This window comes from Triticum dicoccoides, chromosome 1B, assembly GCF_002162155.2.
Source record: "Triticum dicoccoides isolate Atlit2015 ecotype Zavitan chromosome 1B, WEW_v2.0, whole genome shotgun sequence".
NCBI lineage: Eukaryota > Viridiplantae > Streptophyta > Magnoliopsida > Poales > Poaceae > Triticum > Triticum dicoccoides.
The window spans coordinates 404,240,729-404,312,817 of record NC_041381.1 but is presented as its reverse complement, the minus strand read 5'-3'; positions in this window follow the sequence as shown (position 1 = coordinate 404,312,817).

Genomic DNA, 72,089 nt, shown 5'->3' with positions numbered 1-72,089 from the left:
ATATCTTTGGATTCGTATTTGAACATAGTTTCCAATTATATAATTTTGTTGGTTAAATTTAATGTCAACATATGGCACAGAATATAAAGGGAACTAATAGACCAAGATGGAGGTAGTAGCACACGGCCGCTCTCTACGTAGCAAAGCAACTGCTAGCCGGCTTGTAGACAACCATTCCATGCGTATCCAACTGCTCTATGCATGTGGTTTCTCACGGTTGAGGTGGCCGCGGCGCGCTCTGCTCACGTCCCGCCATGCGCGCTCTGCTCTCGTGTCCCTCCGAGCACTCCCAACGGCCGACGGCAACAACAGTGGGAAGTTCACCATGCATCACGTAGTGGACACCCATGTGAGGGGGAAGGCCCTCTCGGTGGTGTACACGAACGAGCCAATCTCGGTGGAGAGCTCTATCCAAACTATGGAGCAGTTTCTTGATGAGGACAAGTACCAAGTGGTTGGCTTCGACGTCGAGTTCACCATCGCTCGTGCCGGCCACGATCAGAAGGTTGCCGTCGTCCTATTGTGCATGCAACATGACGTCCTCGTCTACCACTACCACCTGGCCACAAAGCCTTGTGAGTGTTTCTCTAGGTTTATAAATAGATTTGACTAAAGTTTTGCTATGATGGACACCATCAACGATCTAAAACCGCTCAATATTTTGATCTTGAAATGCTAGAATCTTGTCAACATCTAGGACCACTACAAGGTCTGGAGCAGTGACAACAACAAACAGAACTCCCTGGTTGACCTCACCTCAGCCATCATCGACCCCTACTACATGAAGATGAAGGAGGAGAGCAATAAGGACAAGAACACCTGGCACAGTGTCCGGCATTAGAGACTGGATGAACAACACATGAAGTACACGGCCAAGGACGCGTACACAAGCTACAAGATGTACAGGCAGATTGTTGACATGAGGAAGTGTCTTCTTCCTGCCCCAGACGAGGGATCAAGCCACAGAGTAGTGGCGGGAGCGTCACAAGAACTTGATGACTAGATGATCATTTTTCCTAGTTTAGAATGCATGCAATTGTTTATTGAGGTGTGTGCGAATGATCTCTATAATCACTTATGTAATTGGATGTTTATTTTAGTTATATATATTATTCTTCTATAGACAAAGCAAATCACACAGCTCATTAGCAGAAATCATCTGTGTTATTATTGGTCTTCACACACATTTCTAATTACGGACCTCTTTGTCGCGTATCACACACATCTTGTTCAGTTGAACTATTTCTGTTGTCTTGGCTCATCACAAACATTTCATCTGAGTGAATTGTATGCCCTCCATCTTGATCTGGCTGGCTGTTTCTATTGTGTTGCCTAATCACACATAGTTCATCCTAGTGAACTGTATTTCGTATATCGCACACACCCTCATCTGCTGCCCGTTTCTATAGTCCTACCTCATTGCAAACATTTTTGTTGGATTAACTATTTGCCATGCATCACACTGCAACTCTAATCTGAACTGTGTTTGATTTCACCGCCATCGCAAACGTTTTGTATCTTTTTCAACGGTTTTACTACATCACTGTTTGTGATTAATGCATCACACACATTTTCATCGAAGGGTCTCTGATTGGACTGTCGTGTTTGTACCAACCTGCAGTAGTGGAAGGTCAATCTTGGAGAATACCCATGCACCGTTAAGTTGATCAAACAAATCATCAATGTGAGGGAGCGGGTATTTGTTCTTGATGGTGACTCCATTCAGCGGGCGATAGTTCAAAGATCGTGGATGTCGCCTAGAGGGGGGGTGTGAATAGACGCTTTAAAATAATTATGATTAGGCTTGAACAAATGCAGAATAAAACTAGTGTTTAATTTGTCAAGCACACAACCTTAAACAACTAAGCTCAGCTATGTGCACCAACAACTTATGCTTAAGTAAGATAAAAAAGTAAGTGATAGTAAGATATATATCATGAACCACTATGGCTATCACAAAGTAAAGTGCATAATTAAAGGGCTCGGGTAAGAGATAACCGAGGCATGCGTACACGATGATGTTTCCTGAAGTTCACATCCTTGTGGATGCTAATCTCCGTTTGGAGCGGTGTGGAGGCACGATTCTCCCCAAAATGCCACTAGGGCCATCATAATCTCCTCACTCCCTCGCACAATGCAAGATGTCGTGATTTCATTAAGGGACCCTTGAGGTTGGTCACTGAACCCGTACAATTGGTGACCCTTGGGGGCAGTCACCAGTACCCGTACAAATTGCTCAAGGCAATCTCCACAACTTAATTGGAGGCCCCGATGCTTGCCCAGAGCTTTACACCACAATCATTGAGCTCTGTGACAGGACCAACCATCTAGGGCGCAAAAGCATCCAAGAGGAACAATCTCTACGGTGCCCAAACACCTAAGAGTAATAAGCTTCTCAACTTTCACTTCCATCCATCACCGTGGAGAACTCAAACTGATGCACCAAATGCAAAGGCAAGGGCACACAGAGTGCCCAAGTCCTTATCTCCCAAATCCCACTATAACAATGAAAGCTATGGAGGAATATGATAGGAAGAACACAAGAGGAGAACACAAAGAACTCCAAGATCTAAATCCAAGGGGTTACTCTCACATAGACGAGAAATTGATTGATGGAAATGTCGATCTAGATCTCCTCACTAGTGCAGAACTGGGCTATAGCACCGGTTCGTAAGGCCCTTTAGTGCCGGTTCTATAACCGGCACTGAAGGGTGGGGACTAAAGGTCCCCCCCTTTAGTACCGTTTCTGCACGAACCGCTGCTAAAGGGCCAGCACGTGGCACGTGCCAGTGCCGGGAGCGGGGAGCCCTTTAGTACCGGTTGGTAACACCAACCGGTACTAAAAGTTTTGGGGGGTTTTGGTTTTATTATTTATTTTCCCTTTAATTTTGTGTTTTGCATTTAATTTAGAGATTGTTTTCCATTTATTTTCCCTTTCATAAATTATATAATAACTCATCATCATCATCATCATATTAATATAAAAACTCTTGCATCTCATATCATCACCAACAACAACACTAGCTAATTAGTAATCATCATATATATATATATAGTCATTACCACTATTTTATAATCATTATGTAATCACCACCAACAGTAGCTTAAAGAACAGACATTCACTTGTACAAAAAGCAAAGATATCATTGAGTTCAACATGGTAATGAGATTATTATAAGCGTTCATAACTAAGACCACAAAAGCAAATCACTAATAATTAAGGTAAGGATGAAACACGGACATGAGACGACAAGTACTAATAGCAGGAACTAGCTAATCACTCCTGCTACTCTCTCTCAGGTAAAATGGCATAGAACATGTATAGCTCTCCTGATTCATCATATTGGAGCATGCAGATGAACCTGTCTCCTAATCGTTGGTTGCGCTTCTGATTGTTGCCCCCTAGTACTTCTCTGTGATCATTCACAATTTTGCTCCAGTCTTACACTATGAAGCATTCCTCGGTTCTAAAAATCCTAAATGCACTCGTGTGCAATGTAGGATGTCTTGGCCGTAAGCTAACAATTGACATGTGACTGTTAGTCGAGATCCACTGTGGCACAACTATCGTCGGGAGTCCCTGTTGAAGAACATCATATAGTAACATACTTAGCAATGAAGTTTAGCTTAAAAAATAATGTATGCAAAAGATGCACTGAGGACAAATAGTAAAAATCTTACCATCTTTCCTAAATACATGTGACCGTAGTTCAATACGAACACTATTGGTCGGACGTTTTGAGTACTAAGATTTGGAAGTCTAGGCAAATAATTTCTCTTGACAGCATCAAGATCCTCAAGCCATGAAACATATTAACTTATCTCCACGTAGTTTAGTTCAGCCCCGGGACAGTGGAAGGTCTTGTCTACCAAGCACCAGATATGTTTGCTTGAATGGAAATAAGCTGTCAATAGAAATTAGTTGTCAACTATTTTTGAAATAAACAATATCGAAGACATAAATATGGTTGAGGAACACTCACATAATGGTAGAACTAGAGGCGTCTGCACATCGACCCAGATATCGGTATTACCTTCAATATCATCTTCCGGACAAATATCAAAGGTGATAACCATATCAGGCTCAAATGCATAAGCATTACATAGTTCTTGCCAAGTTTTGCATTCAGAATAGGTGTAGGTGTCTGCATTGTATAATTTTGCGTGGAAAGTATAACCATGCTCGTTCTTCAAGTAAACTCTCTTTACCTCCATAGTTTTCATAGTACCGAAACATATCTTATCCAATACAAAAAATTCTTGCATGGCAGGGGATATGCTAGTAGAATAGTAAAAAATTAAAAACTATAAGTTGAAGCAAATGAATCATATGCTTAATTAAAAAAAAGACTTGTCGTTGTGACTTATTGCATTCACTTCGAAGGTCTTATCCAGCTTGATGCTGAAGCGCCTACCATCAACTAGAAAATTTCTGTCGCACGTGTCGCGCTTGTCTTTGCAGTATTCACACATAATGAAATCATTCTCGTCGTCAGACATTTCCTATGTTCATATATAGTTGAAACATTAATTGATATAAACACTTACTAGCAGTTCTATTAATTCAACTAGCTAGTTCTATTAATTCAGCTAGCTCTATTAATTCAACTACTCAGCACTTATTAAAAATAAACTAGTTCTAAGCTTCTTACTAAAATCTCATATATAGTAAACTTTTAAATCTTTTAGTTAATTATAAGATCAACTATTTCTATAGTAAACTTTTAATTAATTATTAGATCATCAAATCTCATATATATACCTAAATTTATATATCTAGCTAATTCATCTAACATTTGACATTAATATATCTATATTATTTTCTATCTAATTCATCTATGACATTAATATATAACATTTCTATATAATCATCTAACAATCGACATTAATCTAACATGCATTTACATAAAATAAATGTATAAAAAAATAAAAAAGAATAAGAGTTGTATATGATGTTATGGCGGCGACGGGGACGATCGACGGTGCGGGGATGTACGGCGACGGGCGCACGCGACGATGTGACGGGCGCGTGGCGACGGGTCAGCGGCGGGGCGATGACGGGGATGGTCGGGTGTCGTGAGGGGGGTAGCAGCGACGGGCGCGGTGACGGGGCGAAGGGGCGTCAGGGACATGCATGGTGGGGGCGGCGACGGGGCGACGGGAGTGGCAACGACGAGAGAAGAAGCAGATGGATGAAAACTAACTGAAATTTCGTAAGTGCTATATATATAGGAGAGGCTTTTAATACCAGTTCGTGGCTCTAACCGGTACTAAAGGTCAAATTTGGCCAGGCCAAACAGCGAGAAAAGACAACCTTTAGTACCGGTTCGTGGCCCAGACCGGTACTAACGACCACCCTTTAGTACAAGTTAGAGCCACGAACCGGTACTAAAGGCTTAGGTCCGGTGCGGCAAGTTTAGTCCCACCTCGCTAGCCGAGAGGCGTCCGCACTGGTTTATAAGCCCCAGTGCGGTAGCTCTCTCGAGATCCTCTCTTTAGCAGGCTTTCGGGCCTAACTTTGCCAAGCTGCCCTGTGGGCCTCCTCGGCCTTATGGGCCTCCTTTCAGGCCCAAGGCCAGGCATGTCCACTAGGCACCGCACAGAGTTTTTGTTGATGTTGTTTTTTTTTCTTTTTGCTTTATTTATTTTCTTTTATTTATTTGTAAGTTGTTTTATCCTGTATTTAGAGTTTCTTTTATTTATTTATTTGCTTTTCAATTGCAGGGTCATTTAGCTCAAAACAAATCTATAAATGCATGAAAAATAGCAAATGATGTCAGAAAGGGTTGAAAGTTTATGACGTGGCTTTGAATGGTGCATACTGAATGCAAAAAAAATCTGGAGTTGTAATAAGTTTAAAAAAATGAAATGCCGGCGTAACAAATGAGTTTTCGTCCGAAACCCTGATACTTTGAAACAGATTGTCTAGTTTGTACACAAGGCATCCAGTTTTTGCCGTAACCCTCTCTACTTTTTCGCACATGCTATGTGGGTGAAACATGATACCATGCCAAGTTCCAACCTTTTCAGAGTTCATTTGTAGTGCTTTTCAATTTCAGGGTCATTTAGATCAAAACAAATCTTTAAATGCATGAAAAATAGCAAATGATGTCAGAAAGGGTTGAAAGTTTATGATGTGGCTTTGAATGGTGCATACTGAACGCAAAAAAAGTGTGGAGTTGTAATAAGTTTATAAAATGAAGTATCGGTGTAACAGATGAGTTTTCGTCTGAAACCCTGATACTTCAAAAGAGATTGTCCAGTTTGTACACGAGGTGCATCCAGTTTTTGCCATAACCCTCTCTACTTTTTCACACATGCTATGTGGGTGAAATGATGATACCATGCCATGTTCCAACCTTTTCAGAGTTCATTTGTAGTGCTTTTCAATTTCAGGGTCATTTAGCTCAAAACAAATCTTTAAATGCATGAAAATAGCAAATGATGTCAGAAAGGGTTGAAAGTTTATGATGTGGCTTTGAATGGTGCATATTGAATGCAAAAAAAGTCTAGAGTTGTAATAAGTTTAAAAAAATGAAGTGCCGGTGTAACAGATGAGTTTTCGTCCAAAACCCTGATACTTCCAAAGAGATTGTCCAGTTTGTACACGAGGTGCATCCAGTTTCTGCTGTAACCCTCTCTACTTTTTTGCACATGCTATGTGGGTGAAATGATGATACCATGCCAAGTTCCAACCTTTTCAGAGTTCATTTGTAGTGCTTTTCAATTTCAGGGTCATTTAGCTCAAAACAAATCTTTAAATGCATGAAAAATCGCAAATGATGTCAGAAAATGATTGAAAGTTTATGACATGGCTTTGAATGGTGCATACTGAACATAAAAAAAGTCTGGATCATCAATGATCTTTTTGTGTAAGTTTTCATCCGTGTAAACATGTAAAATTATACATCAAAAATACATTGATCATCAATGATCTTTTTGTGTAGAATCTAAATTCTCAATAGGAATCTACCCCGGTTTAAGAACCGGTGAAGACTCCTATTGCAGCCACAGATCCTACACATAGAGTTCACTGAAGACCAAGTGGTTGTGATACTTTGAGAAGTAACATATTTAAGGTGGTAAAAACCTTTTTAGCCGAGTGAGGTGGGACTAAAAAACCGATGCAACTAAATAACTTTAGCACTGGTTTGTGGCACGAACCGGTACTAAACTTGCTGGGTGGAGCCTCAACATGTAGAGTGCCACGGCCCCTTTAGTACCGGTTCATGGTATGAACCGCTACTAAAGGTTCTCCACGAACCGGTACTAATGATCGACGACCGCCTAGCCGTTTGAACCGGCACTAATGTGACCATTAGTGCCGGCTCATCTGCAAACCGGTACTAATGTGCTGAACATTAGACCCTTTTTCTACTAGTGCCTCTCTCTTTTCCCTTAATAACTAGCAAGAATCATTAGAGGGATTGAGAGATAGCACGCTCAAGAAGGTTCAACAATGGGGGAAAACATGAGCTCAAAGGATAAAATTCATTGGGGAAGAAGACCCCCTTTTATAGGTGGGGCCAAATCCAATCGTTATGGCACAACCCGCAGTAAAGCAGAACTACCACTTCAGGCGGTAGTAACAGGGAGAATTACGGTACTAAGTTGATCGACAGAGCGGTAGTACCATGTGGTACACTACACAAAAAATACACTTCCATGGTGATACGTGTTTGTCACAGTAGGTCACGTTTTCTGTCATGCATGTATATCCATGAAGATTTTATGACAAAATCAAGATAGTCATACCGGCTCTGTCGTAGAAGTGTTCCATGACATTACCAAAATTATCATCACGGAAGTGTCCTCTTCCATGGCGATAAATCATGCATCATGGAAATGCTTTCGTCAAGGGTGACCGACACGTGGCATGGACCGTAACGGGTCACTGTTAAGCTATCGCGTCTGGTTTTGGATTCGATAACCCGCTAACAGCCACTACCAATGGGGATTTTCCATGTGTAAATTTCTCATTGGCTGGAGGAACCACGTGTCCGCTCAACGTTGGGACAGATGTCATCCACTCATTGGACGGAAGGTGCCTATGATACGCCGACACGTGGCACGGCCCAACAGAGGCCCATTCCGGTGAAAAGACCGGCCCGTTTGACTTGGTCAAAAGGTAGCAGGTCGGCCCATGGAAAGCCTGTTAACGTCATGTTCGCATATAGCCCATTTACAGCCCGCTAACTCATGGCCCGTTACGGCCTATTGAAATTAGGCCCAGTAGCGTCATCTGGGCCGTCCAATATGATTCCAGCCTGTTGTAACTTTCGGCCCATGTATGGCCCATGACATCTTTTAGCCCATATGAGTCCCTTTGTACCTCTTGGCCCATTAATGGCCCGTGGTGAAACCGACCCATAATGAATAGTGTATCACTTTATACCCATTAGCGGTCCATTATTCCATTGGGCCGTTTCTAGCCCGTGTTACCTTTCGGCCTTCTTAGGGCCCATTTATTCTTGGGCTCATTTCCAGCATTCGGTTACTTACGACCCATTCCTGGCCTTTTCTGCTTGTGGGACAAATTTAGCCCATCACCGTCAGGAGAACTGCAGTCTAGAGCTTCTCCTCGGTGACGGAGGGCATGATCTGCGCTGGCTCAAACCAGGCAGGGCCGACAGCCGGGGCTGGAGCCTTGGCTTTCTCTGTGGCCATCGGGCGAAAGCTTGGTGGGGAGGATCGACAGATCTGGAGGATTTCTTCGGTGTGGGAGAAGGGGATCTGGAGAAAGACGAAGGAAAGGCAATGAAGGCTCAGTGGTAGGTGGCAACCCCTTTTGTCAGATAGAAACAGTTGCTGAGGCAACATGGGGAAGTGGAGACGCCCATGTCCCATCAATCGCCACGCGTCGTTCTAGGCCGCAGGCGGTTAGGGCCCGCGGCGCTCTGCACTTGCCCTTTGGCTTTGCCTAGAAGCCAAGTCTGAGTGCGCCCTAGACCCGGGTGATGATGTCCTGGACCAGGGAGTACTCACCACGTCGTCTCCCGATCAGTTGGGTTGGGCCGAGGACCCCCATGGCCATTTACTCATGGGCCAGTTCGGACAGCCGAAGTATACACGAGGAAGATTCCACAAGACTTGGTGATCAAGAAAAGGACTCCTCTCCACCGGCATATTCGACTAGGACTCTTGTTATCCTAGGCCTCTAGTAATTATATAAGCCAAGGCCAGGCTAGTCGATAGGTCATTATGACATTATCACATCAATCATAGAAGCTAGACTTCTAGGGTTTAGCCATTACGATCTCGTGGTAGATCAACTCTTGTAATACTCATATTCATCAAGATCAATCAAGCAGGAAGTAGGGTATTACCTCCATAGAGAGGGCCCGAACCTAGGTAAACATCGTGTCTCCTGTCTCCTGTTACCATCGACCTTAGATGCATAGTTCGGGACCCCCTACCCGAGATCTATCGGTTTTGACACCGACAATGGTGCTTTCATTGAGAGTTCCGATGTGTGATCGGCAAAGAATCAATGGCTCGACTACAGATCAACTACGACATCGGCTTCTTCGTCGCCGGCTCGACTAGTCACCTTGGCTTGACCGAGGACTGCTCCCTACCTCCGATCGTCATGTTCGGATGAGGGCCTTCATCAACATCAACTCTGATCTCTATCATGATCATGGAGGAATTGTCCTCGGAGCTCGGGGGCTCAACGTCAACATTGCCCTCGGGTGACGTGCTCTTTTTCCGGACAGCGAACTTGTATCCGCTGCCACCACCTCCTCAAGCATCACTTTGACGATTCCTTTAGTAGAATTGCAAGAAATTAAGTCTACAAAAACCATGTAAAATTTCGTCGAGTTACGGTGGAGGAATCTCCAGCGATCTACGATATACCGGAGCCCTGTCAAGTCTGGACGGGAATCTGGACGAGTTTAGGGCGTGGTCTCCAGAGCCAAGCTCGGAGGTCCTTTGGAAGATCCAACCGTTCATTTGCTGCGGAATTCCCATATCTACCACCCCTCAAAATTTCAGCTCAATCTGACTGTCCAATCTCCGGGAACCTTCTGATTAGTGCATCACTTTTCAAATCTGTTTTCTGTGCGAGAACGAATCCTACCCGAGTTCATCTTTTTTTTATGAACGGGATTTCGGACATCCTTTTGAAGTAACTTTTGTATGAGGTATTGTGTTTTGTTCCCAAATACATCCCACCAATTTTAAAGTCTTTTCCAATATGATCTTCACCATCACGCCGGTATCAAACCGACCCGACAATGTTGCTCCATGGCTGCTGACTTGCGCTAGACACGTCGTCGCTTTGTTGAGCCAAGCTCGAATTCTTCGAATCATCATCTTGGCAAGCTAAACAAGAGTTCAGCATCACGAAGGATAAATCATCACCAACCTTGCCGCCCCACAGATTACTCGGAGCGGGCACATTGGCATCGCCGCACGGTCACTTCATCAAGCCGGCATTGACCACGTCACGAGTTATGACCTGCATCGGCATGGCCGCACCATTGCTTCTTCGAGCCGATGTCCATCACGCCGAACTACTTGTTGGGTTATGACCTGCTTGTTGGGTTTATTTTTCTTAAGTAATTATTACTCTGGTTTGTTCCATCATCTATACACAGGTCTATCAAATGGTGGCCACATTAACGATGGTCGCGTGGTGGTTCGGTCAGTTTCTGTGCATAGTTCGGCGAAAGCCGCATCCGGAACTCGGGCCGACCTGTGGATTCAGGCTTTGCCACGCCTTTACCACATCATGCCGATGCCCTGCATCGACATTGACTTCGGTGCCAAGCCACATATTTTTAAATAAATTATCTTGCGTAAATTAATTACGCAAGAATTTTTATATATTTATTATATTATTGTTGGCATGCACTATTTTACATGTGTAGGTAATCGACTTCGACTGCGTCACGTGGTCACTTCGGCAAGCCGACGCCGTCGTCCCAATCGGCATAAATCAGCTCGCGTGATCACCTTGTTGGTCAAATTGCCATACCAACATGCTTGGTTGCCTTGGAGACTTCGGCATCGCTAAGAGAGCTCTACCTCATCGAGTGTAAATGATCCGGGTCGGGCAGTGTTGTCTTCTCGGCGTACTGACATACCACGTCATCTCGGCTAGACTGGAGGCTTCGTCACCACTTCATTAACCCACGCCGGGGACTTTGGCGTCACTCTGCCAGCCTGCATTGGCCGAGCCGTGTCACTACCTCGGAGTGCTGAACTCCTTGCTCGGACATCGCAGGCTTGGAGGCTGGGACCTCGGCCATGCCGAGGACTGTGAACCTTGTCGGATTTGTCACAGGTCAATTGACATCTTTGTCGCGCCACAAGCCCGAATCGCGTCATCAACACCGAGCGCATTAACCAGCTAAGTCGCTTTCATGCTCAATAACTTTCAATTTTAAATTTTGTTTGGTTCGACCAAGCATTATACTTTTTGGCAAAAAGTTGTTTGTGACAAAGTTCCTTGTCAAAACTTTTTTTGTGACACACAAATTCAAATACCCCATTTATTTAGGGGATTCCTTTATGAAGCTTTTTCTCTTGCATATGATTATACTTGTATGGCTTCATTCCTTGTTCGTGTATTACGCTACAATATGCACCATGTCGACTTAAGTGTTTCGCAAGCTAGGTTTCCTTGCTCCTGTGTTTACCCGTACGTTCCCGATTGTTCGGCTAGGGAGCAAAGGGAGCACCTCTACTATTGTCACGATCGGGTCACCCGATCTCGAACCTCAGACTGGGTGAAGCCGAAAGCTAGCGCTCTTATTGTTTTCAATCATGGTCGCACACAACGGAACTCATGAGTACAAAAAATCTATTGCACAAATCTCATAGTAACAATGAGCAACCGAAGAAAGGTATCGGTGGGGTACTATTTTCTTTGAAGATGCTTCTTACACTTCGTCAGTAATATAGCATAAGTTCCCTGAGCGTGCTTTGTCTGTTGCAGCCTTATGGCCTAATTGCCTGGTTCGGAAACATCTTCGATATTCTCGACAGGAGGAGTAATAACACTTTTCTGCCCTTGACCAAAGAGGGAGAAGCCGACGGTCGGTTAAGACGCGTTTAAAGTTTGGGTGAACACATATATGATATAAGTACTTCAGTACATACAAATCATTATACATAAAATTCTTTTACCCAAGTCACTTGGGGGCTCTTAAAATTTATATGAGCTATTTGATAGTAAATGTGTTTTCTTCTTGGTCGTTGCAAAGTCTTTTTCTACCGCTCCTTTTTTGACTTGAGTGTATGGTCACTAGCCGGATAGCCTGTCTTCTCTCTAAAAGCCGCTGGAGTTTAGTTCGCTAAAGCGGCTGTCGAATATCGGGTTCCGGCAAAACCCTTAAGGTTCGAACTCTGGGGTGCGCACGAAGATCTTCTCCCTACCGATTCACGCCCCAAAACCTCGCCACGAATCTAAGCTAGCACGATGAACATCACAAGAGACACAAGATTCATACAGGTTCGGGCCACCGTTGTGGTGTAATACCCTACTCTTGTGTGTGGTGTGGTGGATTGCCTCTTGGGCTGATGATGAACAATATAGAGGAAGAACAGCCTCGCGAGGGGTGTTCTTGTGGTGGTGTGGAGTTCTACTTGTCCAGGGTTCGACCGGGATTCAGACCAGATGAGATGCCCCTCCTACTGTGGTGGCTAACCCTATTTATAGGGGCCCTGGACCTCTTCCCAAATACTGAGCGGGAAGGGATCCAGCAATGGCCATTTTGAAAGGGGACATCTAGTACAAGCTATCCTGACGAAAGGTGGTCTTAGACTACCAAAGGCTCTGGCGATGACGCCGTCTTGGGCTCCACGGTGACCTCCGTCCTGCCGTCCTGCTGGTCTTGGTCTTGTTGCACCAATATGGAAACCTTTGCTAGACGCCTCCGTACTCCACGCCTGCACTTCCCCCCTTTGCACCAAAGAGGAAACGAGGACACCGCACAGGCTGGCGCCCGCCTGATCTTGATCGTCATGGCTCGCGTCACGAGCACCTCGCGAGGTACCCCTTGCCTTGATCTCTCCGCCTCCTCGCGAGCCTGCCTGGTGGGTCTGCCCCTGAGGCTTGTGCCGTCCGCCCCGTGAGGCTTGGCCCCTCACGAGGGTCTAGAACTTGGTTTGATGAAGACGGGCCATACTGGGCCACCGCTGAGCCACGCCGCAGGCCGCAGGCAGGCAAGTCTAGGGACCCCCGTTCCCTGAACGCCGACAGTAGCCCCCGGGCCCAAGGCATGCTCGGACTTGGCTTAGCAGTGAAGCCAAAGGACAAGTGTGGAGCACCACGGGCCCCAACAGCCTGCGGCCTTGGTCGCCCCATGGCGGATGATTGGACGTGGGCGTCTCCACTTTCCCATGCTCCCTCGGCAACCGCTCGATTTGACGAGTCCCTGCTGCATGCAAAAAGAGTCATCATTACCTGTGATCGTGGAGGCCGGTGGTGGGCCTCCCTTGGGCTATAATTGGGAAGGGGCGGAAGCCCCCGTTATCCATCTCTTCTTTCTCCACCTAGTTCTTCTCCTTCCTATCTCCGGTTGCTTACAGCATCCCATGGCGCCCGTGAAGAGGTTCTCGACCGCGGAAAAAGGGAAGGTCCGCCAGGAAGGGCCTGGCTCTCCTCCGCCCAAGCGCGGCCCCGCAAGCATCCCGCGACTCCCATCGCGGCTCCTCATGGTCGCGGTGGTGCCCCTCCGCGCGGTGGTGGCTGCCCGTATCGAGGCAGCCCAGTCGATGGAGGAAGGCATGTAGTGGCTGCGCGGCCTCCCCGGCCGCGCTTCGACTCGACAGAGGTGCTGCCGAAGTTTGTTGTGTGGTCGAACAACCCGGCCGGCAACTGGCTCCAGCTCCCTCGCTTCTTCATCGGCGAACTGCCAACCGCTAGCCCTGGCGGGCTCTTGCTGCAGGCGGATGGCTGCTGCAGCAGGGCCTCCTGGGTCGCAGTGGAGATCTCCATCGCCGGGCACGTGGCCTTGGCCCGGGGCTGGCAGACGTTTGCCCGTGCGCCTGGCCTGGGCCGGCGGTGCACCCTCCACTTCAAGTTTGATGGCGACGCGACCTTCTACGTGAGGGTGTTCGGAGAATATGGACGCCATGTTGGGTGCTGCCCTGAAGACGATGACGGCGATGAGGTGCTTGGCCTTGGCGACGGTCATGACGAGGGCGAAGGCGAACCAGCTCCCGGCGGCGTCCGCAGCTCGCCGAGCTTCAGCGGCTCCTCCTCCGGTGACAGCTCTTCCAGCGGTGGCTGCGATCAGCCACCACGTCGTCGCGCCTGCTTCAAGGGCGGTAGCGGGTCGTCCTATCGCCGCGCCCCGTTGAAGCGCGAGGCGGAGTCCAATTGAGCTCGGGAGGATGATGCAGATCCTTCCTCGCGAGCTGTCGCAAGGCGCACACCATTTTTATTTTGTTTTTTCTCCTTTCCGGCATCGAGAGAGGGGGAAGTATGGGGCCCCGTGGGGGCGTGCAACAGACTATGATTCCCAATTATCGTGCGACATCTGTCATCCCTGTGCTGCATTATGGTGTTGTGATTATGTGCCTGCGCATAGGAACAACTTAGCTCAGGATGTTTGCAGTGGTTTTTGCCTCGCGAGGTACCCGCTAGAGGCCTCGTCGGGTGCCTTAAGATCTGCAAAGATTAGTTGGGAGGATAGTTTCCGAACCTTGGTCGTGATGGTTGCCGGTTAGGCCCGGCGCTTGGTGTCGTGATCCCGTGGGGCACGGACCGGGAGGGGTGCTCCTGCTGTGAACTTGAACGAGGGAGCCTCACGAAAACCAGGCGAGGAAGGGCTCACGAGGGCACCCGCACAGCCCCCTCGCGAGGTTGCAAGAGAGGGAGACAGCGAGCCAGACAAAAGCAAAAAATAGAGAACAGGGGCAGAAGACGGCAAACAACACTAGAAGCAATCTTCAATAAAGGTTCAAACAAGGGAGAACAAGCCAAGTGCGGAAAGCAAATGAAAAGCCGCATCCGGCACCTAGTCTAGTCTTCGACGTCTTCTCACCAGCGCGGAGCTAAGTGCTGCCACTGGGCGTGGGCGGGAGCCCACGAGGCCCAAGGGTGGCACTCCGGAGACTCTGGGGCGTGTACAGCCCCAACTCATTATTACGTGAGAGTGTCACAGGCGGCGAGCTTCACATGCACAGGGCCTTCTTCAGAGGCACCGGGCCTTTCTTGGTCGGTGAGCTTCACAGGCACCGGGCCTTCTTCACAGGCACTAGGCCTTTCTTCACAGGCACTGGGCCTTCCTTCAAGGGTATAACCTCCGGAGGTGCTGAATGTTCCAAGCGTTTGGGATGGGCACCCACTCCTGAGTCTCCAGGCGCGCGGCACCAGGCCTGAAAACATGAACAACCTTGAACGGGCCCTCCCACATGGACGAGAGCTTGTGCAGCCGTTCCCTGGAGAGCACCCGCTTGAGCACGAGGTCACTTACCTCGAGAGTCCTGGGGCGGATGTTGCGGCAATGATACAGCCGTAGCACCTGCTGGTATCTTGCTGCTCGTACCGCGGCTTCTCGATGGTGCTCCTCCCCCAGCACAAGGTCCATCCCCCGCATGGCATCCTGCTGCGCTTCATCAAACGCTACGACCCGCACGGAGCGACGCCTGACCTCATGAGGGAGGACCGCCTCTGCTCCGTAGACGAGGAAGAACGGGGTCTCGCCAGTCGACTTGGTGGCAGTAGTGGGGATGGACCACGGCACGGACTGGAGCTTGTTGTACCAGCCCCTGCCACAGGCCTCCAGCTTCTTCTTGAAGGTCCTAGTTTTGAGGCCTTTCAGGACATCTGTGTTGGCGCGCTCGGCCTGGCCGTTACTCCGGGGGTGTGCCACCAAAGCGTAGCATATATGTGTTCCAAGGTTAGCACAATATGTTCTGAAGAGATTGTTGGTGAACTGCGAACCGTTGTCGGTGATGATGCGATTAGGGACCCCGAATTGGGTCAGGAGGCCCTTGATGGATTTGACTACAGAACCAGCTCGGATGGTGCGGACGGCTTCCACGTCCGCCCACTTGGTGAACTTGTCGACGGCGATGTAGAGGTAGAGGTAGCCCCCAGGCGCTCGAGGAAACGGGCCCAAGATATCCCGCCCCCAGACCGCGAACGGCCACGAGAGTGGGATGGTCTATAGGCCCTGAGCTTGCTGATGGATCTGCTTGGCATGGAATTGGTAGGCTTTGCAAGCCTTCACCAGCTCGATTGCGTCGTTGAGTGCCGTAGGACAGTAGAACCCGCTGTGAAATGCCTTGCCGACGAGGGTCCGTGATGACGAGTGGTGTCCACAATCTCCACCGTGTATATCAGCCAGCAGCTCCTTCCCCTATTCCCTGGAGATGCAACACAGGGAAACATCATTTGGCCGCTTCCGGTAGAGCTCTCTGTCTTGGATGCAGTAGTCCGTGGCCTGCTGGGCCACACGTTCTGCGTCCTACTCCTTCTCTGGTAAAGTCCCTTGCACCAGGTAGTCCTTGAATTCTGTAGTCCAGCATCCCTCCTGAGGCTCCAGCACTAGGAGCAAGCATGCTCTTGAGGTCGGGCCACAAGCCGGGGCTCCTGTGGCAGGTGGTTGAGGGAGTTCCTCCTGAGGTTGCGCTATGCTCGATAGTGACGGTGCTGCCGAGGACTTGAAGAGTCGTTCCTCGAAAACGCCAGGCTCCTGAGGCAGCCGCCTGGATGCCCTCCTGGCAATGTCATCAGCATCTTGGTTGGTGCCACGGGGCACATGCTACAACTCTAGCCCCAAAAACTGCTTTTCCATCCTGCACTCCTCCGCAAGATATGCCTCCATGTGCTCGTCCTTTGGCTCATACACTTTGTTGGAAAAATTGTCAAGGAGCTGTGAGTCACCCTTGATGATGAGGCACTTCAACCCCAGTGCTGTTGCAGCCTTCAAGCCTGCTATGAGGCCCTCGTATTCTGCTATGTTGTTGGAGACCTTCTCGCCGTGCTGGAAGCAGAGCTGCACGGCGTAATAGAGCTTGTCCTGAGTGGCGGATATAAGCACGGCGCCAGCCCCTGCGCCGTATCGCGAGAATGCTCCATCAAAGTACATGACCCAGCCCTCTGGTGCCTCACTTCCTGGGGAAAGTGACCATTCTTCGCCTGCTTCGAGCCGTGGCGCCTCTGTCCATTCTGCCACAAAATTTGCAAGTGCGGCTCCCCTGACGACCCTGGTTGTGCTGAATTCCAACTGAAACGCTTGCAACTCGATGTTCCATTCAGCGACCCTTCTAGCGGAGTTGGGGCTCCTGAGTACCCTCTCCAATGGGTAGGCAGAGACGACCATGATGGGGTGACCTTGAAAGTAGTGCTGCAGTTTTCGCGAGGCCACCAATAGCGCTAGCAAGAGCTTCTGAGGCATGGGGTATCGTGCCCTTGCATCCCACAGCAGCGTGCTGACGAAATACACCGGATGCTCGATGAGGGTGGGTGTGCTGATGAGGTCCGTGCCCTACGGAGGATTAGGCGCCTCCTGAGACGACGGAGCCCCCATCACCTGGTTGCCTGGTGAGGCCTCATCAGCCCTAGGGGCATCTTTCTGTTGAGGCTAGTCTCCATCTGCCGAGGCCGTGGTCTTCGCGAGGCCTTCTTGGTCTTGTGCTGCCGTGGCCGGGGCCGTGGCCGGTCGTGACGCAGCCTTGACCTGGCACTCTTCCCGAACCGCCACTAGAGCTGCACTGGCGGAGTAGGGCGTGGTGGCGAGGTAGAGCACCAGGGGCTCGAGGGGGCGTGGTGCCACCATCACAGTAGGGCTGGTTAGGTACTTCTTGAGGTCTTGAAACGCTTGGTTGGCCTCTTGTGTCCATTCGAACGGGCCCTTCTTCTTCATCAGCTTGAAGAAAGGTAAGGCGTGCTCCCCCATCTTGGAGATGAAGCGTCCTAGTGTCGTCACGCGTCCAGCAAGCTTCTGCATTTCTCTAAGGGTTTGTGGTGGACTGATGTCTTCGATTGCCTTGACCTTCTCTGGGTTGGCCTCGATCCCCCTGTGGGACATGAAGAAGCCCAGAAGCTTGCCAGAAGGAACGCCAAACACGCACTTCTCTGGGTTGAGCCGCAGGTCCACTTCGCCGAGGCTCACGAAGGTTTCTTCCAGGTTCTGGATCAAGGTCTTTGCCTCCCGAGACTTCACCACAATGTCATCGACATAAGCCTGGGCGTTCTTCCCGAGCTGCCGGCCTAAGGTGATGTGCATCACCCGCTGGAAGGTTGTGCCCGCGTTGCGCAACCTGAATGGCATGCAGGTGTAGTAGTACACCCCACATGGGGTCAGGAAAGCCGTCTTTTCCACTTCTTCTACTGCCATCTTGACTTTATGATAGCCCGAAAATGCATCCAGGAAGCACAACAGGTCCTACTCGGCGGTGGAGTCAACAATTTGGTCGATGCGAGGGAGAGGGAACGGATCTTGAGGGCAGGCCTTGTTGAGGTTGGTGAAGTCGACACACATGCGCTCTTTTCCTCCCTTTTTCGGCACAACAACAGGGTTTGCCAGCCATTCGGGGTAGCGAACCTCACGAATAACACTTGCTGCCTCTAGCTTGCTGGTTTTGTGGATGATGAAGGCCTGCTTCTCTGTGGACTACCGCATTGCCTTCTGCTTCACGGGGCATACATTAGGGCATATATTCAGGTGATGCTCAATCACCTGCCTTAGGACCCCCGCCAGCTGCTTGGGTTCCCATGCGAACACTTCCTTGTTCGAGCGCAGGAATTTCACCAGTGCCTCCTCCTGGCCGGGGTCGAGATTGGCGCCTATGGTGAAGGTGGCGCCAGAGGATCCGTCCTCATCAACTGGTACCTGCTTGGTCTCTGCCTTGTCCTGGGTGAACAACTGCTTCTTCTTGGTCGGTGCAGCCCCCTTGGCCTTGGAGGTGTCGGTGCTGGTAGGCTGCGCTGCAGCGGCTGTCTTGAGGGAGAGCTTGAGCGCTAGGAGAGCATCCTTGGTGTCCCCGGCTACGGTGAGGACGCCGCTACTCCCGGGCATCTTCATGAGGTTGTAGGCCGGATGGGTCGCTGCCATGAATTGAGCCAAGGTGGGGTGCCCAAGGATGGTGTTGTACGGGAGGCTGATGTGGGCGATGTCAAAGTCGACCAGCTCCGTGGAGAAGTTTTCGTGGGTGCCAAAGGTCACAGGAAGGCGGATCTGCCCCAGGGAGCTGGAGGAACCGCCCCCGACACCCGAAAAGGGCTTGCTGGGTCGGAGCCGTTCCAGCAGTACATGGAGGAGGCTGAAGGCTTCCACCGAGAGCACGTTGAGGCCGGCGCCACCGTTGATGAGGGTCCTGGTGACGGCCACCTGGCAGATGGTAGGCGTGCAAAGCATCGGGAACACACCTGAGCAGGCGGTGTTGGTGGGGTGATCGTCCGAGTTGAAGGCAAGGTCGACCTTGGGTGCCGCCCAGCCCGGAGGAGCTCCCTGCCGCGTGAGGGCGACGCCGATCTGGCGGACGAACGACTTGAAGTGGCGGCCCGAGGGTGGCGCCTGCGAGCCGCCTAGGAGAGCTGCAACGACCGGTGGTGCCGGCACAACATAGTGGGTGAGGAAGAGGTTGCGCAGCTCCTCCCAGGAGTCCACAAAAGATGTTGGCAGGTGGAGCAGCCAAACGCGCAGGACGCTGGTTAGAGACATGGGAAACCAGTTGGCCATGACCTTATCATCGCCTCCGGCCTTGAGGAAGCTAGCAGATCCGTCGCGCCGTTGTAGCGCAGCAGCATCTCTGGCTTGAACTTGTTCGGCCAATGCACCTACCATAAGGCGGGGGCCAAGGCTCGGAGCCCCCTGGCCCCAGCACTGGCGCCGGCCGCCAGAGCTGGTGGCGCATTGTCCGCCATGGGGGCGAAGCGCGGTGTTGGTGGAGAGCGAGCCGACGAAAGGGAGAGCTCCGGCGCACCCATACCTGGTGCGCCAAATGTCGGATATCGAGTTCCAGCAAAACCCTTAAGGTTCGAACTCTGGGGTGCGCACGAAGATCTTCTCCCTACCGATTCACACCCCAAAACCTCGCTGCGAATCTAAGCTAGCATGATGAACAGCACAAGAAACACAAGATTTATACAAGTTTGGGCCACTATTGTGGTGTAATACCCTACTCTTGTGTGTGGTGTGGTGGATTGCCTCTTGGGTTGATGATGAACAGTACAAAGGAAGAACAGCCTGCGAGGGGTGTTCTTGTGATGGTGTGGAGTTCTACTTGTCCATGGTTTGATCGGGGTTCAGACCAGATGAGATCCCACTCCTACTGTGGTGGCTAACCCTATTTATAGAGGCCCTGGTCCTCTTCCCAAATACTGAGTGGGAAGGGATCCAACAACGGCCATTTTGAAAGGGGACAACTAGTACAAGCTATCCTGACAAAAGGTGGTCTTCGACTTCCAAAGGCTCTGGCGATGACGCCGTCTTGGGCTCCACGGTGACCTCCGTCCTGCTATCCTGCTGGTCTTGGTCTCGTTGCACCAATATGGAAACCTTGCTAGATGCCTCGGTACTCCGCGCCTGCGCTTGCCCCCTTTGCACCAAAGAGGAAACGAAGACACTGCGCAGGCTGGCGCCCGCCTGGCGCCCGCCTGATCTTGATCGTCATGGCTTGCATCACGAGCACCTCGCGAGGTACCCCTTGCCTTGAGCTCTCCGCCTCCTCGCGAGCCTGCTTGGTGAGGCCGCCTCTGAGGAGGCCTTGCATCGTCCGCCCCGCGAGGCTTGTCCCCTCGTGAGTGTCTTGAACTTGGGTTGATGAAGATAGGCCGTACTGGGCCACCGCGGAGCCACGCCGCAGGCCACATGCAGGGAAGTCTGGGGACCCCCGTTCCCAGAACGCTGACACTGGCCTCGGAGAAGTGCTTAGCCTTCGGGATAAGGAGCTTGAAGCTGTAGGCTGACCCGCTTGAAGTCTTGAGATCGGATGTGTCATGTTAAAGCACGACAGAAGCACAATTTTTAAGACCAATTTGGGATTGGCACCGAACAATTGATCTAGTTCGAACGTCAAGTTTTTACTGAAGTTTCTTGGTTTTCCAAGCCTATGGCACTTTTAAACTATTTTTGTGTTTCCAGCATAAGTCTCACAGTGCAACACCGGACACCGTTACAGATTCGACAAAAACATTCTTGGATATTGCTATATATGCATAGGTTTCGAATTTCATCTTTGGTCAATAGTTGGGTTTCCCGGCTCTTGTGCTTGCCTCCTACGTTCTTCTTTGTTCGGCTAGGTGCGCAAATGGAGAACCACTGCGATTGTGCTTCGAGCTAGCATGGTTAATCGCCTCAGTGGAGAAAGCCGAAAACTGACTGTCACAATAAGAGTAAACTGGTCAGTGATCCGATGACTGTGTTAAACTATAAGATCGATAGAGGTCACCCCGTGTTAAATAACGACATTCATAACATTGGCCGAAGTGTTTACGGCTTGACCTCGACTGTCGCCGAATGCTAACCGGGGGCTACTTACTGGCCTCCCAACTTTAAGCTCCTATGACTAAATGAAAGTTATAAAGCCCGCATATCTGATTGCCTGGTTTCCGCTAACACAGCCGCCTTCGGGCACGGAGACGTCGGCTAAGGGTTGTTTTGTTATTGCGAAAACACCCTGCGTAGCATCGACAAGGGGGTGGAAGCCGACGATGGGCCGCTTTCAAGTAATAAACGGTCGCAAACGGAGTCAAAATAAACATATCATCGGCGTTTGTATCTAATATACAAGAGCCACCTTCCACAATCGTCGTTATAAAGCCATAAATATGCATCAATTTGACTTCAGATTTTGGCCAAGCTGGGTTGCCTGGCTCCTGTGCTTACCCCTACGTTCCTGATTGTTCGGCTAGGCAGTAAAGGGAGCACCTCTATGATTGTTACTACCGGGTCATCCAAGTTAGTACCTCAGACTGGGTGAACCGAAAGCTAGCAATCTTAAAGGATCACATTGTTCAGCAATGACAAAAGTGAAAATTTTGGTTCATTAATACCATAGAGTTCGGGAACTTTCCCCAAACTAAATCCTCAATATTTTCCTCCCACATTGATCGGATCGGAGGTGAGATTTCATGATCATGATAAGCATGACGACCCAAAGAAAGGAACCGATAATGGGACTATTTTCTTTGCAAGATGTTTCTTCCGCAAAAACGTAATATAACATATCTCTCCGTGTACCTTTGGTTATAAAACCGTATGGCCGGATTGCCTTGTTTTCCATAAATCTTTGCCCTTATAACGCTTTATAAAGTAGGAAAAGACTCCTCGACTACTGGCCGAAGAGGTTGAAGCTGATGGTCGGTCAACAAAGTTTTGTACAATACGGATTCGAGCATTAATGATGTAGAGTACTTGTATACATAGAATCATTACACATAATTTGTTATTTTACTATGGATATCGATCCTTAATTTGGTCACCCGTGCCCGCATTAAGGCTCGGGGGCTATTAGGCTTAGGGCTTGTTATTTACAAATATTAAAGGGGCACATCGATCCCCTGATCTATTCTTGCCACCCGACCAGTGTCTCGGGGGCTATTGCGTTGCCTGTTCAATGCAGAAAATTCAAAGTGCTTAGTGTTCGGCTTGAACGAACTATGGGCAAACACGTCTTCGGACAACAATAGGTACCATCTGGACCTATCTAACGTCAAGCTAATATATTGTGGCAACTTCTCAAGACCGTCTCTCAAGGGCCCGTTCGCTGATCACTATTATCTCTAATATATTACACTGCGTTTCTATTCCTACGTATGCTGCCGAGCCAGGAGTTGATCCTCAGGCCGATTTCGCGCATCGACCTGGGTCTCAGGGACTACTAGGATCAGCGATTTCATGTTTTCCTTTAGGGGCATCTCGTGTTTTAGACTGACACACACCTTGAGGGCTACTGTATATACATATACGGCTATATATCTTGGCAAAAAATAAATTGCACCAGTCAAAAATATTCACAAAAAATCAGCCCGCGGTTGGGGTGGTGGACCACCTCGGAAGTAGTCCGGCATAAAGCTTGGGCGCCAGTGGCTAGCTCCATAGAGGGCATTTCCGGCATTAAGCTCGGCTAAACTCCGTCAATTTTTTTGAACCAAGATGATCTATGGCACCTCAGATATAGTCCAGCGTTGGATCTTGGACACAGTCCGGTGTCGGATCTCAGATACATTCCGGCGTTGGTGCTCGGAAGCAGTCTGACGTTGGTGCTTGGCTACAAAAGATATCTCGATTGCAGTCTAGTGTTGGGGCTCGGATGCAAGAGGACACTGCCGCATGGGAACAACTTCAAACCCGAGGTGTGGCATAAAAAATAACAAGCCATTGACAAAGGCTGAGAACTTAAAGGGGCTCCTCGGATACCCGACGTGTAAAATCTTCGGATTCACCTCGGCGATCCTCAAGATCGAAGAGAAGATTTGTTAAACCAGTTTTCAAGACCGACGACTGAAGATGAAGAATAGTTCAGAAGAATCAAGGAGCATCCCCAACTTGAAGACCTGTTCAGAGGAGTACTGACGGTGTCCTAGACCAGGGGGTACTCACCACATCGTCTCCCGATCAGTTCGATTGGGCCGATGACCCCCATGGCTATTTACTCATGGGCCAATTTGGACAGCCGAAGTATACACGAGGAAGATTCCACAAGACTTGGTGATCAAGACAAGGACCCCTCTCCACTGGTGTATTCGACTAGGACTCTTGTTATCCTAGGCCTCTGATACATTATATAAGTAAAGGCCAAGCTAGTCGATAGGTCATTATGACATTACCATATCAATCATACAAGCTATACTTCTAGGATTTAGCCATTACGATCTCGTGGTGGATCAACTCTTGTAATACTCATATTCATCAAGATCAATCAAGCAGGAAGTAGGGTATTACCTCCATAGAGAGGGCCCGAACCTGGGTAAACATCGTGTCCCCTGTCTCCTGTTACCATCGACCTTAGACGCACAGTTCGGGACCCCCTACCCGAGATCTGCGGGTTTTGACACCGACACCAGGGGCTACTTTCGGCATTCTGGATACGGGGGTACACAGACTTGCCTGCCTGCGGCCCACTGTGTGGCTCCATTAACGGCCTGGTACGGCTTAGCTTCAGCATCGATAACGCAAGACCCTCGCGAGGGGCCAAGCCTCGCAAGGCAGATGATGGCAAGACCTCCAAGGGGATCGTCCTCCTCAGGCTGGCTCCCGAGGGGCAGAGACTTCTATGCAAGTTGCACCTCACGAGGCTCAGCTGACGTGAGCCATGACGACCAAGGCAAGGTAGGCGCCAGCGGGTGCAGAGTACCAGTTTCCTCTTTGGTGCAAAGGAGGCCAACAGTAGGCACGGAGCCCCGAGGAATCAACCAAAGGTTTCCATTCTGGTGCAACAAGACCAATACCGCCAGGACGGCAGGACAAAGGTCATCGCCGAGCCCACCACAGCGTCACGACCAGAGGCTTTTCGTAGGCGAAGACCACTTTAGTCAGGATAGGATGTACCTGTCCCCCTTCAAATCCGGCCGTTGTGGGATCCCTTCCCGCCAACATTTGGGAAGAGGACCAAGGCCACTATAAATAGGGCTTAGCCACCACCATAGATGGGGCTCGAATCGAGAGAGAAAGAGCAGACAAAGGATCAGATCCATTCTCACCAGACCACCTCACCAGCTCTCCCGAGCTCAAGAACACCTCAACTCTTGAGGCCAGTTCATCCACTATACTAGTTCATCCTCAGCCCCTTGAGGCAATCCACCAAAATGCTGGAGTAGGGTAATACACCGCAAGGTGGCCCGGACCAGGATAAACTACTGTGTCTCTTTGTCCCTTTGAGCTCGACGCGCTAGTCTTAGAGGATCGCGAGTAGGCAGGCTGGGTAGGTTGAGATCTCCGCATGCACCCCAGAGTTTGAACCTATCAAGGGTTTGCGTAACCCCAAATGTGACATTTGGCGCGCCGGGTAGGGGTGCGTCGGATCCTCTATTCCGTCGATCAATCCACCTCTACTCTGACACCTCCATGGCTGGGACACGTCAGGCTCATGCTGAGCATCGGGCCGTGGTTGCCGCCCATGTCGCTCAGATGGCTCCGTCAGGCAACGGTTGTCCTCATCATCCTCCGTCACCAGTAGCCAATGCTGCCACGAGCCCTGCTGGCTACGAGTAACAAGCTTCATCGCTGCACCCCTCGGTGCGCCACGATGGGCGCACCACCACTCCATCGCTGACCCCGGCCGCTTCGTCCTCCCACGCATGTCCCGGCCTGGCGAATGCGCAAGATGCTCTGCTCATGGTGCAGGAGCTCCTTTGCTATCGCCCCATCGACGACTTCTACGAGGAGTGGCTCGAGCGCATCACCGAGCTCGTCAGCGCTGCCGGAGACTCCATTGCATCGACCCGCTCACTGCCTCACCAGCCGCCTGCCACGGGCGACGTGGCTCACGGGCACCTCCACCACCTCCAACCTAGGGCGCCATCATCGAACCAAGGCGGGTTGCACCGCGGCACAACCCGCCGCGCCAGGCGCCTGCGCGCGATGAGGCAAGCTTCCAAGTGGTGAAGCAATCCCAAGAAGATGCACGTGCGCTTCCAGCTGCCCCACATCAAGACCATGTGCCACCTGTGATGGTGGCGGCGCGCGAGCACTAAGACCAAGGTCCACCTCCTCGACGGGCTCCCGTGACCATAGTAGGGTGCCGTGCTTTCGCCCCGGAGCTTCGTAACATCATCTGGCTAGGCAAGTTCAAGCCTGATCTACCCCCATGCTACACCGACCCCGCCGACCCCGCCGAGTTCCTGCAGCTCTATGAGCTAAGCATCAAGGCGGACATCGGCAGCAAGAAGATCATGGCGAACTGGTTCCTCATGGCCCTCAAGGATGGCGCACGCTCCTGGCTCCTAAATCTCCTTGTGGGATCTGTCATGCACGACTGCTTCATCGCCAACTTCAAGGGCACTCATGACCGCCCGCCGGCTGCGGGTGACCTATGACGCATCAAGCAGCAGCCAGGGGAGACCCTCAGAAGTACATCCAGCGCTTCAATAGTGTTCGCCTCAAGATCCCCAAGGTGTCGGACGAGGCCATCATCTCGGTGTTCACTGATGGCGTCTGCGACATCAAGATGAAGGAGGAGCTTGCCATTCATGAGGACCTCTGCACAACCCTAGAGATGTTCAACATGGCGAACAAGTGCGCAAGGGCTGAGGAGGGACGCCTCTCCCTCCTCGAGCTCCTAGATGTCGACCCAAAAGACAAGAAGGCGAAGGCCAAGGATGTGAAGTGCAAGGGGCCAGCTGTGCTTGCTGCCAAGCCGGACACAAAGCGTGGCTGCGATCACCCTGAGTCATCCAAGAGCAACCGACTATTTTGCGTCTTCCACAACGTGCACAGCCACAACACCAACGACTGCCAGGAGCTCAGGGCCCTCCGTGAAGAACGCCTCAGTCGACGCCCCAAGCGCAACGATCGACGCTACGGTCGTGGAGGCGACCGACGTGGAGGACACTGGGACAGTCGTGGCCATCGCCAGGAGTGGTCTGACCAGCCTCGGGAGGACCGCTGGCAGGGCCAACCTCGCGAGGGCGCCTTGAGGGACCAGCCTCATGATGATCGGCCTCAGGGCAATGCCGATCTTCCTCCTCTAACTCCACCGCCAAGAAGAAACGAAGACCATCACCAGGATGAGGGGCTGGGGGCTTCCAGGAGCCTCGAGCCATAGCCTACATCCTGGGCGGCTCTCAGGCCCCAGCCTCTCACCGCATCTTCAAGCAGTTCGCACGCGAGGTGAACGCAGTACTCCCCAAACTCGAGGCAACATGCCCGCTCAGGTGGTCCAAATACGCCATCACCGCCAACTCCTCCGATCAGCTTAAGTGCACGGCCACTACTGGCGCTCCCAATGCTCTACTCGTCCGTCATCAGCAACGTGGTCGTCACCAAAACCCTCATTGATGGTGGAGCAGGGCTCAATGTTCTCTCTGTCCAGACATTCAACAGGCTCCAAGTGCCATATCACCAGCTTCAGCCTACCAGGCACTTCTCAAAAGTGACCGACGGCTCCACGCATCCGATAGGGTAGGTCCGCCTCCCTGTCACCTTTGGCAAGTGAGACAACTACTACATCGAGCTCATCGACTTCGACGTCGCTGACATTCGTCTGCCATACAACGCCATCCTCGGGTACCCAGCACTGGCCAAGTTCATGGCGGCAACGCACCACAACTACAATGTCCTCAAGATGCCAGGGAGCAGCGGCATCATCACGGTCGCCTGCGAGGAAAAGGACGTTGTGTGCTCCCTCGAGCGCGCCTACCAGGCTGAAGTAGTTGAGAACCCTAAAGACGAGGGCGGTGTCCTCCCTCCTGAGGTCGCCCCCAAGGCGAAGAAGTTGCAGCTGGGCCAGGGGTCTCATGTGGAGGCATCGCCCGACAGTGCCACGCTGAGCCTCACGTCCTTGGATGGGGTGCCTTCACCTATCGCATAGGAAGGCGTGTCCGGCGCCCCTCTCTGGCTGGGCATGGGGGCTCTCCTCTAGTGGTCCTCAGACCTAGCCGATGTCACGAGGGAGGCACTCGGGCACCATGTGGAGGCATGCTTCAGCGCACGCTTCCGAAGAGAAGGCACAGGGCATGAGACGCCAGGTGTTCAGGAGTTCATCAGCAAGGCAGTCGAGGAGATTCAAGAGGCAAGGGTTCTGCAGGGCGATCGCCGCCCACCGCCTAGCACGGCTCCTTGACCTGGAGAGGGTAAGGAGTTCCATCCCAGGGCTCAATAGGGTCGCATTTCGGTAGCTCTTCTGGCCGTCCTGCATTGGCCGATGCGAGGGCCCCCCTCACAGCTACGTTCGCATGCCCTTCGGCCTATCGCATGTCAGCACCACATGCGGGACATCCTATCGGCTCGAGAGGCTAGGCACCAGGTGATCTTGGCGGAGATGGAGATGCATCTTCAGGAGCTCCCCAGGCCCCCGGAGCCCCCCGAGGCTCAGGGCCAAGGCAGCTCGTGAGGAACGACTTTAGCAATGCGCATCCTCTACTACCCCGACATCTCTTCAGCAACGGTGCCAGGTGACATCTTTTTAGTTCGTTCAGTTTGGGGGCGCCCCTCGGGCTGCATTATCCCGAAGTCGCGTGGGTCCATCCCTCCGACATTTATCTCTTTCGCGTCTATCAGAACTAGTTTACTTTCCCTTATGAGCTGCCTTGAAATTATCAACTGCCTGGCTAGCGCTTCGTCGCCAAGAATGTCTCGCATCCTTGCAAGCCCACCCACGACCGCCTCCTGATTAAGGGCTGGCACGGCATTTGTGCTCGGGTCCGTCCCTGCAGTGTCGCTAAACCCAAGAGGCTGAGCTCTGGTTCCCGGACCAGCTCCCGTGTACGTCACCTCCCATGGCCCTTGGTGCCTTGTTCTCACAGGAGGTAATCAAGGGCGGATGAGTGAGGGCGCGTGACCTGGTGCCTCGTCACCACGGGAGCCGCGCGCCGGTTGTTTTTCTTCAGGACCTTTGCATTAAAAGACTGGGCACGACATTTGTGCTCGGGTCCGTCCCTGCAGTGTCGATAAACCCAATGTCTGAGCTCTGTCTGGTGGGCCGGCCCCGTTCACGTCACCTCCTTGTGTTGTTGGTGTCCGGCCTTCTCATGCAATAACCTCAGGAGACTCATTCGGTGCAAGTTGCCTAACCATCTTGCAGGACTGACACAAGTGTTCCTGATCAAATTCAGGCGCAACCCACCTAGAGGTAGGGCCTCGTGAGTCCCATGCTGACTCACGATTGCCCATACACACCTCCTCCAGCCCTGCCGTGCAAGCCACATGTCAGGGCAGGGTTGTACATGCCCCGGGGGCTGTCCTTAGAGGGAGCCCCCTCCCACGCACCAGTGGAAGCACCATGCTCCGTGCTGGCTGTCGACACTGCCGAGGAGCGGCTATGCCCGTGCAAGAGCGGAAGCGCCATGCTCCGCGCTGGTGATAAGCAACTGAGGGTAACCTCGCGGCTGTAGCAACCTCAGGGAGCCTCCGGGCTTAGTGCTTAGCCTCATTGTGTTGTTCTCTCTCAGGAGGGTAGCATGAGGGGGCTGGGCACAGGGGCTACGCTCAGGCCACGCTTGGCATACGCCACCTCGCCAGGTCCTACGGACCTGGTCTTCGTGCGCCCCTCCCGAGCGAGAGACCAACAAGGAAAGGTATGATGGTCTGTTCTTACGTCAAGGGGGACTCTTGAGCATCGCGCCTCATGATCCTAACTGGCCACGTATCCCCTCAAACCTTGGTCTCGTCCTGGAAATCCGGATGACCCAACAGCGGCTGAGGTACGTGCAAAGCCGGGAACTGCCGACGCAGAACACAAAGGCCTAACTCTCATTCCTCCCTTCCCAAGTCGTTCGTACATCAAGGGGGACTCTTGAGCATCGTGCCTCAGCAGCCTAACTGGCCGCGTAGCCTATCATCCCTTGGTCTCGTCCTGGCGGTCCGGGCGATCCAACAACGGCAGAGGTACGCGCGAGGCCGGGCCCTGCCGACGTAGAACGCCAAGGCTTGCCCTCGCACCTCTTTTCCCAAGTTGTTTGCATGTCAAGGGGGACTCCTGAGCATCGTGTCTCGGGATCCTAACTGGCCACGTCGCCCTCACCCCCTGGCCTCATCCTGATAATCCGGACGGCCTAGTGGCAGCTGAGGTATACGCGGGGTCAGGCCCTGCCGACGCAGAACAATAAAGCAAATGGAGAAAGAAGTCGCAGAACCATAAGATAATTATTACAAAACACATTGTTCCAAGCATCAGTTTTAATGCCTCCACGAGGCATGCTACATACTATAGGATAAAAACAAGAAGGAGCACCACCACCAAGCCACCTCATAAGCCCTGGCAACCGCCGTCGCCCACCTGCGGAGTCCTGCCGCCAACGACGTCAGCCTTGCCCTTGGCCTTAGCCGCAGTGCCAACGAGGAGGAACTTGTCCAGCATGGCATCCACCGGACCCTTCACGGTGTCAGCAACAGCGTGACAGGAGTCAGGGTCCACGGGCTCGAGGAAGGCATCGAAGTCGAATCTAGCGTCCTGGAGATAGAGATGGGTGAAGGCGCGTGTTAGGGCCGAGGAAGAGAGTAAGCGAGCCTCACCTTCCACCATGGAGCCAAACCCGTCAACGACGTCCTCGAGCGCCTCGACGACCTCAGGAAGTAGGACGGTGGGGCTCTCCTTCGGGGTCACCACTGTCCCCTGGGGATCGATCCCGAAGAGTACCTCCCGAGCCTTGTGAAACCTCACCTCGAGGGAGACGAGGGTGTTGCGCTCCATGGCGGCCGCCCCCTTAGCCTCGGCAAGAGACTCCTTGGCCGCTTATACCTCCTCCTTCAACCTCTTCAGGTGGTTGTGCTCCGTGGCCTGCTCCTGGGCTGCCTGCTTCAGCTCGGTGTCGCGATTGATGACGGCAACCTCCTGGGCCTTCAGCTTCTCCTCTCGCTCCTGGAGCTGGCTGGCCTGGGCGGCCTGCTGATCCTGGAAGGCCTTCAGCTCAACTTCAACTTCGTGGCACCGCTCCTGGGCGTCCCTGGCCTTCCATGCCAGGTCACGCCAGGTAGCGGCTACGCCGGCCACCTTCCGAGCCTCTTCTGTGGAAATCGAGGCTGCCCGGACAGATGTGCTGGCCTAGAGCCACCCCGAGATCAGCTCTAAGCGCCCCAACGTTGCGTGCCGGTCCGGGACTTGAAGATCACCTTGGAGCTGGTCCAGCGCGGTTTGGGCCTCCTCTAGGGCTCCGGAGGTGGCTGGAGCACCATCGCCCAGTGGCATGGTGGGCGGAAGAAGAGATGCCCTCAGCACCAAGACATGTGGACCTACACTAGCAGGAAGGACCGGGGGCTCCGGAGGCCTTGAGACCTCAGTAGTAGCGATGGGGACGGGTGCCGCCAAGTTCAGCCCTACCGCGGATGCCGGCTCCTCCCGAGGCTGGGCCTCCGAGCTCTGAGAAGATGATGCCGCTGGTGGAGCCACAGGAGCTGCAGCGCCCCTTCATGCCGAAGTTGCGGCAGCTCCCACGACATGTTCAACCACGGCGACGTCAGTGCTATCCTTCTTCTTCTTCGCCAACGACTGCGGCCTAACATCGAACAAAGACACTAAGTATCGCACCAAGATTCAGGAGCAAGGCCAAGAAAGAACACTTACTGGTTCGAGGCGACATAGCTCCTCTTCAGGCTCATCAACGGGGGCTACGCCGGTGCAGCTGGAGCTGTGCTCTTCATAGCAGGAGAACACACAGCTGGCACCGTGCAGGATGGCGACGGTGAAGGAGGAGTGCTTCCTGGGGGGATCATCGCCGACCTACCCCTCCTCCCGGCCGCTCGCTTCTGCTGCTTCCAGGAGGCCACCCCGGATCTCGTGGTGACCCTAGTAGGACAAGCCAGCTCCGTGACCGGATGCGCTTCCTCATCGTTGTCGTCAAAGAAGTTACAGAGGAGGTCTCCTTGCCGCAGGGCAGAAGATTCCCCCTCCCCCTCATCCTCCTCGGTGGCTTCGGAGGAATGGTTGTCGGAGGACATGTTCACCAAGGAGGCGACCGGCGGGGGAGGCCCCGTCGGCATGAGCCCGAGCTCGTTGAAGACAGGCATGGCGGCGTGATCTTCTCCCCGTCCTCTCGGTGACACAGTGGGAGGCAATCATTTGGAGGGCCGCCCGGGTCCTTCCCAGTCAAGGAAAGTAGCACCTTGCTCAGCTCCTCCTCAAGAAGGCCATCCTTGCACAGCCGGATCTTGTCGTTGACACCCCCAAGCTTCCACAAGGGCGGGAATGATCCTGGAGCGGCGCCAGGCGCTGCGTCAGGAACTCCTTGATGATCATGGCCCCCGTCAGCTTCTCGGCCTTCCTGTCATCCTCCATCTTCCTCATCAACAGCCTCAGCTAGGGATCGGTGATCCTCTCAGAAAACCACCCCTTCCCGGAGGTCGGCAGCTCGGTCGGCAGCTCCAGCTGGTCGTGGGAGCACTTTGTGTCCATAAGGACCCACTTGTTCCGGACGTCCTCTACTTTCTTCCCGGCTCGGGAGATTGCATTGCCGCCACGGGCCGCAACGAAGCCAACACACCCTACGGACTGGTGTCTAGCCAAATGGAGGTAGAAGAAGTGGCGGAGCATGGAGATGGAGGGCATCACTCCCACGAATGCATCACAGTAGATTACGAAGATGGACAAGAGGAGGACACAGTTGGGATGGATGTGGAGCGCGTGGAGGCCGTAATGGTGGAGAACGGCATAGAAGAAGAGGGAGAAGGGAGGAATCACCCCAGAGTAGACGATGTGCATGAAGAAGGGATAAAACGTACTGTTTGCGGGCCCCGGCACGGCGGAGGTGACCCGGAGCGCCATCTTCCCCCATTCACTATCATCGCTCACCGTCAGGAGAAGCGCAGTCTGGAGCTTCTCCTTGGCGACGGAGGGCGTGCTCAACACCGGTGCGAGCCACGCAGGGCCGGCAGCCGGGGCTGGAGCCTTGGCTTTATCGGCGGCCATCGGGCGAAAGCTTGGTGGGGAGGATCGGCAGATCTGGAGGATTTCTTTGGTGTGGGAGAAGGAGATCTGGAGCAAGACGAAGGAAAGGCAATGAAGGCTCAACGACAGGCGCGGAGCGCCCGCAGGACCTAATGGCCTGCGGCCTTGAATGACACGTGGCAATTGATGGGACGTGGGCGTCTCCAGCTCCCCATGCTGCATCGGCAACCATTTCCATCTGACAAAAGGGGCTGCCACCTATCATTGAGCCTTCATTGCCTAACTGTTTCTCGCCACCACCATAGAAGGGGGTCGAATTGATAGAGAAGGAGCAGACAAAGGATCATACCCATTCTCACCCGACCACCTCACCAGCTCTCCCGAGCTCAAGAACACCTCACCTCCTGAGGCCAGTTCATCCACTATACTAGTTCATCCTCAGCCCCTTAAGGCAAGAGTAGGGTATTACACCACAAGGTGGCCCGAACCAGGATAAACTGTTGTGTCTCTCTGTCCCTTTGAGCTCAACGCGCTAGGCTTAGAGGATCGCGAGTAGGTAGGATGGGGAGGTTGAGATCTCCGCACGCACCCTAGAGTTTGAACCTATCAAGGGTTTGCGGAACCTAAAATTCGATAGTCATCAAATACGGCCTATTAACTACCTGTTATGGTCAGGCCATAAAACATACGATTTCCAGTCTATCCCATTTACGGCCCATTTTGTGGACCGTTATTGGTCCACGAATAGTACGTCCCATGTTTGGCGAGACGATTATACGACCCATATAAGGCCCATAGATTAGACGGCCCGTAGAAGGCCCATGGATCCTACGGGATGTAGAAGGCCCATGGATCCTACGGCCCGTAGAAGACCCATTGATCATATGGTCCATAGAAATCCCATGGATCCTACGGCCCGTAGAAGGCCCATGGATCGTACAGCCTGTGGAGGGTAGCAGGACCATGGTTACAACAGTCCGTGTGTTGCCATGGTTATTGTGGCCTAGTTATAAAAATAGGTTATTGTGGCCACTAGAAATAGCGGAAAAAGAACTGCAGTGACTACAAGAAAACAACTAAACAAGACAATAAGGAAATAAATAAGCAAGCAACTAACGCTAGGCTATTATGGCTATTACACATATTACATCCACTGGGCATCAAAGTTCGCCACTAGTGCAAATATAGGGAACAAAGCAGCATATTACATACACTGGCCGTCTAAATTGCCCAGAAGTGCAAATAAATGTGGCAACAAAGCAAGTCCATAACTAAAACAACTTCAAAAGAGTTCAAGAAACGTTATCCTGGGTATCCACCATGCTAGCAATAAGCTTAGCAAGCTTATTAACTTTGTCCTGTTTGGTGCTAAAATCCTCCAACGCTTGATGTTGCACCAGAAAGTATGCATCTAAATGCTTCAAGGACTTCCGCAGTCCTTCGGCTTATTGTCGCCAACAGATCAATGTCTTTCAGCTTGTAGTTGAGACTCAAGAAATCGAACTGATTCAGAAAGTGAGTTTGAATAGCTTGTGCCAGCAGTAGGGGCCAGTAACTCGAACACTAAACCAAGACAGGACTTTGGGGTTGTCTCACTGTCTTCAGGATAATTTTCCTTAGCTGTTTTATCGGCTTTGTTGGAGACCAACAAGGATGTCTCACTATCCTGAACCTTATCTGCATTACTTCCTTTACCATTGCTTAATAAGGCACTCTTCCCCTATACTCTATTAGCATTCTAAAAGAAGAAACAAGCAGACACATAACATGTTTAGCATGTACTAGTATATGAAACTCATTTCTGTGAACCAGTTCATTAGTAAGGTGGACAGGATTAAACTAACAAGTCTTCTATTGCCAAGTAGTACATGATAAAAGCATCAAACAAACATATATCTATGTCCTATGGTCACTGCATTGCCTAGCCAAATCAAAATAGAGATACGGTTCAAATCATATCAGTTCAAGAAAAAGCAGCACTAAAAGAATACAAAGAGTGGGAAACCACACGACACAACAAGATTTAAGATGGGTACCACGGGTCTACATGTACAACAACACTATTGGATCTATTGTGATGCGAGTAATGTGCATGATATGAGAAGTCAACAAAGCTATTTATAAGAGCAAACCTGTTAAAGAAACATGCATAAACATACATGTTGTGCCATTGGAGTTTCGATTGGATCCTTCAATTTAAAAATAAGTTTATATGAGTAAATAAAGTGATAGAAGAGCAAAGCAATATGCACGATAACAATGGAATCTTAAATGAGAAAAGTTGTTCTTCAGGTTTAAGCACTTGTTCTACATGAACAAAGTACAGTAAGACGCAGGCATATAGTACTTAAAAATAAATAATGAGCTCATAGACCTTACCACATTCTTGGTTTGGGACCAGTACAGAACAAGGCATTCCCAGTCATCGTCCAGTAAATGTGTCTCAGGAGAACGTAAGGGAATTTGATGAGTTTCTTTGCCACTGAAGTATGTTTTCTTCAGGTAATTCTGATACCGCCACCAAGCATTCTTGAGGATAACAGAGGTATTAGCACAGGTTACCTCATCCTGAGTTTCCAAATTGTTCCTTCTCTATAGAGAAAAATGGGAAAATTTGCTATATTATAACCATCATGGAGGTAGAATGTATGGGAAAATGCAATGTAATTGCCATAAATAACATTACTTACACATAACTCCTAGACAAACACCTACAACTGGCATTTTCCTTCATCTTCAGTATAATATTTTCATGATGGGAAGATACGCACATAGGATTTAACAACATCAAATACGATAGGTGCTAAACTACGAATGGCTGGTTGTACTTCCTCCATAGGAATAGGTGTACTAACTGGTGGAGTTGGGCTTCGTTGTGGTAGTACTGGTGCTTTGGGCACTGGAGCTGCCTTACTAACTGCTCTTGTTTGGGAGCTCTGTGCTGGAGATGGTTTTGTGTCAACAGGAACTGGGTTACTATCTGCTGGGGTTGGGGTTAGATTGGGTGAAGCTGGTTCTCTGTCCATCGCAGTAGGGGTACAATCTGCGAGAGTCTGGGTTATGTGTGGTAGGGCTGGTTCTCATGCATGTACAACTGGGGTGTTATGTCCACCAAGAGGTAGCACTATTTTATTTGAAGACCGTGTTTTTACTCTGCTAGATACTGCCATCACCCGCTACAATTCAAATGGCTAATAATCAAGAAACATAGTTGAATGTACATACATTGTATGAGAGATGAATGCAATAGATAATGTGGAAAAAGAGGGCATGAAATAGTTGACATGTATATCGTTTAAGTAAAAAGGATAGCATGACATAATTTCACATATATGATGTCTATCTAAACTGGATAGCATAGCATGACATAATTCAAAGATATGATGACTAACTAAACATGATGGCATGAGATAATTATATGATGTCTTTAGTAAACAGGTTCGCATGACATAATTCACATCCATGTTATCTAAGTAATTAGGATCGCATGATTTAATTCCCATATGTGATTTATATGCTAAGCAGAGGGCATTCGCATATATGATGTCTGGACTAAGAACATGGTGTTGAATATTGTGTATATGATGTCTAAACTATGCAATGCAAGACACCATATGCATGCTATGAGCAGTATAACCGTTCCAATTTATAGGATACACCTCGGTGGGGAAATAGGACTGGTCATCTATCTTTGAATCCAACTCTGAGGAGCTATCGGGACCCATCAAGAGATCTGTTTCAACAGGTAGCACTGTTTGCTCTGAAGACCTTCTTTTCACTCCAGATTTTTCCATCACCCACTCAAATGGCTGATTCACAGGAAGACTAGTTTAATGTACAAACATTGTTAAAAAATGGAAATGTAATGAAGAAAAGGATGGTCAAGATATCTTTCAAATATATGATGCCTGGTTAAACAGGATGGCATTGCATATTATTTCACATATATTATGGCTGGCTAAAAGAGATGAGACAGCATAATTTCCATAGATGATATAGAAACTAAACAGGTGGCATTACAGAACATGTCTAAACTAAGCAGCTGACATATATGATGTTGAAAGTAGGCACTGCAAGGCAACATATGCATGATATGACTAACATCATCATGCCAAGTTAGAGCAAACACCTTGGAGGGTAAATAGGAGTGGTCAGCTTCGTCTGAATCCGCCTCAAAACAGATATCTTCCTCTGGATTAAAATCTGGGGATGGGGGAGGGTTTGCCATTGAAGCCACTATGGAGCGATGTCTGCATGACATTATATTGCCACGCAAAACTCTTCTCTTTGTTTCTACATGTTCAACATGATTGTGTAAAATATCTGACATGCATACGAAAAAAATTTAGTGAGATTATGTAAGGAGATTGATGACCCATAAGTATAGGGGATCTATCGTAGCCCTTTGGATAACTAAGATTGTCGACCCCAACGAGGAGCAGAAGGAAATGACAAGCGGTTTTCAGTAAGGTATTCTCTGCAAGCACTGAAATTGTAGGTAACAGATAGTTTTGTGATAGGATAATTTGTAACGAGTAACAAGCAATGAAAGTAAATAAGGTGCAACAAGGTGGCCCAATACTTTTTGTAGCAAAGGACAAGCCTGGAAAAAATCTAATAATGAGAAAAGTGCTCCCGAGGACACATGGAATTATCTTCAAGCTAGTTTTCATCACACTCATATGATTCACATTCGTTACTTTGATAATTTGATATGTGGGTGGACCGGTGCTTGGGTGCTGTCCTTTCTTGGATAAGCATCCCACTTATGATTAACCCCTATTCCAAGCATCCGCAACTACAAAAGAAGTATTAAGGTAAACCTAACCATAGCATGAAACTAGTGGATCCATATCAGCCCCATACGAAGCAACGCATAAACTAGGGTTTAAGCTTCTATCACTCTAGCAACCCATCATCTACTTATTACTTCTCAATGCCTTCCTCTAGGCCCAAATAATGGTGAAGTGTCATGTAGTCGACGTTCACCTAAAACCACTAGAGGAGAGACAACATACATCTCATCAAAATATCGAACGAATACCAAATTCACATGACTACTAGTAGCAAGACTTCACCCATGTCCTGAGGAACAAACATAACTACCCACAAAGCATATTCATGTTCATAATCAGAGGGGTATTAATATGCATTAAGGATCTGAACATATGATCTTCCACCAAATAAACCAACTAGCATCAACTACAAGGAGTAATCAACACTACTAGCAACAAACAGGTACCAATTTGAGGTTTGGGCACACATATTGGATACAAGAGATGAACTAGGGTTTGAGAGGAGATGGTGCTAGTTAAGATGTTGATGGAGATTGACCCCCTCCCGATGAGAGGATTGTTGGTGATGACGATGGTGATGATTTCCACCTCCCGGAGGTAAGTTTCCCCGGCAGAACAGCTCCGCCGGAGCCCTAGATTGGTTCCGCCAAGGTTCCACCTCATGGCGGCGGAGTTTCGTCCCGTAAGCTTGCTTATAATTTTTTCTAGGGTAAAAGACTTCATATAGCAGAAGAGGGGCACCGGAGGGCCACGAGGGGGCCCACGAGGCAGGGGGCGCGCCTAGTAGGGGTGGGCGCGCCCCCACCATCGTGGCCAGTGTGTGGGCCCCCTCTGGTACTTCTTTCGCTCAATAATTCTTATTAATTCCAAAAATGACTTCCGTGGAGTTTCAGGACTTTTGGAGCTGTGCAGAATAGGTTTCCAATATTTGCTCCTTTTCCAGCCCAGAGTCCCAGCTGCCGGCATTCTCCCTCTTCATGATAAACCTTGTAAAATAAGAGAGAATAGCCATAATTATTGTGACATAGCGTGTAATAACAGCCCATAATGCAATAAATGTCGATATAAAAGCATGATGCAAAATGGACGTACCAACTCCCCCAAGCTTAGACCTCGCTTGTCCTCAAGCGGAAGCCGATATCGAAAAATTTGTCCACATGTTTAGAGATAGAGGTGTCGATAAAAATAAAATACGGACATGAGGGCATCATGATCATTCTTATAACAGCAACATATATAGATTATGTCATATGATTTCTTATGCTCAAGTAACAATCTATTCACAATGTCAAGTATGGTTCAAAAACTTCATTGAGAACTAACAAACTATAATCTTAGTCATTGAAGCAATTGCAATTTATCATAACATCGTAAAGAGTCAAGAATAGAGCTTTTCAGCAAGTCCACATACTCAACTATCATTTAATCTTCTACAATTGCTAACACTCACGCAATACTTATGGTTCTGGAGTTTTAATCAGACACAGAGAAAGATAGGGGCTTATAGTGTTGCCTCCCAACGTTTTACCTCAAGGATAATGTCAACAATAATAGTTCATGCTAACTTACATCCAATTGGATATATATATCAGGATCTTTCCAACATGAGGTGCTCGCCAAAGGATAAAATGAAAAAGGAAAGGTGAGGATCACTTTGACTCTTAAATAATGTAAAAGACATAAAGTAAAAGATAGGCCCTTCGCAGAGGGAAGCAGAGGTTGTCATGTGCTTTTAGGGTTGTATGCACAAAATCTTAATGCAAAAGAATGTCACTTTATATTGCCACTTGTGATATGAACCTTTATTATGCAGTCCGTCGCTTTTATTACATCCATACCACACGATCGTATAAAGCTTATTTTCTCCGCACTAATAAGTCATACATATTTAGAGAACATTTTTTATTGCTTGCAACATGACAACTTACTTGAAGGATCTTACTCAATCCATAGGTAGGTATGGTGCACTCTCATGGCAAACTGGGTTTAAGGATAATTGGAAGCACAAGTAGTATCTCTACTTGGTGCAAGGAATTTTGGCTAGCATGAGGGGGAAAGGCAAGCTCAACATGTTGGACGATCCATGACAATATACTTTAACTGAGATGTGAGAAAACATAACCCATTACGTTCTCTTCCTTGTCCAACATCAACTCTTTAGCAAGTCATACTTTAATGAGTGCTCACAATCATAAAAGATGTCCAAGATAGTATATTTATATGTGAAAACCTCTCTTTCTTTATTAGTTCCTATTAATTGCAATGATGACCAAAACTAAGTTTGTCAACTCTCAACAACTTTTAAGCCTCATACTCTTTATATGTGAAGTCATTACTATCCATAAGATCAATATGAACTCTTTTATTCTTTTTATTATTTTATGCACTTAAGATCATGGAAAGATAGCAAAGCCCTTGACTCAACACTAATCTTTACTATATATAGCTGATGGACTTGATTACATAGCGAGATCACAAGGCAAAACTAATTCATACCAAAACTTTATTCTACTAGATCAAGATAATACCAAAAGGATCGAGCTAAGTAAAACGGTAAAGATAGGAGTGTGATGGTGATACAATACCGGGGCAACTCCCCCAAGCTTGGCAGTTGCCAAGGGTAGTGCCCATACCCATGTGATTATTCCTTGGAGGTGATGAAGGTGGTGATGATGTAGGCTTCTTCCTTAATTTGCGCTTGAGAATGGAATTTTGCTCCCTTAGATCATCGATCTCCTGCTCAAGGCTTAATATCCTTTTGCATAGTTCCTATTTGTTTCCCTGCAAGAAACAAAAAGGGATAAAGTCGATCTTGGGTTTCTTTGCCCTATCTGGAAGGCTTGACTTTTTAAACTCCACATGCATGTCCCCAGGTTGAGGTAACGGGACTTCATCTTCATCTGAGCTCGTCTCCTCCTTTCCCTTAGGCTCGTAGTCTTCTTCTTCCTAAGTGGTCCATCCACAAGGTAATCATCCACATAGCTTTCTCCCTCCGAATCCTGGGACGACATATTGCTCTAATCAGCGGCAGAAACAGCTCGAAACAAAGACAGAAGATATTTGCATGATAGAGTGGTCAAAACCTTCAGGAGATTATATAATGAATTTTTACCGACCGAAAGAAGTATCGTGCAAGAAAACGGAGTACGGTGAGAACACGAGGTGCCCACGAGGCAGGGGGCGCGCCCTCCACCCTCGTGGAGGCCTCGTGTCCTTCCCAGACTACTTCTTATTTTTCCTATTTTCTTAAATATTCCAAAACAGAGAAAAAAATGCTATTAGAATAGTTTTGGAGTCGGTTTACTTACCGTACAACATACCTATTCCTTTTCGGAGTCTAAAACGTTCTGGAAAGTGTCCCTTATGTATTCCTCCGGGGTTAAGGTTTCAATAATATTAGTTTCAACATTTATAGGGTTACGTGAGATATAATGCTTGATTCTTTGACCATTCACCACCCTCGGACTATTGCCTTTGAAGTTGTTGATTTTTATGGCATCGGAACAATAGACCTCCTCAATAACGTAAGGACCTTCCCATTTAGAGAGAAATTTTCCTGCAAAAAATCTTAAACAAGAGTTGAATAGAAACACATAATCACCTACGTTAAACTCACGCTTTTGTATCCTTTTGTCATGCCATCTTTTAACTTTTTCTTTAAACAATTTGGCATTCTCGTAGGCTTGGGTTCTCCATTCATCAAGTGAGCTAATATGAAATAACCTCTTCTCACCGGCAAGTTTGAAATCATAGTTGAGCTCTTTAATAGCCCAATATGTCTTATGTTCAAGTTCGAGAGGTAAGTGACATGCTTTTCCATAAACAATTTTATATGGAGACATACCCATGGGATTATTATATGCAGTTCTATAAGCCCATAATGCATCATCAAATTTTTTGGACCAATTCTTTCTAGATCTATTAACAGTCTTTTGCAAAATTAATTTGAGCTCTCTATTACTCAATTCTACTTGACCACTAGACTGTGGGTGATAGGGAGATGCAATTCTATGTTTAACATCATACTTAGCAAGCATTTTATGGAAAGCACCATGAATAAAATGTGAACCACCATCAGTCATTAAGTATCTAGGGACTCCAAACCTTGGAAAAATAACTGCTTTAAGCATCTTAATAGAGGTGTTATGATCAGCACTACTAGTTGGAATAGCTTCTACCCACTTAGTAACATAATCAACAGCAACTAAATATGTGTATAACCATTAGAGGTAGGAAAATGTCCCATATAATAAAAGCCCCAAACATCAAATGGTTCAATAACAAGAGAATAATTCATAGGCATTTCTTGATGTCTACTAATATTACCAATTCTTTGACATACATCACAAGACAAGACAAACTTACGGGCATATTTGAAGAGAGTAGGCCAATAAAAACCGGATTGCAATACCTTATGTGCAGTTCTATCTCCAGCGTGGTGTCCTCCATATGCCTCGGAGTGACACTTGGGTAGGATCTGTTCCTCTTCATGCTCAGGTACACAACGTCTAGTGACACCATCTACTCCTTCTTTATATAGGTGTGGGTCATCCCAGAAGTAATGTCTTAAATCATAAAAGAACTTTTTCTTTTGTTGGTATGTGAAACTAGGTGGTATAAATTTAGCAACAATGTAATTAACATAATCAGCATACCATGGATCAGTACGAGAAGCATTTATGACAGCTAATTGTTCATCAGGAAAGCTATCATCAATAGGTAGTGGGTCATCAAGAACATTCTCTAACCTAGAAAAGTTGTTTACGACGGGGTTCTCAGCTCCCTTTCTATCAATAATATGCAAATCAAATTCTTGGAACAAGAGAACCCATCCAATAAGTCTAGGTTTAGCATCTTTCTTTTCCATAAGATATTTAATAACAGCATGATCAGTGTGAATAGTTAGTTTAGAATCAACAATAAAGGTCTGAACTTATCACAAGCGAATACAACTGCTAGGAATTCTTTTTCAGTGGTAGCATAATTTCTCTGGGAAGTGTCTAGAGTTTTACTAGCATATTGAATAACATTTAATTTCTTATCAACTCTTTGCCCTAGAACAGCACGTACATCATAATCACTAGCATCACACATAATTTCAAAGGGTAAATTCCAATCAGGTGGCTGAACAATAGGTGCAGAGATCAAAGATTTCTTAAGTATTTCAAATGCTTCTACACAATCATCATTGAAGACAAAAGGAATATCTTTTTGTAATAAATTAGTCAGAGGCCTAGAGATTTTAGAAAAGTCCCTGATGAACCTCCTATAAAACCGACGTGACCAAGGAAACTTCGTATACCTTTAATGTCCTTGGGACAAGACATCTTTTCAATAGCATCAACTTTAGCTTTATCAACTTCAATACCTCTTTCAGAAATTTTATGCCCCAAGACAGGCCTTCATTAACCATAAAGTGGCACTTTTCCCAATTCAAGACGAGACTAGTGTCTTCACATCTCTGCAAAACTCGATCAAGGTTGATCAAGCAATCATCAAAAGAGGATCCATAAACGGAGAAATCATCCATGAATACCTCACAAATCTTTTCAGAGAAGTTAGAGAATATAGCCATCATGCATCTTTGAAAGGTAGCAGGTGCATTACATAAACCAAAAGGCATATTTCTGTAAGAAAAAGTACCGAAAGGGAAAGTAAAAGTAGTCTTTGCTTGATCGTCCGCTGACACAGGTATTTGAGAGAAACCAGAATAACCATCTAGGTAGGAGAAATGTGTATGTTTGGATAGTCTTTCTATCATTTGATCAATAAAAGGTAAAGGGTAATGATCTTTCTTAGTAGCTTTATTTAATTTACGGAAATCAATTACCATCCTATAACCTATAATAATTCTTTGCGGGATCAATTCATCTTTATCATTAGGAACGATAGTAATACCTCCCTTCTTAGGGACACAATGGACGGGACTTACCCACTCACTATCAGCAACATGATAAATTATACCTGCCTCAAGGAGCTTTAGTATTTCCTTTCTTACCACCTCTTTCATCTTAGGATTTAACCATCGTTGATGATCTCTAACTGGTTTTGCATCTTCATCCAATTTAACTTTGAGTTGGCATAGAGTGGGACTAATGCCCTTAAGATCATCAAGAGTATATCAAATAGCAGCATGGTGCTTCTTCAGAGTTTTCAATAATCTTTCCTCTTCCTGCTCTGAAAGGTTAGCACTAATAATAACAGGATATATCTTCTTTTCATCAAGATAAGCATATTTAAGATTGTCACGTAAAGGTTTAAGCTCAAACACGGGATCACCCTTGGGTGGAGGAGGATCCCCTAGGATTTCAACAAGCAAGTTCTGTTTCAAAATAGGACCCTCTTTAAAGAATACTTCATCTATCTCCCTTCTTTCATTCATAAACATATCATTTTCATGGTCTCGCAAATATTGTTCTAAATGATCAGTAGGAGGCACGGCAATAGAAGCAAGACCAATAATTTCATCCTTACTAGGCAATTCTTTATCATGGGGTTGTCTACGAAATTTAGCAAAATTAAACTCATGAGACATATCTCCCAAGCCAATTGTAACAATATCCTTTTCACAATCAATCCTAGCATTAACAGTATTCAAGAAGGGTCTACCAAAGATAATGGGACAAAAATCTATCTTGTGGGGAACCAAGAACAAGAAAATCAGCAGGGTATTTAACTTTCCCACACAAGACTTCAACATCTCTAACAATCCCAATTGGTGAAATAGTATCTCTATTTGCAAGCTTAATAGTGACATCAATATCTTCTATTTCAGTGGGTGTGATATCATGCATAATTTCTTTATATAAGGAAATAGGTATTGCACTAGCACTAGCACCCATATCACATAAGCCATGATAACAATGATCTCCTATTTTAACAGAAATAACAGGCATGCCTACAACAGGTCTATGTATCTTAGCATTGGGTCTAGCAATATTAGAAGCTTCCTCACAGAAGTAAATAATATACCCATCTATATTATTAGCCAAGAGATCTTTAACCATAGCAATACTAGGTTCAACTTTAACTTTCTCAGGAGGTGTATATGTTCTAGTATTACTCTTACGAACAACAGTTGAAGCTTTAGCATGATCCTTTATCCTAACAGGGAAAGGTGGTTTCTCAACATAAGTAGTAGGAACAATGGGATCATTATAAGTAATAGTCTTTTCTTCAACTGTAATAGGTGCAACTACTTTTACTTCAATGGGAGGACTATATTTAAACCACTTCTCCTTAGGGAGATCAACGTGAGTAGCAAATGATTCACAGAAAGAAGCTACTATCTCAGAGTCAAGTCCATATTTAGTGCTAAATCCACGAAAAGCATCGGTATCCATAAAAGATTTAACACAATCAAACTTAGGTGTCATACCTGACTCCTTACCATCGTCGGAACCCCAATCTTCAGAGTTGCGTTTAATTCTTTCCAATAAGTCCCACTTGAATTCAATATTCTTCAGCATATAAGAACTAGCACAGGAAGTATCGAGCATGGTGCGATCATTGAGAGAAACCCGAGCATAAATTTTTTGAGTAATCATTTATCTTGAGAGCTCATGATTGGGGCATGAATATAACATTGACTTAAGCCTCCCCCAAGCTTGAGCGATGATTTCTCCTTCATGAGGCCAAAAATTATATATATAATTATGATCACGATGAACAAGATGCATAGGATAAAACTTCTTGTGAAATTCCAGCTTCAATCGTTTATAGTCCCAAGATCCTGTATCATCACATAGCCTATACCATGTCAATGCATATCCCTTCAAAGATAAAGGGAGGACCTTGCTCTTGACAACATCATCGGGTATACCTGCAAGATGAAATAATCCACAAACTTCATCCACATAGATAAGGTGTAAATCGGGATGCAATGTCCCATCTCTTGCAAAGGGATTAGCTAGCAGTTTCTCTACCATACCCGAAGGAATTTCAAAGTAAACATTTTCAGTAGGTTCAGTAGGTTGAGGAGCAACTCTTTGCTCTACTGGTCGGGGCGAAGATGCCCCGAACAAGCCCCTCAAATGATTAGTTTCCATAGTAACAAGTGACAGTAAATTTCAGCACACTATATAAATGTCTCCTTACCAAGTTCCACTCACCAAAGGCGCTTCACTCCCCGGCAACGGTGCCAGAAAAGAGTCTTGATGACCCACAAGTATAGGGGATCTATCGTAGTCCTTTCGATAACTAAGAGTGTCAAACCCAACGAGGAGCAGAAGGAAATGACAAGCGGTTTTCAGTAAGGTATTCTCTGCAAGCACATAAATTGTAGGTAAGAGATAGTTTTGTGAAAGGATAATTTGTAACGGGTAACAAGCAATGAAAGTAAATAAAGTGCCGCAAGGTGGATCCTTTTTGTAGCAAAGGACAAGCCTGGACAAATTCTTATAATGAGAAAAGCGCTCCTGAGGACACATGGGAATTATCGTCAAGCTAGTTTTCATCACGCTCATATGATTCGTGTTCGTTACTTTGATAATTCGATATGTGGGTGGACTGGTGCTTGGGTGCTGTCCTTTCTTGGACAAGCATCCCACTTATGATTAACCCCTATTACAAGCATCCACAACTACAAAAGAAGTATTAAGGTAAACCTAACCATAGCATGAAACTAGTGGATCCAAATCAGCCCCTTACAAAGCTACGCATAAACTAGGGTTTAAGCTTCTGTCACTCTAGCAACCCATCATCTACTTATTACTTCCCAATGCCTTCCTCTAGTGCCAAATAATTGTGAAGTGTCATGTAGTCGATGTTCACATAATACCACTAGAGGAGAGACAACATACATCTCATCAAAATATCGAACGAATACCAAATTCACATGACTACTAATAGCAAGACTTCACCCATGTCCTCAGGAACAAATGTAACTACTCACAAAGCATATTCATGTTCATAATCAGAGGGGTATTAATATGCATTAAGGATCTGAACATATGATCTTCCACCAAATAAACCAACTAGCATCAACTACAAGGAGTAATCAACACTACTAGCAACCTACAGGTACCAATCTGAGGTTTGGGTACAAAGATTGGATACAAGAGATGAACTAGGGTTTGAGAGGAGATAGTGCTGGTGAAGATGTTGATGGAGATTGACCCCCTCCCGATGAGAGGATTGTTGGTGATGACGATGGTGATGATATCCACCTCCAGGTGGTAAGTTTCCCCGGCAGAACAGCTCCGCCGGAGCCCTAGATTGGTTCCGCCAAGGTTCTACCTCGTGGTGGCGGAGTTTCATCCCGTAAGCTTGCTTATGATTTTTTCCAGGGTAAAAGACTTCATATGGCAGAAGAGGGGCACCGGAGGGCCACCAGGGGGCCCACGAGGCAGGGGGCACACCCAGTAGGGGTGGGCGCGCCCCCCACCGTCGTGCCCAGGGTGTGGGCCCCCTCTGGTACTTCTTTCGCTCAATAATTCTTATTAATTCCAAAAATGACTTTCGTGGAGTTTTAGGACTTTTGGAGCTGTGCGGAATAGGTTTCCAATATTTGCTTCTTTTCAAGGCCAGAGTCCCAGCTGCCAGCATTCTCCCTCTTCATGATAAACCTTCTAAAATAAGAGAGAATAGCCATAAGTATTGTGACATAACGTGTAATAACAGCCCATAATGCAATAAATACCGCTATAAAAGCATGATGCAAAACGGACGTATCAAAGAGCATGCAAAAATCTAGAGTGATGGTAACAACCAGTAGATGGATCCAAAAATAATATGATAGCTTTAATTTAATAAAAAGATAGATGATGATTGCTTTACTATTTCTTTCCCACCCAAGATGAACAACATAGGCAAATATACTATTCATTGTTGCCTCGATATGTGCCAGATAATAGACAGAGATACTATTCAGTGTCGCCTCGATATGTGCCCCACAACTAATTTTTAAACTCAAGTGTGAACATTAATTTGGACCTGACTTGGAGTCTAAGAGGTGAACCGGACGATAAAGTAGTAGGTAATATTAAGCAATGCATACTATAAGCAGAAATAAAAGAGTGTGACCTCTCTTGTGGACCCTTGTACTCCTTAGGTTCATCTGCTGAGTCGATGATGGTGATGCTGTTGCAGCGGGCAAGGTTATCAGAATCGTGATTCTGAATTGGATCGGAGCTTTGATGGTAGGATCGCAAATCATAGAATCTTCACTATCAAGATCGTAGAATCGTAGATTATATGAACTAAAATCATAGAATTAGAGCGGTTAGCTTGGATCGTAAAGTTGTAGAATCATACAACAGAATCGCAATTCTGAACACCTTGGCGGTGGTGCCGGCGGCAGGGAAGGAGATCTGAGGCGGCGAAAGACGGTCAGATGTCGTGATGTCTGGTTTTGGTGGATGCTTCTGTCAATGGAGCATCCTACGTGTAACTGATGTAATTTTGTAAGGGCTCCTTTGGCTTGTAGGATTCTAAAAACGCAGGGATAGGAAAAACACTAGAATAGGATAGGAATGCACATGGGAAAGAGAGCATCTGTAAACACATGATTTCTGTCAACTTGGGTGTTTGGTTCACAGGAATTGGAAGAGTAGAGGAATGCAAAGAAACATGGCCAAATTAAATTGAAACCATATGAAAGCGTGTACAGTTAGAATGCTATTCTGCCACTAATGTACATAGTCTTGTTTTGATGTATAGGATTTTGAAAAGTAGGTCCAGGTGGATGTTTTGCTCCATTCCTTTCAACAAAATGCATGAATAGTTGAATAGTGGAGTGCCATAGGAAAATTTCCTATTGCTATATTTTTCCTTCAGTTTTTCCTTTGAACCAAAATAGCCCTAATGGATGGACATGAATGTAGAGTAATAAGTGATGTGACAAGTGCTCAACCTCTTTGCCGTAGCCGTTTGACCTCGGCATCATTAGGTTGGTCGCCGAAGAAGTTGAGGTAGAGGTGGCTGTCGGAGGTGTGGAGGAAGATCTGAGGAATCTGTAGAGGGTGTCCAGGGCACTGATCTGTTGTGATGGATGGTTCCGTCATTGGAGCAGCTGCGGCAAGCTGTAAGACGTCGAGGCTGAAGCAGTACAAGACATACATCGTTAATCTCAAGTGGGATTCTAATAGCATCTCCAATAGATGATGTAAAATACATTACAAAGAAGTGATAGATGTAAAATTTACATCACCAAAAAACACCTGACTACAATAGATGAGGTAAAAACTGTTGACTCTGGACTTAATTGTTGAAACTAAAATTTACTGTGGAATGGAATGTTACTTTCGAAACTGAATGCACTGGTAGTAGAGAGGCACTTCGCATGTAGTTTAGGCCGCTTGAGCACTAGTAGTAGAGAAACAATGATCTAAATCAGCAAGCGACCGACGGGGAACACAGTAGCAGATAGCAGCCGGAGCAGCAACACCTAAAGGAGCAGCGTGAACTAGAGCTAGAGCAGCAACTCGTGTAGCTACAGCAGCCCATGTACCAGCATCATCAGCGCGAGCGAGAGCAAGAGCAGAGCAGCAGCATGAGTGAGGGAGAGAGTAGAGCAGCAGCGCGAGCGAGTGAGCGAGAGCCGGAGCAGCAGCAGAAGCGTGAGCGAGTGAGCGAGAGCCGCATCAGCAGCAACAGATCCGGCTGGTATGGATGCTACTGCCAAAGGGGCCTCGCGCTAGGGGAGAGCCGCCATGGATATGTCACCCACGGTGCTGGCTTTGAGGTAGTCGCGCCATGGGGGTGCGGGATGGAGCACCATCGGCGCCGGGAGGTCAAGTTAAGGAGAAGATGCGATGCGATGAGTGTACAACCTCTTTGGTGGCGCCGAGTAGGCCTCGGCTTCGTCCAAGGAGTCGGTGAGGATGCTTTGGTTCCGATGAAGCAGGTTAAGGCGACACTGTGGGGATGGAGCAGCTGCGATAGACGGGGCGATCATTGGAGAAGCTCCTTGGAGGAGGAGGACGGGGTGACTGAACTGGCGGGACAACGGATCCTCATCCGGGAAGGTGATGAGGAACGTCGAGCTGTTGTGGTGGACGATGTGGTCGGGGAAGAGGCTCCGGCTGGGCAGCGGTGAGGTGGCAGATGGAGGAGGGTGGGGTTTCGCGGCTATAGCAGAGAGGTTATGGTGGCCTAGGATTTCGAATGGCGAAAAGGAGGCGATGGGAGGGGGAACCGTGACTTAGGGACGCGCTTGTCCAAAATTTAAGTGTGTTACGAAAGTACCCCTACCAATTTGAACTAGCAGCCCTTTCGGCTCAGGGTTAGAAGGGGATTACGTGTGTCGGGATTTGGCAGCTGGAGGGAGTTTTTGCGTGCATTGTAATTTTGGGATAGCAAGGCGCACATTTTGGGAGCACGATATCTGAATTTTCGGGATATAACAAGGCGCAGGTTAAATCTTAGGGACAAGCCTAACGTGTAATATTGTATACCAAATCAATCTGCACTTCCCTTAACGAAAAAAATGAAAAAATAGTACATTTGATGTACTAACTAGATACTCCTGATCTAAACCATGTTCCATACGTACACCATGTTTATCACACAAGTTATAGTGCCCCGCCCTCTACATTATGACAAGTATTTAGCCCTAAGCTGCAAAAGCCACACATTATCCCAAATTATAATCAATGTTTTGTATATTATATGTAGTACTAGCAAGATGCCCATGCGTTGCACAAAACATCAAGATGCATTTGTATGAGTAGTTTATCTTGTGGGAGAAAAGGATGAACGAGGGAAGGCCTTATTTGTAAATGTGGTGTGGGTATCTTTTTTCGAAATTGCCATAGTTTCCTTCCTAATTGTCAGATATAAATCGGACGGCCTATATTGCAGGATGGCACGCACAACATCGTCACCAACATCATCATCACCAACTCTGTTAGTATATTATATGTGGTATAACATGTTCATAACCACACCATGCGTATCACCGTTATATATATTCACGCATGCGTCGGTTTAAAACAGTATGATAAATTCTTCAAATATCTGAATTCACTTTTTACAATGAATTATGATCTCTATTCATCTTTTACACCCACACAATCCTCTTATCTTTGAAGCTAGCGCTGACTTTCTCTCATGCATGCACACGCCTGCCTCCCTCTCACCCTCCCTCAGCATTCTCTTGCTCCATGGCGCAAATTCGTCCTTTCACTTTAGGTCGTTCACCCATGGTGTTTGTAGGCCCCCAGCTCCTTCTTCCCAGCGCACATTGATCGATATGCCTCTCTAGCCAGGTGTGACTACCACAAACACAAGCTTTCCCTCTTCTCTTCTCACCGTCCATGTCTCACTCCCGCCCCTCTTTTCATCGATATCGTACTCGCACACTCCTCCCCCCTCAACATAGTATGCCTCTCGCACCACCTACTAGCTGCATCCCTCTCTTTGTCCTTCTCTCCGGTCCTTATTTGCTTCTAACACATACATGCATGTATACCGATCGATCTCCCTACATATACCTAGGTCGACTTTAACTATTTTCCCCACGCATTGATCGATTTTAATTTTTTAATTGGTGCCATAAGGTAGTACTTCTTGAAAATTGGTGCCGTCCCTGGGCACATGTTAATCTCTCATTCCCTCCGTGAAGGGTCCTTATATTTTGTTTTTCTTCTATTTTTTATTTTTACTTTGAGTCATCACCTTCTACTAGCACCAACATAGAGAGCGTAATTTTCATTCTTATTAGTACAATATGTATTTGGTCTAACTAATGTTAAGAGGAGCTTGACTGGATGTTCTTTATGCTGAACTGCAATCTCTAGTTGTTGCTTAAACTTCACAGGTGCTTTATGCTACTTGCAATAGACGTTGGGATTTACTTGAAGAGGAAGGGTGATGTAGGATAGTAGTAGATAGTATTTTCCTCAGTTAAGAACCAAGGTTTATGACATGAAAAAACACCCCTGGCTCTCGCGTCGCCCCTCATGGACGACATGAGAGCAACCAAACCCTAGCCCAGCCACTACCCCTCCCTCCTCACCTCCCTGCTGCCACCCGAGGCTCCCACCGGTGTTGTCGCATGTCTGCTGGTGAAGGTGGCGGCGAGGCTCCACTGCACTGCATCGTAGAGGGCTCTGGATCTCCAGGCGGCGGCCTTGATTAGCAAGGGCGGCATCGATCTCGTCCAACAAATTGCACTGCCGGTGCTAGTCGTCCCTACTGGCCATGTGGGCAGTGGTGGGGCGGTGGAGGCTCATTGCTGCTGCGGGTTGCACCGTTGGCCTCGGCTGCTCTGCTTCCAGGTCTCCTCTCCTTCGCCATGGTCCTCCCTCGCTAATCCGCGTGCTACTCCTTCGGGATGTGCTACTTGTGATCTACATTGGGATTCTCCCCTACGAGGAAGGGTGAAGCAATATAGTAGTGGTCAGTATTTCCCTCAGCGAGAACCAAGGTTATCGAACCAATAGGAGAAGCAAGCGAATGCCTAATAAGCAGCACCTACACACACAAGAGCAAATACTTGCACCCAACACGGGCAAGAGGGTTGTCAATTGATACGTCAATTTTGCATCATGTTTTTCTTTTGATTTATTGCATTTTGGGTGTTATTACACATTATGGTACAATATTTATGCCTTTTCTCTCTTATTTTTACAAGGTTTACATGAAGAGGGAGAATGCCGACAGCTGGAATTCTAGACCGAAAAGGTGCAAATCTGAGAGACCTATTCTGCACAACTCCAAAAGTCCTTAAACTTTAAGGAGAATTATTTTGGAATATATAAAAAATACTGGGTGAAGAAAATACCAGGGGACCCACCACACAAGCACACAAGAGGAAAGCGAAAAAGAGAGGCGAACAGAAAAGAGAGGGCGAATAAAACGGCAAGGGTGAAGTGGGGGAGAGGAAAACGAGAGGCAAATGGCAAATAATGTAATGCGAGGGAGATGAGTTTCGGATGGGTACTTGGTATGTCTTGATTTGTGCGAAGACCTCCCCAGCAACGGTGCCAGGAATCCTTCTTGCTACCTCTTGAGCACTGCATTGGTTTCCCCCTGAAGAGGAAAGGGTGATGCAACAAAGTAGCGTAAGTATTTTCCTCAGTTTTTGAGAACCAAGGTATCAATCCAGTAGGAGGCTCCACGCAAGTCCCACGTACCTACACAAACAAACAAGAATCTTGCAACCAACGCGATAAAGGGGTTGTCAATCCCTTCACGGCCACTTGCGAAAGTGAGATATGATAGAGATAATAAGATAAGATAAATATTTTGGTATTTTTATGATATAGATTGGAAAGTAAAGATTGCAAAATAAAGTAGATTGGAAACTTATATGATGGAAGATAGACCCGGGGGCCATAGGTTTCACTAGTGGCTTCTCTCAAGATAGCATAAGTATTATGGTGGATGAACAAATTACTGTCGAGAAATTGATAGAAAAGTGCATAGTTATGAGAATATCTAAGCATGATCATGTATATAGGCATCATGTCCACGACAAGTAGATCGAAATGATTCTGCATCTACTACTATTACTCCACACATCGACCGCTATCCAGCATGCATCTAGAATATTAAGTTCATAAGAACAGAGTAACGCATTAGGCAAGATGACATGATGTAGAGGGATAAACTCAAGCAATATGATATAAACCCCATCTTTTTATCCTCGATGGAAACAATACAATACGTGCCTTGCTGCCCCTGCTATCACTGGGAAAGGACACCATAAGATTGAACCCAAAGCTAAACACTTCTCCCATTGGAAGAAAGTTCAATTTAGTACGCCAAAACAAACTGATAATTCGAAGAGACTTGCAGAGATAACCAATCATACGTAAAAGAATTCAGAGGAGATTCAAATATTTCTCATAGATAAACTTGATCCTAAACCCACAATTCATCAGATCTCGTCAAACACACCGCAAAAAGAGTTACATCGAATAGATCTCCAAGAAGATCAAGGAGAACTTTGTATTGAGATTCAAAGAGAGAAAAGAAGACATCTAGCTAATAACTATGGACCCGAAGGTATGTGGTAAACTACTCACAACTCATAGGAGAGGCCTTGGAGATGATGTAGAGGCCCTCGCGATCGGTTCCCCCTCTGGCGGAGCGCCGGAAAAGGCTCCAAGATGGGATCTCACGGGTACAGAAGGTTGCGGCGGTGGAAATAGGTTTTCATGGTGCTCCTGGATGTTTTCGGGGTACGTAGATATATATAGGAGGACGAAGTAGGTCGGTGGAGCCACGAGGGGCCCACGAGGGTGGGGGCGTGCCCACCCCCCTAAGGCGCACCCTCCACCCTCGTGGCTGCCTCGGCTGCTTCTTGACATCCACTCCAAGTCTCCTGGATTGCGTTTGTTCCAAAAAGATAGCACCCAAAGGTTTCATTCCATTTGGACTCCGTTTGATATTCCTTTTCTTCGAAACACTGAAATAGGCAAAAAATAGCAATCCGGGCTGGGCCTCCGGTTAGTAGGTTAGTCCCAAAAATGATATAAAAGTGTAAAGCAAAGCCCATACACATCCAAAACGGGTAATATAATAGCATGGAGCAATCAAAAATTATAGATACATTGGAGACGTATCAAAAACCACTTGTCATTTCCTTCTGCTCCTCGTTGGGTTTGACACTCTTACTTATCGAAAGGACTATGATAGATCCCCTATACTTGTGGGTCATCAAGACTCCTTTCTGGCGCTGTTGTCGGGGAGTGAAGCGCCTTTGGTGAGTGGAATTTGGTATGGCAAAATTTATATTACGTGCTGAAATTTACTATCACTTGTTACTATGGAGAATCATCCTTTGAGGGGCTTGTTTGGGGTATGTTCACTTTGACCGGTAGAGCAAGAAGTTGCTTCTCAACCTGCTGAACCTACTGAAAATATTTATTATGAAATTCCTTTGGGTATGATAGAGAAGCTGCTAGCTAATCCTTATGCAGGAGATGGAACACTACATCCCTATATGCATCTACTCTATGTGGATGAAGTTTGTGGAATATTTAAGCTTGCAGGTTTGCCCGAGGATGAAGTCATGATGAAGGTCTTACCTTTATCTTTGAAGGAGAAACCATTGACATGGTATAGGCTATGCGATGATATTGGGACTTGGAACTACAACCGATTGAAATTGGAACTTCATCAGAAGTTTTATCCTATGCATTTGGCTCATCATAATCAGAATTATATACATATTTTTTGGCCTCGTAAAGGAGAAAGTATCGCTCAAGCTTGGGGGAGGCTTAAGTCAATGTTATATTCATGCCCCAATCATGAGATCCTCAAGAGAAATTATTATTCAGAATTTTTATGCTCGGCTTTCTCGTAATGATCAATCCATGCTTAATACTTCGTCTTGTACCGGTTCTTTTATGAAGAAGACTATTGAATTCATATGGGATTTATTGGAAACAATTAACTGCAACTCTAAAGATTGGGAGCAATGAAGGTAAGGAGACAGGTATAAACATTAAGTTCGATTGTGTTAAATCTTTTATAGATACCGATGCTTTTCAGGAATTTAGCACTAAATATGGACTTGACTCTGAGATAGTAGATTCTTTCTGTGAATCATTTGCTACTCATGTTGACCTCCCTAAGGAGAAGTCATTTAAATATCATCCTCCCATTGAAGTAAAAGGAGTAGAACCTACTAAAGCTGTAGAAGAAACTATTACTTATAATGATAATCCAGTTGTTCCTACTACTTATATTGACAAACCACATTTTCCTGTTAGGATAAAGGATCACGCTAAAGCTTCAGCTTTGGTTCATAAGAGTTATACTAGAACACCTACACCCCCTGAACAAGTTAAAGTTGAACCTAGTGTTGTCATGGTTAAAGATCTCTTGGTCGATAATATTGATGGGCATGTTATTTATTTCTGTAATGAAGCTGCTAGAGTTGCTAGACCCGATAATAAAGATGACATAGACCTGTTGTTGGCATGCCTGTTGTTTCTGTTAAAATAGGAGATCACTGTTATCATGGCTTATGTGATTTGGGTGCTAGTGTGGGTGCAATTCCCTTTACTTTATATCAAGAAACTATAAATGATATTGCACCTGCCGAGATAGAAGATATAGATGTTACTATTAAGCTTGCCAATAGATACACTATCTCACCAATTGGAATTGTTAGAGATGTTGAAGTCTTGTGTGGGAAAATAAAATACCCTACTGATTTTCTTGTTCTTGGCTCCCCACAAGATGATTTTTGTCCCATTATATTTGGTAGACCTTTCTTGAACACTGTCAATGCTAAGATAGATTACGAGAAAGAAACAGTTAGTGTAAATTTTGGGGATGTATCTCATGAGTTTAATTTCTCCAAATTTCATAGACAACCCCTTGATAAAGAATTGCCTAGTAAATATGAAATTATTGGTCTAGCTTCTATTGTCGTGCCTCCTACTGTTCGTTTAGAGCAATATTTGCTAGACCATGAAAATGATATGTTTATGAATGAAAGAAGGGAATTAGATGAAATATTCTTTAAACAAATGCCTGTTTTGAAACACAATTTGCCTGTTGAGACTCTTGGAGATACCCTACCACATAAGAGTGATCCTATGTTTGACCTTAAGCAATTGCCTGATACTTTGAAATATGCTTATCTTGATGAAAAGAAGATATATTGTGTTATTATTAGTGCTAACGTTTCAGAACATGAAGAAAAGAAATTATTCAAAACTCTGAAGAAGCACCGTGCCGCTATTGGGTATACTCTTGATGATATTAAGGGCATTAGTCCCACTCTATGTCAGCCCAAAATTAATATGGAGCTTGATGCTAAACCAATTGTTGATCATCAACGACGATTAAATCCCAAGATGAAAGAAGTTGTAAGAAATGAAATATTAAAGCTTCTGGAAGCAGGTAGAATTTATCCTATTGTTGATAGTAGATGGTTAAGTCATGTTCATTGCGTCCCTAAGAAGGGAGGTATTACTGTTGTTCCAAATGATAAGAATGAATTGATCCCACAAAGAATTGTTACAAGTTATAGAATGGTAATTGATTTTTAGAAAATTGAATAAAGCTACTGGGAAAGATCATTACCCTCTACCTTTTATTGATCAAATGCTAGAAAGACTAGCCAAACATACACACTTTTGCTTTCCAGATGGTTATTCTGGCTTTTCTGAAATACCAGTGTCACAAGAGGATCAAGAAAAGACTACTTTTACTTGCCCTTTTGGTACCTTTGCTTATAGATGCATGCCTTTTGGTTTATGCAATGCACCTGCTACCTTTCAAAGATGTATGACTGCTATATTGTCTGACTATTGTGAAAAGATTGCCAAGGTTTTCATGGATGATTTCTCTGTTTACGAAACTTCTTTTGATGATTGCTTAAGCAACCTTGACTGAGTTTTGCAGAAATGTGAAGAAACAAATCTTGTCTTGAATAGGGAGAAGTGCCACTTTATGGGTAATGAAGGTATTGTCTTGGGGCATAAAATCTCCAAAAGAGGTATTGAAGTCGATAAAGCTAAAGTTGATGCTATTGAAAAAATTCCGTGTCCTAAAGATATCAAAGGTATAAGAAGTTTCCTGGGTCATGTTGGTTTCTATAGGAGATTTATTAAAGACTTCTCTAAAATTTCTAGGCCTCTTACTAATATCTTGCAAAAAGATGTTCCATTTGTCTTTGATGATGATTGTGTAGAAGCCTTTGAAATACTTAAGAAAGCCTTAATTTCTGTACCTATTGTTCAACTACCTGATTGGAACCTACCCTTTGAAATTATGTGTGATGCTAGTGATTATGTTGTTGGTGTTGTTCTAGGACAAAGAGTTGATAAGAATTAAATGTTATTCATTTATGCTCGTAAAACTCTAGACAATGCTCAAATAAATTATGCTACTACTGAAAAAGAATTTTTAGAAGTTGTATTTGCTTGTGATAAGTTCAGATCTTATATTGTTGATTCCAAAGTAACTGTTCACATCAATCATGGTGCTATTAAAATATCTTATGGAAAAGAAAGATGTTAAACATAGACTCCTTAAGTGGGTTCTATTGCTACAAGAATTTTATTTGCATATTATTGATAGAAAGGGTGTTGAGAACCCCGTAGCAGATAACTTGTCTGGGTTAGAAAATGTTCTTGATGACCCACTACCTATCGATGATAGATTTCTTGATGAACAATTAGCTATCATAAATGCTTCTCGTAGTGCTCCATGGTATGCTGATTATGCTAATTACATTGTTGCTAAATTTATATCACCTAGTTTCACATACCAGCAAAAGAAAAGTTTTTCTATGATTTAAGACATTACTTTTGGGATGACCCACACCTTTTATAAAGGAGTAGATGGTGTTATTAGACTTTGTGTACCTGAGCATGAATAGGAACAAAACCTACACAAGTGTCACTTCGAGGCCTACGGAGGACACCATGCTGGAGATAGAACTACACACAAGGTATTACAATCTGGTTTTATTGGCCTACACTTTTTTTGAGGGAAAATGACACTGGGAGAGGCTCCCATTGACCTATATTTTCATTAATATAAACTTACAAAGTTACATATTTACAAGGGGAGGGGGTGAACAGGCACCCAAGAGGTATGTGTAAGGCTACAAGCAGAAAGTTACAAGGAGTAGAGGAGCGTGGAGATGAAGGGGTGCAACTTCCGTTTACAACTATGCATTAGGAGCTCAAGCAACCCTTTTAAACGTTTCAACCAAGAGTCAATAGAGTGTGACTTTCCCCTGAAGTGCTTATTGTTTCTCTCCACCCATATGCTCTAGGTAGACACCATGAACACATCCGTAAAAAGGGTTGCCTCCATCTCTCCTTGCCCCCTCGGACTAGCAAGATCCTATTGTCGCAAGAGGGCCAATTGATCCCCAGTCTATCCCAACATATAGCTTGCTAAAAGGGCAATGGAAGAACAGATGCTCGACCGTCTCGTTGTTGTAGAGCAAGCAGGTGAAATTGTTGTCAGCTACGGTGTAGTGACGTTGTTGGAGCATATTCCTTCTGTTGAGACGATCAACCATCAGGAGCCAACAGAAGACTTTGAATTTAAGCTCGCCAAATCCAGGAAAAGGAAGTGTCAGCCGCTACCTCCCTGAAGCAATGCTCATAGAAATTGCTAGAAGTGTAATGATTCCCAATAGAGCAGATCCACTCATCATGACTATCAGCATTGAGTAGAACATGAGCAGACTCCCCCTGGATTTCTCCGATCTCCTCTCTAGCTTGAGAAGATAGAGACAGATGAAACAGATCACCTGGGTTGGTGGCATGCAGCACCGAGGCAACCGACATGTCTTCTCCAGTGCAGAAGGAGAAGGCCCTCGGGTAATGGTTTAATAGAGGGCTATCATCGTGGTTTCCCAACTAGGAGTCTTTCCAGAACAAAGACGAGGACCCATCCCTGATCGAGACCATGGTCACACCTCTGAAAATATCATTGAGTTGCATAATATCCTTCCACCAAAACAAACCCACCGCCTCGCAAGCATGTGGCACCTTGCCAGAGTAATAAGCATCCCAAATGAGCGTGACCCAGGGGACGTCCTCTCTGTTGTAGAACTTTAACAGGTGCTTGAGAAGAAGGGCCACATTTTGTGTTTTTAAGTCGATGACACCGAGGCCACCCTTCTTCTTGGGTCGACAGACCAGATCCCAAGTAGCCAGAGAGCTAGCTCTAGCCCCCTCGTTCGAGTTGTTGGCCCAGAGACAGTACCTACATAGCTTGTCGAGGTGCTCAATCACACAAGGATGCAGTTTGATTGAGCACATGGCATATATGATCATCGACATGACCGTCGAGTTAACCAGGGTTAGTTTTCCATCGATCGACATCAAGGCTAGGGTTGTGGATAGATTCCTCTCCATGTTATGAACCAGTGGCATGAGCTCGAGCACAGAGGGTCTGGTGGTTCCCATGGGGAGACCGAGGTAAGTGAACGGTAGGGAGCCAACAGAGCAACCAAAGATTTGAGCCAACTCATCCGTTTTAGATTGGGACAGGTTGATAGGAATCAGAGTGGACTTATTGAAATTGATTTTGAGGCCCACCGATTTAGCATAGTCCACAAGGATAGATTTCATAGTAGTAGCCTCATCATCGCAAGCGGGCATGACCAGAATTGTATCATCCACGTACTGCACGACCGATAAATCAACAGGTCGGGTGGAGGGGAAGGGAAGCTGGATCAAACAAGAGGCAAAGGAAACATTAATCGTCGCTTGAAGGAGATCTACAGCGGGAACAAATATCAAGGGTGATAGGGGGTCTCCTTGGCGCACACCGCATTTGCATTTGAACTTCCTACCATGGGTGCCATTCAATAACACCGAGGACACACCCGAGCCAAAGATTAAATTCATCCAACCAAACCATTTGTCATCAAAACCGATGTTTCTCATAATATCCATCATAGGTTTATGCTCAATAATGTCAAAAGCCTTAGCAAACTCCAGTTTGACCAGAATTATCTCTCGCAAAGAGGATTAACACTAGTGAATGTACTCAAAGGCCCATGCAAGGCAATCCTGGATGGTATTCCCCTTGATGAACCCATATTGATTTTTATGGATGATACGCGAGATCACTTTTTGTAGATGGTTGGCAAGCAATTTCGTGATAATTTTGAGGCAGCAATTCAGAAGCATGATCGGTCTATAATCATTAGCAGTTTCAGTGAAGAAATCTTGGGGATTAGAGTGATAAAACCCTCATTGATGTTGTTGATGTCAAGATTTCCTTCATAAAACTGATCGCAGATACTATAAAATTCCTCCTTTATAATGTGCCAACAGCTCTTGAGAAAACAGCCATTAAAACTATCTGGGCCAGGCGCACGATCAGATGGCATCTCCTTCACTACTGCATCAATTTCCGCATGAGAGAAAGGGGCCAAAAGTTCTCCAAGTCCATCCACCCTGCGGATCATTCTATTGAGATCAAACTTCATGGTGGTTGGCTTTGAGACCCCAAGTCTCTCTTTGTAAGTAGAATAGAGAATCCCCTCCTTGCCTGCATGATCCAACACTACGGAATCACCATGACGCAGAGACGCAATGGAGTTATGCCTGAACCTTTCAGTTGCGAGTGCCTGAAACAACTTTGTGTTTTCATCAGCAAACTTAAAGTACCTTATAGTACATGTTTTCCTCTAGTAATCATTTTGGTGACTTAAGAGCATGTTAAGGTGTTGCTTGAGGATATTTCTGAAGTTTGCTTCAGGCAAAAAGAGACCTCTTTTATCCTCTAAATCATCCAAGAAAACCAGCACCTCATTGCTATTTTGTATCAACAATTTAAGTTTGGAGATACCTCTACTCCAATGCTTGAGGTCATAACGGAGGATCTTAAGCTTTTAACAGATCAGAGCAGCAACATTTGGGGCAAAACATGGCTTGGACCATGATTGAGCAACAGTTTCAGAAAAACCAACTTGCTTAATCCAGTAGTTTTCAAAACGATTTTTTTGGATTTGGGAATCTTTGACACAATGGTTACCACGCAGGGGATATGGTCAGACACTAGTTTGTATTTTTCTTCCACAAGAGCAACCCACCCATGAAGACTCCCTCTCTCCCACCCACCCATGCCGACTCCCTCAGCGATCCTAGCCTCTAGGCTCCTCTCCGGTGTTCTCCCATGGATGGCCTCCTCCATTGGGACTTCTCCCCTGGCCTCTTGGTCAAGGCATATGTGTGTGCTCGCTTCAGATCTAAGGTCCATTCTTTTCAAAGATGGTCGTAAGTTTGTCTTGTCTTGTGATGAATGCCAAAGAATTGGTAATATTAGTAGATGTCAGGAAATGCCTATGAACTATTCTCTTGTTATTGAACCATTTGATGTTTGGGGCTTTGATTATATGGGACCATCTCCTTCCTCTAATGGGTATACATATATTTTAGCTGCTGCTGATTACGTTACTAAGAGGTAAGAAGCTATTTCAACTAGTAGTGTTGATCATAACATATTAAAATGCTTAAAGAAGTTATTTTTCTGAGGTTTGAAGTCCCTAGATATTTAATGACCGATAGTGGTTCACACTTTATTCATGGCACTTTCCGTAAATTGCTTTCTAAATATGATGTCAACCAAAGAATTGCATCTCCTTATCATCATCAGTCTCGTGGTCAAGTAGAATTGAGTAACCGAGAAATAAATTTGATTTTACAAAATACTATTAGTAGATCTAGAAAGAATTGGTCTAAGAAACTTGATGATGCACTATGGGCTTATAGAACTGCTTATAAAAACCCTATGGGTATGTCTCCATACAAGATGGTTTATGGAAAAGCATGTCACTTACCTCTTGAACTAGAACATAAAGCTTATTGGGCAATTAAAGAGGTCAACTATGATTTCAAACTTGCCGGTGAGAAGAGGTTATTTGATATTAGCTCACTTGATGAATGGAGATCCCAAGCATATGAAAATGCCAACTTGTTTAAAGAAAAGTTGAAAGATGGCACGACAAAAGGATACAAAAGCATGAATTCAATGTAGGTGACCATGTCTTGCTATACAACTCTCGTTTAAGATTTTTTTGTAGGAAAACTTCTCTCTAAATGGGAAGGTCCTTAGATCATCGAGGAGGTTTATCGTTCCGGTGCCATCAAGATCAACAACACCGAAGGCACCAACCCGAAGGTGGTAAACAGGCAAAGAATCAAACATTATATCTCAGGTACTCCCGTAAATGTTGAAACCAATATTATCATCACCTTAACACCGGAGGAGTATATAAGGGAAATCCACCAGAATGTTTCAGACTCCGAAAAGGTATAGGTATGCAGTATGGTAAGTAAAATGACTCCAAAACTTTTCCAATGACAATTTTACTCTATTTTGGAATATTTAAAAAATTAGGAAAATTAAAAGTAGTATGAAAAGTGCACGAGGAGGCGACAATCCCTTGGGGCGCGCCTCCCAGGCTTGTGGCCACCTCGTGTGCCCTCTGGACTCCATTTTCTTGTGGTACACTATTTTTTATTGGTAAAAATTCATTATATAATCTCCTGAAGGTTTTGACCACCGTACCACGACAAAATCCATTATTCTTGTTTCGAGCTATTTTCTGACAGATCTAGATCGCTATGACGTCCCCAAGTGCTCCGATGGACAAGTTCTTTGAGAAGGTCATCGACCCCTACCTTGCGGAGGTGATGCGAAACCCTCAAACGAACGAGATGCATGAGGGGGTGCCGCACATGCGTGATGTTCAAGGGCCAAGGAAGGCCGGAAGCGTGGAGACAAGGCTTGAAGCAATGGAGCAGTAGGTCTTCAAGTGCCAAGGTATGGTGGCACGCGGACTCAACACCAATCACTCCATGATCATGGAATTTACCCGTGACCACAAGTTGGACGCCAAAAATATAGGAGAGGCCATCTTCAAGCTTCACGAGAAAATCGAGCATCTCCAAGCCCAGATCTATGACCTGCAAAACCAAAACTGTGAGTATGAATATAGATTTAAGAGGATGAGTTTGGCTGCATATTTGAGGATCTTGGAGACTCGTTCATCTTTCTATAATGGTGAGCCTATGCCCTGGAAGATGGAGGACAGGCCTACAACATCATCAACCCCATCGTCACCACCTCCGAAGAAAGAAACCTAAATACATGGGTATGGGAACTCCCCTTGGCTTGTGCCAAGCTTGGGGGAGGTGTCCCGATATCGTATCAGCATCACATGTTTACCTTTATCATTTTTCTTAGTTCGATACTTTTGGTTATATCTTGGTTTAGTAGAATAAAGTTTTAGTATGATCTAGCTTTGAGTTTTGCTTTGTGATCTATCTGTGTAACTGAATCAGTGAGTTATATAATAAAGAGTAGTTTTGAGTTGAGGGCTTTGCTTTCTTGCTATGATCTTGAGGGAAAGGAGAAATAAGGAATAAAAATAAGTAAAAAGATCATATAATGATCTTATGAAGAGTGATGACTTGACATATAAAGAGTATGATGAATAAAATTTGCTGAGAGTTGACAAACATAGTTTTGGTTATTTTTGAAATTAATAGGAAGTAATAAAGAAAGGGAGGTTTCACATATACATATATTATCTTGGACATCTTTTGTGATTGTGATCACTCATTAAAATATTACATGCTAAAAAGTTGATGTTGGACAAGGAAGACAACATAATGGGTTATGTTTTCTTATATCCAAACAGAAGTTATATTGTCATTTATCCTCTAACATGTTGAGCTTGTTTCTCACCCCTTGCTAGCAAAATCTTTTGCACCAAGTAGAGAAAATACATGTGCATCCAAAAATCCCTTAAACCAGTTTTGCCATGAGAGTCCACTATACCTACCTATGGATTGAGTAAGATCGTTCAAGTAAGTTGTCATCGGTGCAAGCAATAAAAATTTCTCTCTAAATATGTGTGATCTTTTAGTGTGAGGAAAATAATCTTTATACGAACTTGTGATATGGAAGAAATAAAAGTGATGGACTGCATAATAAAATTCTTTATCACAAGCGGCAATATAAAGTGACGTTCTTTTGCATTAAGATTTTGTGTATCCAACCATAAAAGTGCATGATAACCTCTGCTTCCCTGCGAAGGGCCTATCGTTTACCTTACCTTCTACCCTTATACAAGAGTCAAGGTGAACCTCACCTTTCCTTTTTACACTTTTTCTTTTTGAAAGCACTATATGTTGGGGAAAGATGCAGATATATATATATCCACTCGGATGTAGGTTATCATAAAGTATTATTGTTGACATTACCCTTGAGGTAAAAGGTTGGGAGGCGAAACTATAAGCCGCTATCTTTCTCCGTGTCCATACAAAACTTTGAACTCACTAGTATCGCGTGAGTGTTAGCAATTGTGAAAGACTAAAATATAGTTGAGTATGTGAACTTGCTGAAAAGCTCTTATATTGAATCTTTCCGATATTATGATAAATTGCAATTGCTTCAATGACTAAGATCATAGTTTGTTAGTTTTCAATAAAAGTTTCTCATTCATACTTTACCTTGTGAACAAATTGTCACTTTAGAATAAGCAATTATATGACAATATATGTTGTTGTTCTAAAGATGATCATGATGCCCTCATGTCCGTATTTTATTTTATCAACACCTCTACTCTAAACGTGTGGACATATTTTTTGATTTTGGCTTCCGCTTGAGGACAAGCGAGGTGTAAGCTTGGGGGAGTTGATACGTCCATTTTGCATCATGCTTTTATATTGATACTTATTGCATTATGGGCTGTTATTACACATTATACAATATTATGACTTTTCTCTCTTATTTTATAAGGTTTGCATGAAGAGGGAGAATGCCGGCAGATAGAATTCTGGACCGGAAAGGAGCAAATCTGAGAGACCTATTCTGCACAACTCCAAAAGTCCTGAAAATTTACGGAAAATTATATTGGAATATATAAAAAATACTGGGCGAGGAAAATACCATAGGGGACCCACCAGGTGGCCACAAGCCTGGGGGGCGCGCCTACCCCCCTTGGCGCGCTCCTAGGGCTTGTGGGCCTCCTGGCAGGCCTCCAGTGCCCATCTCCTGCTATACGATGTATTTTGACCTGGAAAAATCAAAAGGAAGCTTTCGGGATGAAGCGCCGCCGTCTCGAGGCAGAACCTGGGCAGAAGCAATCTAGGGCTCCAGCGGAGCTATTCTGCCGGGGAAACTTCCCTCCCGGAGGGGGAAATCGAAGCCATCATCATCACCAATGTTCCTCTCATCGTGAGGCAGTCAATCTCCATCAACATCTTCACCAGCACCATCTCCTATCAAACCCTAGTTCATCTCCTGTATCCGATCTTTGTCTCAAAAACTCATATTGGTACATGTGGGTTGCTAGTAGTGTTGACTACTCCTGGTAGTTGATGCTAGTTGGTTTATTCGGTAGAAGATCATATGTTCAGATCCTTAATGATAATTAATAACCCTATGATTATGAACATGAATATGCTTTGTGAGTAGTTATGTTTGTTCCTGAGGACATGGGAGAAGTCTTGTTATAAGTAATCATGTGAATTTGGTATTCATTCGATATTTTGATGAGATGTATGTTGTCTTTCCTCTAGTGGTGTTATGTGAATGTCAGCTACATGACACTTCGCCATGATTTGGGCCTAGGGGAAGGCATTTGGAAGTAATAAGTAGATGATGGGTTGCTACAGTGACAGAAGCTTAAACCCTAGTTTATGTGTTGCTTCATAAGGGGCTGATTTGGATCCACATGTTTCATGCTATGGTTAAATTTATCTTAATTCTTCTTTCGTAGTTGTGGATGCTTGCTAGAGGGGTTAATCATAAGTGGGAGGATTGTCCAAGTAAGTACAACACCCAAGCACCGGTCCACCCACATATCAAATTATCAAAGTAACGAACGTGAATCATATGAGCATGATGAAAACTAACTCGACAATAATTCCCATGTGTTCTCGGGAGCGCTTTGCTTTATATAAGAGTTTTTCCAAGCTTGTCCTTTGCTACAAAAAGTATTGGGCCACCTTGTTGCACCTTAGTTACATTTTTTACTTGCTACCTGTTACGAATTACCTTATCACCAAACTATCTGTTACAGCCAATTTCAATGCTTGCAGAGAATACCTTGATGAAAACCGCTTGTCATTTCCTTCTGCTCCTCGTTGGGTTCAAAACTCTTACTTATCGAAAGGACTACGGTAGATCCCCTATACTTGTGGGTCATCAAGACTCATTTCTGGCATTGGCGGGGAGTGAGGTGATGTCGGTGTACTAGAGTAGGGGTACCCTAGTATCCCGAACTTGTGCACGGGCAGTTGCAGCACCCCGCGGCAAGGCTTGCCGGGTGACCGCCAAGGTCCTCCATGGTTCCTTTGGAGCCATTCAAGAACAAAGTATTTAAGCTCAGGAGACAAGGCCCCAGCAAGAGGAGCTTGCCGGGAAGGCCAATCAAGGCATTTCGAGGAACTTGCCGCGACGCGCCACGCGTCCCGGCAAGGCCCGGTGAGCGACAAGCTTCCGGATGCGACAAGGCAACAGCCGCGGCAAGGCGCTTGCCGCGGCAGGCAACCACTCTGTACCCATGCTCCAGCACATCCACCAACGTGTCGCTCTGGGGGCCTTTCCAGGCACGCGTGGCGGGAGGCTGTGCAGCCAGCGCTGCGCGGTGGCATGCGAAGCTGACAAGACTGCCATTGTGGCGAGCGGTGGCGCCCCTGACGGTCCCTTTTTACACTGTTTGGGCGACGCAGACGGGCATTTAATGCCTTTGTCCCCTGCCGTCAGGGTTAGGTAGGATGCACTGTGCAGGTGGTTGTACCAACCGCAACCCTTTTTTCATTTTTACCCTTCTCTGCATTGCCACCTGTCGGTGACCCCTTTGAACATATAAAAGGAGGCCCATGCGCAACGTAGAGGGGGTTCGGTTCGCTTCGGTTAGGAACCAGAGAACACTCACGCTCGGTCTCGTGTGTACTGTAGCACTCAGTGCTCTCGAGCAAGAACACAATACAATCAGACAAGCAGCAGTAGGAGTGTTATCTCTCCGGAGAGCTCCGAAGCTGGGTAAACTGCTCGTGTGTTTCGCCTCGATCTGCTCTTCGTGCGATCTCCGCCCCCCGCCGAACCGAAAGGGGCCCGGTCCGCCGGCTCCATAGGTGTTCGTGGATCAGTTTCCCCGACATCTTTGGCGCGCCAGGTAGGGGGCGTCGAGATTGTGTGAACCTGATCCGGCGTTCACACGAGCTAGATCTTCATTTTCTTCATCGACATGCCACCGAAGAAGAAAACTTCGGCGGCAGCTGCTCCGTCCACGTCACTTCCACCACCACTGGACCAAACGGGTGGTGGAGTAGACGCCGGCGGAAGAACGGACGTCGACGAGGAAGCTCATGATGCTGCCAGGTCCAAGGACAAGGCTGCACAAACCTCGACGTCCGTACATGTACCGCGCCCATCTCAGGAGGCGCAGCACCGACAGCGTCATGGTACTCGCAGTACCATACGTTTGTTGGGCCAAGATCGAGCTGGTGGATCTCGAGGTGCTCAAGACCAGCGTGCGCGCCAACATGCTGGCACGAGCGAGGCACGGTCGCCTGGACGGGATACTGCTCCTTCTAACATAGTTAGAAGTCCGAGCATATTCCGCTCCTCGCACCGTTCGCCACTGCCGCCACCACTCCAGCAGAAGCTTTGGCGCGAGCTCAACTGCTCCTGGATTACCCTCCAGCGGAAGACAAGATCGACCAATGGAGGGCCACCATTCAGAGTCTCATCGGCTTTGCCAACGGCGACACTCCGCGGCAGCCAAGTGCATCGCGGCCGCAGCAGGACTGCCAGGCACGAGCCAGTGGCGACGAAACCGGTGGGGGTGCAACCACCATGCACTCTCCATCCCGAAGGCCAAGATCGCCGACTCGTCAGATCCACCTCAACAGCGACTCCACCGCATCATCAGTTCCACGAGCTCGTCGCGATCAGCGCCAAGTTCTTCACGAACGACAGCAAGAAGACGCTCGTACTCGCATCGAGCGCCGAAGAGAAGCGTGGCGTCAATCTGACAAGTGCGCTGGGCCCTCTGTTGACGTGCATGCGCCAGGGGAACCAGGCGACTTGCCGTATGCGGTAGGTTGCCCTACGTTCACTTGTGAGCTGCGGCAAGTCCAGTGGCCCAATACGAAGAATTTCAAGCCAGATGTACCAGAGAAGTACGACGGCAAGTCGCATCCGTCGGAGTTCCTCAGCATCTACACCATCACGGTGCAAGCTGCTGGGGGGCGAGACGACAAGATCCTTGCCAACTACTTCCCGCTGGTGCTCAAGCCAAATGTCAGATCCTGGCTCATGCACTTGCCAGACAACTCCATATCCTCCTGGGCAGATCGATGCCATCAGTTTGTCGGCGCCTTTACAAGCGGCCACAAGCCTCATGGCCAAGAGAGTGACCTTCATCTGCTCGCCCAGAAGGAAGGAGAGCCCCTGCGCAAGTACATTCAGAGATTCAGCCGTGTACAGCACAACATCCCAGATGTCCACCCTACCGTGGTGATCAGCGCGTTCCATCAGAACGTGCGGAACCGCAGGGTGCGGGAGGAGATGGCGATGTGCAACATCAGAGACGTCAGTGAGCTATATACCCTGGCCGACAAGTGTGCACGTGCTGAGGAAGGGAGGAAAGTCCCCGGAGAGAATACAGGAGCAGCAGGATCTGATAGTGAGGAGACTGCCCCGGCAAGGAAGAACCGGCGGCGGAACAACAGGAAGAAGAAAGGCAAAGAGGTGCTGGTCGTTGAGCAGTCCGGCAAGAAGCCCAAAGCTGGTAGCTCTGGCAAGGAGGTTGCCACAGATGTGGCGGTCGCCGACAAGCAGGACAGCACCAACAAGCAGTATTGCAAGATGCACCGCACTAAGGGCCATGACCTCCAGAGCTGCAAGAAGGTCGAGCAGCTTGTTGAGCAGCAAAAGGCTGAATACGAGCGGCGCGACAAGGAGAAAGCCCAGGAAGGTGCTGGAGGAGCCAGCAAGAAACGTCCCGGCCAAGGAGGACGCCACGGCAAGGCCAAGCAGCAGCAAGGAGACAGACCTCCCCGCGGCCGCGACAAGGATGAAGATGATGACGACGATGAAGATATGGATGAAGATGAGACCGATGAGCAGGAGTTCCAGAAAGCCATAGACGTCCTGTGCGTTGACGGCGGTGCTTCTCTGCATACTACACACCGCCAGCTCAAGCAATGGGTGCGGGAAGTCAATGCGGCAGAACCACCCGTCGAGTCACGCAGGCCTCTGAAATGGTCCAGCACGCCTATCATCTTTGATATTGAGGACCACCCAGATCGCATAACTGCGGTCGGGTGCTTGCCGATGTTGGTTTCACCAACTATTCGCAACCTCAAGGTCACTAAGATGCTAGTTGACGGCGGGGCCGGCTTGAACCTGATCTCCTCCGCGGTGCTCCAGAAACTCCAGATCCCTGATGGCGAACTCGAAGAGACTGGCACATTTCAAGGAATCAATCCGGGAAGGAGCAAGCCGAAGGGAAAAATCACATCGCCAGTGACATTTGGCAGCGAGCTGAACTTCAGGACTGAGAGGGTCACTTTTGACGTTGCTGACTTTCCATTGCCTTACAATGGGATACTTGGCCGTCCAGCACTGGCCAAGTTCATGGCAGCCTCTCACTATGCATACAACGTACTGAAGATGCCAGGCCCGATAAGTATCATCTATGTCCCTGGCGACAAGAAGGATGCTCTTATCTGCACTGACAAGATCTACCGGGAAGCAGCAGCCGCAGCTGATCGCAGATCACTTGCCGTTGAAGCTCCCGGGGCAAAGAAGAAGACCAAGTCCGGCAAGAGTTCTGATGCCCACTCCGGCAAGCGCACCTCTACGGAGTGCTGCGCTACCGTCGAGGACGCACCATCGAGCTCCACCGGCAAGTGTAAGAAGACAATGGCAGCTCCACCAGAGACCAAGAAGGTGTCCGCCAAGGAGGACGGCACTGGTGGTACCTTCACCATCAGCGCCACTCTCGACCCTAAATAGGAAAGCGCGCTCGTTGCTTTCCTGCGGGCGAACGTCGACGTGTTTGCATGGCAGCCGTCTGACATCCCCGGTGTTCCTAGGAAGGTAATCGAGCACCATCTTGCCGTTTGTCCTCATGCGTGGCCCGTCAAGCAGAAAGTCAGGAAACAAGCATTGGAGCTCCAAGAATTCATTGCAGAAGAGATCAAGAAATTGGAAGCAGCAGGCCTTGTCAGAGGAGTGCTCCATCCTACGTGGTTGGCCAATCCTGTAGTCGTGCGCAAGGCAAACGGGAAATGGAGGCTTTGTATTGACTTTACCGATGTTAATAAAGCTTGTCCCAAAGACCCATTTCCCTTGCCGCGCATCGACCAGATTGTTGACTCCATGGCCGGATGTGACTTGCTTTCATTTCTTGATGCATACTCAGGATATCATCAGATCTTCATGGTAGAAGAGGATGAGGAGAAGACCGCATTCATTACCCCATGTGGCACATATTGTTTCGTACGGATGCCTTTCGGTTTGAAGAATGCTGGTTCAACATTTGCAAGGGTAGTCCATGACGCTTTTGAACCGCAAATGCACAGAAATGTGGAAGCCTACATGGATGACATAGTGGTCAAGAGCAAGGACAAAGCAACTCTGATTCAAGATTTAGACGAAACCTTTGCAAATCTACGCAAGATCAACCTCAAGCTTACCCCGAGAAGTGTGTGTTTGGAGTCCCTTCCGGCAAGCTTCTCGGGTTCTTCGTGTCTCAGCGGGGAATTGAAGCCAATCCCGACAAGATCAAGGCCATTGAGCAGATTGAAGCACCAAGGCGCGTCAAGGATGTGCAGAGACTTGCCGGTTGCGTAGCTGCTCTCAGCAGGTTTATCTCTAGGTCTGCTGAGCGCGCCCTGCCATTTTTCAAAATTTTGAAAAAGGCAGGTCCAATGAAATGGACTCCGGCGGCGGAGGCTGCGCTGCAGGACTTGAAGAGATACCTGTCCTCCACTCCAACACTTGTCGCACCTAAACCACAAGAGAAGTTGCTGCTATATATAGCGGCGACCAATCAAGTGGTTAGTGCTGCGTTAGTAGCGGAGAGGGAGGCAGATGATGAGCCACCAACCACGGCAGACACATCCAGCGACAAGCAGAGGACTTCACCGGCAAGCTCTGGTCCCGACAAGGATGGATCTGCGCAGGAGCATGACAAGATGCAGAAGAGAATGGTGCAACGCCCAATTTACTTTGTCAGTTCCCTTTTGCAGGGGGCTAGGTCAAGGTACTCTGGTGTGCAGAAATTGCTTTTCGGCCTCCTCATGGCCTCGAGAAAGCTGCGCCATTACTTCCAAGCATATGAGATCACAGTCGTCACTCGTTTTCCACTAAAGAGGATACTGCAAAATCCAGAAGCGACAGGCAGGATTGTTGAGTGGGCACTAGAACTGTCAAGCTTTGGCCTCAAGTTTGAGAGCACTTGAACTATCCAAAGCAGAGCATTGGCAGAATTCATAGCAGAGTGGACGCCAACACCAGATGAAGAAATTCCAGAAACGAGCTTCCCCGTCAAGGAAGCAAGCAAAGAGTGGCTGATGTACTTTCATGGTGCCTTCTCGCTGCAAGGCGCCGGTGCGGGCGTGCTACTTGTTGCACCCACCGGAGAGCACCTCAAGTACGTAGTCCAGATGCACTTTCCCAAGGAGCAAGCAACGAACAATACTGCAGAGTATGAAGGATTGCTTGCCGGTCTCAGGATCGCAGTGGACCTTGGGATCAAGAAGCTCATTGTCAGGGGTGACTCACAGCTTGTCATCCGCCAAGTGAACAAGAATTATCAGAGTCCGTTGATGGAAGCATATGTTGATGAGGTGAGAAAGCTAGAAGAGCACTTTGAAGGCCTGCAGATGGAACATGTTCCAAGAGCTCAGAACGACATTGCCGATGGCCTGTCAAAGTCCGCTGCACTAAAGTTACCTGTGGAACCAGGGATCTTTGTGCTCAAGCTGACTCAACCGTCCGTAACGCCATCAACTGGACAGAGCAAGAAGAGGAAGTTGATTTTTGGTGACTACTTTCCGGCAGAGCTCCCCGAAGCCGCCGCCAAGAAGGTCCCCAAGATCAACACCAAGGATGCTAAGGGGTAGTCTGCTCCGACAAGCCTCAGGGTTTGTTCCGTTGAAGCAGACGCTCCTGACAAGTTTTGCTCCGGCAAGCTTGCCGGGGAACACCAAGCTCTGGCAGAGCCACAAGCCCTTGCCGTAGAGGCGGATGTTCCCGCAGCAGCAGATGTGCCTTTGGTCCTTGTTGTCGAGCCGCAAGCTCCAGCATGGGCACAGCAGATTGTCCTTTTCCTTCAGACAGGAGAACTTCCCGAAGAACAAGAAGAAGCGGAAAGAGTAGCCCGGCAGTCAAGTATGTACCAGTTTGTCGACAACACACTGTACAGAAGAAGAC